Genomic DNA, 72,089 nt, shown 5'->3' with positions numbered 1-72,089 from the left:
TGCGGGTAAATAATTGAGGCAAATCCAGAAATGAAATAAATTGCAGTTCTACCCTCATCCGCTGGGGACTGGTGTCAGAAGCAAGCAAATCCTCATTGACTCCCGTGTTAAAAATACCAATTTCACAGCAGAAATAAACATGTTTACAGCCTGGTTCCAAAACATGTTTTTTGTTTAAATGGTCTAGTCATGACAACTCTGAGGGGGTTGAATTTTTTTCTCACTCCTGTTTAAGTGTATTAAAAGCCTAAAATCCTGTATAATTAACGAGCATCTTACCCACGTGACCACAGAGCTAGCTCCGTGGAAAGGCCTCAGTAGAGCCTCGGTCTGGCCTGGAAACTGTTCTGGGATTTTGAGTCTCTGTGTTTGTGTATTGTTTTTTCGATATTTTTTGTGCAATTGTTGGACAAAATGACTTGCTGTGGTATTAATTGCACTAATAAAGCGTCCAAGGAGTCTCCACTTCATTTTTTTCGGTAAGTAAAATTATATTTATGTATTTTAGGTCACTGCCGAGCTGAGCTTAGATTTTAACGTGCACGGTTTAACCATGAAATTTAAATGTAATAGGGTAAATCCCAGTGCATTTAACATAATGCTGCACTTTAGAAAATGGATTGGAATACTGTTGGTCCTGAAAGACCAAGACAGGTTCCTGAGCGATTGGAGAAAAAGATGTCTGCTTCTGAGTTGGTGTTGGAGTCAAAAAACCAGTCAAAATAAGATTCACCGCTGCAGAGGGAGAACACACAGCTCTCATGCAAGGACTACCGTCTTGCTTCAGCAGCTGCCAGAAGTGTTCTGATCTCTCAGTTTGAGACGGCTAGATTTATTCACTCAAGCAGGGAGGGGTCACATGTGTGTACAAGGTTCAGTTTGAACAATCCTCTAAACAGCAGACTTGCAGCCTTGAGATATGGTTAAACAGGATGCGGCTACTATCTCAACAGAAAACAGGAACCTATTCACGCTGTGTGCAGAAAAACACCCGAGAGGAGGGGTGAGCAGCAGATAACAGGAACATCTGGAGTGTCTGATGAACTGCAGAGCCAGGTTCTCATCATACACATTACCAATGATTATATGTTCTCTTGTGTTCATTTAGCAGTAACTATTATTAACAATATACAGTGAACCCTCGTTTATCGCGGTAGATGCGTTCCAGACCTGGCCGCGATAGGTGAAAATCCGCGAAGTAGGGACACCATATTTACAGTATTTATTTAACAGGTACGTATTCAGTATTGTTGGTCTTTCGTCTGTTAGACCAAGCACAGGTACGGAGAAAATGGAGTTAAACACCTTTCGAGTTGGTAGAATGTGGAGACAAATGATCAGAGAAGTCCAGTCACTGTTTCACCGCTCGAGAGGGGGAGAGCCTTGCAACTTCCAGCAGGTCCCGCGATCTGCTCCTGACAGTTGCTTCGGACAGACTCTCGCCGTTCTGCTGAAACGGCTGATTTTTATTGAAAAGCACAGGAATGTAACATACGCAGTTTGCCATACACACACGTAATTCTGCCATCTGCACCTGCAGATGCACGTCAGCTAATAGCCTTGTTAATGAAAGACCAATTCATCCCAAGGACATGCAACCTTGAGATGACCAGGACACATTCTGCAACATCCTTTGCTAACAAAGACAGTTGTTCTTGTATTGAGGAACTGAAGGAAGGAACACTTTCACTCCCTTTTCTGTGCAGGGGAAAACATGCAGCTGTTCAGCTTGAGCAGAAAAGGCACAGAGAGGTTTTCGATATTATAACAAGATTCCAAGAAAAGGCATATAATAATGTATTCATGATAATATATAAGGAGCATAAGTGAGAGATACATATTTGTTCATATAAAAGAGCTTATACTAATATAAAAGAGCTCATATGAGAATATATTTTCAGTATTCAGACTTTTAAAACCCTCCCTTTACATAGAAAAAAATTAACTTGTTTTTTTTATAGTTTTATTACAAAAAGTGCATTTTATGATGAAATTGATGAAAAAAACTGGAATTTCTTGATATTTCGCATAGAAAAATACCGGGAATCGGTGAAAAATACCGTGAATCGGCAAATTTCACTTGAACAAGGCTCCAAAGAAAAAAATCCGCGAAGTCGTGAATCCGCGATAAACAAACCGCGAAGTAGCGAGGGATCACTGTAACATTTTGCTGGAGCTGGGTTCCGACTATCGGCTTGTGGAGCTCTCGGGAGACCGATGTTTTCGACCCGGTTCTCCCCTCCCCGCAGCTTGGCGCATCTCTGTCTGATCGCGGCTTCTGTGTGCTGCTGGCTTGTGGACCTCAGATGGAAACCTTTCCATCCGGTTCTCCCCAGCGGCAGCTCTGCGCATCTCAGATCGCAGCGGCGCTTGTCTGCTGTGCGGCTGCCGGCTTGTGGAGCTCTCGGGAGACCTCGGTGTTCCACCCGGTTTTACCCAGTGGTCAGCCCGGTGTATCTCTGACTCAGAAGCTCTGGTGTTGTGCACAGTTAACTCCAGTTGTAGCTTGGTTGCTACCTCCGTTAGCTTAGCTCCCACCTCCGCGTTAGCGTTGGGTTAGCTTCAGGTTAGGTTGTAGCTAGTTCGACCGGGTGCCGTCAGTTGATCCCAGCCTTACAGCCCCACCCTCAGCTCCACCCCTCTTCTCTTTTGTGGAATTGTCTGGGCTTGATGGAACCTGTGACACGGTCAAAATGGCGGTGGTGGCCACCTCCCATTTATCTTCAAAAATGTGTTATTGGAGTATATGGAAACACATTGTCCAATATATCGATGGCGAGAGCAGACAAAATCTGTGAGAGCAGGGAACAGACTTGTGGGAGCAGTTTTGATCCGTGCAGAGAAAAAGTTGTCACGTGAGAACACAATACCAGTGTAAGAAGGTTAAATCTGAGCACAGAAACAAAGATTTGAAGGAGAACAGAGTGAATTTGAAAGAGAGCAGACATTTTGAGTGCAAGCATTACAAGTTTTGAGAGCAATAATATAAAATCTTATTCTCAAATTAAAAAGTTGGTCTCTTGATATGAAATTCTGCTCTCAAATTGAAACTTCAAGTGCTCAATTTCTGGCACTTTAATTCTTCTATAGTAAAGCTGGTGAATCGGTTTATTGGCAAAAGCTTGAAGAGGGTATTGTGCTTGTATTATTAATGTTCACACACACACACACACACACACACACACGCAAAGTCAACTGAAAGATGTGTGTCACACACGAGTGTGTTAACTGTCATGTGTTATGCATGTTAATGTACACATAGAGCTTTATCCTCATGTTCACTCTCACTCTGTGTGTGTGTGTGTGTGTGTGCGTGCGTGCGTGCGTGCGTGTGTGTGTGTAACATGCCCATGATCACACATATTTGTATTCCCAGCTTTAGGAAGCCATTAGCCGGACCCAGCCTTGATTACTTATTTATGATCCCAACAGAGTGAAGCGTGGGGCGTGGAACACCCGGGGGTCAGATACTCGTTCCACTTCTCTCCTTCGTTTCCACCATAGTTGGTGTTATCAATTGCAGCTCAAAAAGTGAAATCATTATTATTAAAACTCAGATTTGTGCAGATATCCTTACAGCTTTAGAGTAAACACTGGCTGTTTTCCTTTTTTCAGTTTTTTATTTTTATTTTATTTATTGAGAACCTCATTAGCTCCCACCATTGTGTGGAGCTATTCTTCCTGAGGTCTCTTTCAATTTCATTACAAATATTTTACAACCCCCACCCCCCCACCCCCACACACACACACACACACACCCAACAACAACAAACTCCAGGAGCTCATTACTGATTTAACAGGTTTGAATTATTTCATGATAACAGATTTGACTTGAAATCAGGCAAAACAGTAGTCAACAAATGTTATTATCACTGTAAGTTTTGGTCAGAATGTGACGTTTTAAAGTTTTTGAAGTCTCACTGAATGATGACTGTCATTGACTAGATTCAACTAATTTAAGAGAAAATGTATTAAGGTTTAGCTAGAATCACACTGAATTGCTCTAAACCAAATTAATTAGGCATGCTTCCAGCTACAGGAACTTTAGTGAAATTTTACCAGAACTTCCTGGCATGAGCATCTCCACTTCACTGACCTGGCAGAACAGGCCGTTTTCCAGGTACCTGAACAGGGGTAGGTGCTCGGAATGGCCCGGTGTAGTAGCTGAGCAGAACTTTTGGTTAACTCACGCTGATTGCTTGTAACTCAGTAGGAAATGACATCAGCAGATGCTGTCCAAAACAACTTTCGTTGGTAAAATTAAGAGTTGCTGGTGAAATAGAATGGAAGGAAAAGCAAACAAGCACTGTTCGAGCTGCTTCAAAGTAGTCACTACTAAGCTCCAGACACCCAAAAAATGCAGTAGGAAACTCTCCACCACGACGTAATTCATGGGGCTTTGTTGTCTCACAGAGGACTGAGAAAAACGAAGCTTCTTCTGGTCACAGAACGCCACATTTTTCATCTTGCAGCAGCTTTCATCTTAATTGATGAAATTATGAAATCCTTTGATAGAATAAAACTTTTAATGTTATTAATGATACTGTGGATTAGAGCTGGGCGATATAGAAAAAAGTACATTGATAAAAACATTTTTATATTAACTGATATAGATAAGTATAGAAAAATATTTTTTTAATTGTGGAAAACATACTTTCCGTGCAGCCCTGGCCATTTTACTTTTGGTATTTGTATTTTTTCTCCGTGTCTGGTTTGATGACATCACTTTTGTGAAGAACATTTGTAGTCCTGGACTTACTTTGACACAAAACCGAAAATAAAAGTTTCCCCCAATTCGAAAATAAGCACATTTTTGGTATCAAAATGTGTCTTTAAAATTCATGGACATCATTTGTGAAATCCATGGCAGTGTTTTTAGCCCCATTGACTTGCATTCATTTTTTCGTTCTTCCGGGTATCTGTGGTCCGGACGTAGATGGGTGTGACTTGGGCTCTATACAGTTTTGAGCCAGCAAGAGTTGATGGGAACAGACGAAACAGGGATCATTTAAATGGTGAAAGAAGAGCTGCTGAAGAGTGAGAACTTAACACACAGACTTGGAAACGATGACTGGTAAGAGCATTTTTTAAATTTAAATATATTTCCACAGAAACATGCCCCCTGACATATTATATTAAACATGTTTTCATGAAAATCATTTTTGTTCTCTAATTTATTAGTTTGTAAGGTAATTAAATAATAATCGCTGCTATTTTCCGACTCCAAGTACACACCTATATCAGCTTCCTGTTTACTAAATGTGAACACGACGTTGGTCTACAACCACTTACCTGCTTTCTCATTACTTTAAAAAGAACATAGTCCCACATTCAAACTGCAATCAAAATAAAAAGCAGGTCTACTTTAGAAAGAGAAAGAATATTTACTTTTGAAATCAGTGTGAATTTACTATTTTTATGAAACAAAACAGCTAGTTGCCACAGGAGGTGGGACCAAGATGAAACAGAAACGAAATACGTAGAGGCGATGTTTAGCGCTGGAGTGTAAGCATTTCAACTCCATGTTGGATGGGTCCCTCACTCTCCAAAACCAAGCCCCCACAATGCGGGTCTAAAATTGAAGCAAATGCGGAAGTGAAATAAATTGCAGTTCCACCCTCATCCGCTGGGGGCTGGTGTCAGAAGCGAGCAAATCCTCATTGACTCCCATGTTAAAAATACCAATTTCACAGCAGAAATAAACATGTTTACAGCCTAGTACCAAAACATGTTTTTTGTTTAAATTATCTAGTTTATACTCATGACAACTCTGAGGGGGGTGAATTTTTTTTCTCACTCTTCTGTTTAAGTGTATTAAAAGCCTAAAATTCTGTATAATTAATGAGCATCAGACCCACGTGACCACAGAGCTAGCTCCCTGGAAAGGCCTCAGTAGAGCCGCGGTCTGGCCTGGAAACTGTTCCAGGATTTTGAGTCTCTGTGTTTGTTTATTCTTTCTTGGATATTTTATTTTTTTTGCAATTGTTGGACAAAATGACTTGCTGTGGTATTAATTGCACTAACAGAGCATCCAAGGAGTCTCCACTTAATTTTTTTCGATTAGTAAAATTATATTTATATATTTTAGGTCACTGCTGCCTTTTTACTAGCTGAGTTTATCAAAGTAGCTAGCTAACTACCATTTTAACATGTACTGTTTAACCATGAAATTTAGATGTAATATACGGTACAATAATTAATAGGGCACATGTCGATGGGTAAAAGTGTAAAACCCAGTGCATTTAACAAAAAAATGGGTTGAAATATGACGGAGCTCTCGGAGGGAGACTTCTGGGTTACATTCTTCCACTCGGTTCTCCCCAGCGGTCAGCCTGGCGCATCTCTGACCGCTTCGGCGCCTGTCTGCTGCGCGGGCTGACCGCTTGTGGAGCGGACTCGGAGAGAGACCTGACCACAGAAATACTGCAGCTCGGTGAGTTGGTTGATAGTGCTTGATGTTAGTCTCCAGAAGTCTGTATTCCATCAGATAAACTCGCTCTTTTTTTATATTTTTTGCATATTTGTAAAATAGTGGTGGTGGGGAGTGACTAAATAACTGATTTGTCCACAAAGAGCCGCGACCGGGTGCCCTGTTTTCATCTTATCTTAAAACTAAAATCATTTTGATATGTTATTGCACAGATAAGCTGTATTATTGAATCCCAGCACTATGGGGTTTTTGGTTTGTTTGTTCTATTTTGTTCCTAGCAGGTATTCATTTTCTCTCTGCGGTGGAGTTCCTGCCACCACCCCCAGTTTCGGCTGCTGAACGTTATCAGCTTATCTGAAAGTAAGATTTAAAAGATCCTATCATCTTTGGTGATCTCACGCCAAAAAAACATCCTGTGTTCTAATGGTGAAATCAATTTAAGCTGATCTTTAACCTGCTGACCTCTATAACTTTATTCCTATTCCTACTTCCAAAGAAACCCCTGTGCAGAGTCCTTCAGACACTCCTTCAGACACCTAAGTGAAGTTGCCCCCCCCCCCCCCCCACCACCACCACCACCTTCTTCAAATCTAATAAAATTGGTGTCAAACGTTTGTGCAATGTTTGTGCTGCAATATAATAATAATATATCAGTAATATGAAAAAAATGTCACAACTATAACTGTCATGCTGGAACGTAGAAGAAACACTATGTACATATTTACAAGAAAGTAACACGACATCACAGCTTTCTGCAGCTAATCAACACAACTCCCACATAATAGAGGCTAACGATGCAAACGAACCATGAGGAGGTAGGGAGGAGGTGTTTTGCTGGTGACATTTTCTGCTCGTCAAGCAACAATAGACAGCTACAATAAGATCGACCATCCTATGTTCATTAAACCAAATAAGTCCAGTTGCCTTCATTCAAATTCAATTTGAATTACCATGCAGATACCTCACTCATTCATGCCAGGTGTGTGACTACAGGTAAACATTTCAGCACGACTTTGCAAGGGCGGTCCACTGCTTCCTCCCCAGTGGTCTCATTCTGCCGCAACCTCCGCAATCTGGCACCCAACCACTTATCCTCTCTAGTTGCCTCCACTCTTCCATCTCCCAGCACATTCTCAGCCTATGAAGTGAATGAAGCCACCGAGTCACTCTGCTCAACATTCTGCTCTTGTCTTAACAACTTGTGCCCTTTAGCCACTAGACCTGCTAGATCCTCTCAGTCGCACCCTTGGCTAAATGATACCCTCCGGTCTCTACGCACCAATCTTATAGCTTGTCATCCCAGCAAAACCATCCATACAGCACAATATCTCAATCAAAAATGACTTCCTATCTCTGGCTCCTTCAAAGGCAGTTCGAAATCTGGGTGTTGTGATTGATGAACACCTGACCTTTAAAGATCATGTTGCCTCTGTTGCTCGTTCATGCCGCTTTGCGCTGTATAACATACGAAAGATTAGACCATACCTAACACAACATGCCACCCAGCTCCTGGTGCAATCTACTGTCATCTCCCGCCTCGATTACTGCAATGCCCTTCTAACTGGTCTTCCAGGCTGTACTGTGAGACCTCTTCAAATGGTCCAGAACGCAGCGGCGCGTCTGGTCTTCAATCAGCCAAAAAGAGCACACGTCACCCCTCTGTTCATTGAGCTCCACTGGCTACCGCTAGCAGCACGCATCAAATTCAAATTGCTAACACTAGCATACTAAGTCCGAGATGGTACGGCTCCCATCTACCTGAATCCTCTTGCAAAGGCTTATGTCTCGGCCCGGCCGCTCCGGTCATCACAGGATCATCGTTTAGCAGTGCCTACACCACGCTCAGAACAATCCAGACTCTTCTCATGCATCGTTCCACAAATGTGGAATGACCTACCAAGCACTACCAGAACAGGAGCTTCCTTTTCAATTTTCAAGAAACTCCTGAAGACCCTGCTCTTCAGAGAGCATCTTCTTAACTAGCACCCTCCCTGCACCCGTCCCCCCTCTCTACCGTCCAATCCTTTGTTCCCTACTCTCCATGATTGATGTCAAGTTGTTGTTGTTGTTGTTGTTGTTGTCGTCGTTGTTGTTGTTAGCCTCAAGGGCAACATGCCGATTATCACTTGTAAGTCGCTTTGGACAAAAACGTCTGCTAAATACATAAACATAAACTGGTGTTTGAAAGGGGGTTTGACCTAGGATAACCTTTGGAAACTTTTATTTATATCTTTTCAATGACAGCAGCACAAATATTTTTTTCTGCTGCACAAACCTGCACAAACATTGAACACCAATTTTGTTTGGTTTGCTTAATGTGTGTGTGTGTGTGTGTGTGGGGGGGGGGGGGGGGGGGCTGGTTGACCTTTTGACCTTGAACCTTTCACTAATATCTTTAAAGCTAAATCAGCACAACCACAAACTTTAGCAGCACAAACCAGCACAAATGTTTGACTCCAATTTTGTTTAATTTGAAGAAGGTTGGGGGGCAACTTCACTTAGGGCCTTCAGACTCCCGTTTTCCAAACTCTCTCAGCTGGAAATTTCCACTCTTCTCTACTGCTACTTGATTCTGGCCACTTTCACTCAGGACGTTCAACTGGAAGCTCTCAACTGTCCACCTTTGGCTAAATGGCAACATTTTTTCAGTCTGGCTAAAAGTATGTTTAGTCTGTCTCATAATCATGACAGTTATGTCATATTGAACAACAGTTGTATTTGATTCTAATTTTAATTATTCTTTTAACGGTGCAATTGTTGTGTGATTCCTGTGTCCTGTGGCCCATGACCTGTGTCAGCCTGGTTCTGGATGTGACCTTGCTGAGTTATCTGTAGCAAGGTGCTTGGCTGTCTGGGAGGTGGTCTGAGTTGGTTCTGTGCTCTGTGGTGGCTGCTGGTTTCCTGGTGCTTGGGGCGGTTCCAGACTGCACCTGATCCTTGGAAGTCTCACACTTCACATCCCAGCACACGCATGAGCACATGCTTGTTGATGTTTGTTGTTCATGGTTTACATGTTTATACTGTAGTTGTTCATCCCACGTTTTCTTGATGATCCTTAGAAATGTTTCTTTACAGGTGCAGCAGCTGGTTGCTGTTTTTTATGTTGGTTTCCTAGTTGTTTTTATTTTTCTCTCTTATTTACTTGTTTGTCCTCTATCAACCCTCTTTATTCCAGATTGGTTCAGAATTTACATGCTGATGTGGCGATACATAACCCAAACCAAAATTACAATAACATAAACTCGTACACAAATGCTCCTCTTGATAGAGCAAATCTGTTCAGCACATTCTGACAGACAGACCACCGTTCGTCTGTCATGTTGCTGTACAGGACATTTTTAGAGTTTTTCTTTTTAAAGATAAATAGTATTACATTTAAAGAGCAATACTTTCACATTATCATTTTCCCACACTTTCCGTACCTGTATTTTGTTGTTTTTCAATAAAGAATGACAAATTATTTAAGTGTATGGGTTTTTTAGCACACAAATATCTATCTGTAAAATATATCTGCAAAGCTAATGTTTACTTGGATACATAACAAGTATGACTGGGTTTTGCATTACGGCAGCCTCTAAGGTTTATTTTAGTAAGATTTTTAAACTAATTAAAGTTAGTAAAGAACACATTTCAATTGGCTGCTAAAAACTGCTGGATTTAAAATGGGCCTGTTGTAGAAATAACTTGGCATAAATTATTCTTCCCTCCTTTTTTGTCTTAACCAAAGAAATTCCAGTAATTGAGCAAAAACATTTATTTTTTTACAACACATTTTATAAAATAACAGGAAACAAAGTGTCGGTACATTAAAAAAAACTTAAAATATTAAAAGGGGCCCAGAGAGCTGCAGAGTGAGAAGAACATTGGGTTGTGAAGGAAGAACAGAGTTGTCAACAGTGTTATGGCTATAGATAAATTATATCAACAACACATTAGCTATAACAGTCAGGGATATGTTTATCCTGTTTGCCTGAAAATAAGTCTGTCCTAAAGGCCAAATTCAAAAGCAGCGAGACTCCCACCTGGAAGTCTTTCACTGCTTTTGGAGCTGGCCATTAAGACAATTGGCAATATTAGTTAAAAAAATATCATTTCCCCTATTTGTGAAATGAACTTTGTCTGACAAAAACATCCTTGGACTGTCATGTCTGATGTGAGGATGCACAGCAACTGCACCATTTAAGCTAGAAATAAATGTAGCCATAACACTGTTGACAAACCTTCTGGCCTTCTCAATTTTAGCAGGTTTTACACCTGCCCTTCAGCCACACCTTTGGGTGATGGATGACATGATGATCATCATATGAGGGTGTAGAAGGTGAAGCCTGTGCAGGTCCTCCTTCATCATTTTGACCAGCTTCACACTGCTGACTACCCCCATGTCATTGCCGCCACAGTGGATGAGAAGGACATCAGGAGCTGCTCTTCCTCATAGGGAGTGGAAAAAGAAGGGGAGATGGTCTTTCCACCTCAGTCCGCCCCAACCGAACCAGGAGACATGGACGTCAGGGAGGCCAAGGTTGTCTCCGAGGGTCTCTACAGCTCTCTGGGCACCATGCCTCACGTAGCTGTCTCCAATGATCCAAATGGCTATGGAGAAAAAATAGCAGGTTTGGCCTAGCTGTTTAAAGTACAAAACCATACATGAAGTGGTCAAGACAGGTATTAGGAACTTACACTTGCTGCTTTGTGTAGCTGATGTTGGAGACACAGGCTGCCATGGTGACCTTTTAACAGATCTCAGAAAAAAATGTAATAAAAGAATGAAACTTAAAAACTCCCAGACCTCATTTCATGATTGCTAATCAGCTATGGCTGATTTATTGTTTGGATCACAGTGAGTTACACTAATTCTAATATATTTTTATTTCTTTTATACATACATACTTTTTAATTATTATTTTCACATGACTGTTATCAGGCTCTCTTGTTCCGGTTCTCATGATAATTCTGTTTCTTCCAGTAAGTTATCTTGTGCTTACTTCATCTGTACAATGTCTCTTTACTTTTGGTGAATTGTATTGAGTCCAGAATAAAGGCTACTTGGCTTTACAAGATACAAACAAGTATTACGTTTTAGAAACATATTTAGCCTGCTAATTTATCTCAAATACTAATAACTACCATATTTTCTGGACTATAAATCACACTTTTTTTTCATAGTCTGGCGGGTCCTGTGGCTTATACTCCGGAGCGACTTATATACCAATTTATGTAGGCTATATCACGCTGCTGCTGCAGGCCGGCTCCGGACCAGGAATGAGCTCCCCTGCCCCGCTGGGAATAAAAAACACACAGCCATCACCTTATGGAGCCTGTTGCACACTGGATCCGGCCCAGGTTTCAGCTCCTCTGCCCTGACATCACCTGCTGCAGCCTGTGGTGCGCTGCTGCGGGCTGGCTCCGACCCAGGAATGAGCTCCCCTGTCCTGCTGGGAAGGTTTCAAACACCGCCATCCTCTACTGGAGACCGTAGCGCGCTGCTGCGCCCACGTTGTTTATTCTGTTATTGTTACCGGTACTTGTCTTGCAATGTGAAACACTTGGTCTCGGATTTTGTAAGAAAAATAATAAATGCGACATACAGTCCAGTGCGACTTATATTAGTTTTTTTCTTCTTCATTATACTTTTTATGGCTGGTGCGACTTATACTCCGAAGTGACTTATAGTCCGGAAAATACGGTACGTTAAAAATATTGAAAACTTGCTCAAAGGAAAATATATTTTCATTAAAGAAATAACTTATACATTTACCGATTTAATACTTTTTTATTCACAGAAAGATAGTTTTCACGAAAACCTCCACACAAACTCCGTGTGAGCTTCAGGTTGCTGGTGTTCCACAGAGTTAGCTCCGGTTGTTGCTAGGTTGCTACCTCCATTAGCTTAGCTCCCATCTCTGCGTTAGCTTTGGATTAGCTTCAGGTTAGCTTGTAGCTAGTTCGACCGGGTGTCGTCATTTGATCCCAGCCTTACAGCCCCACCCTCAGCTCCACCTCTCTTCCCTTTTGTGGAATTGTCTGGGCTTGACGGAACCTGTGACACGGTCAAAAAGGCGGTGGTGGCCACCTCCCATTTCTCCTCAAAAACATGTTATTGGAGTCTATGGAAACCCATTGTCCATATATGTATATGTCGATGTCCAAAACCTAATCAGTCAACAGTGAGTGAGCATATCTTGGATGCATTCCAGGTCCATCTCTGAATAAACAAAAATCCTGATTTGGGACAGAAAATGACAAAAGAAATAGGGCCAAACTAGTTTTGTATTTTAGTTCAGTTATTTAGGTGGAAATTAAGAATGTTTACTCACCTTCAAGCTCTTCTGGACCTGTGTTTACATCAACAATGGGCTCAAAAAACCTTGTGCAGGAGAAGTCCTTGGTCCTTGTGTTCCCTGAGTAAGCTGGACGATGGCCCACCATTACATCCAGCGAATAAAACCACTTACTAGTCTTTCAATTTGCCCCACTCTGGTTGTTGTGGTCTTTTTTTTAATAGTCCTGCTTGAGTTTTTTCATTTTTTCTCTGCATTGTTTTGCAGAGTGGTGATAACCGGATTCTTTGAGTTGGGCACTTTTTGCCGAAAACATCTCGACATTGCATTGCAAGCCCCCCAAACCTCGCTGTCCATCTTCATTAAAAAATATAGCCAAAAGAGCTTTGACCTCCTCGTCAGACAACTTATGCATCGCTGTTGTGCTGTAATCCGCATCTGTTATTTTAAAAGGCGCATAGCTTTAACATGTAGGAACTACAAAAGGTTCCTACAGTCCGAATGCGCCTTATGCCTGTTTTTGTGCAGTCTATGGTTCACACAACTGACATACTATTGAAAACAGATTATGTGGGATTACTATTGACTTTTCTAGTCCAGTGAATGCACTGGGAGCGACTGGTGACCCATCCAAGATGGCGGACTGCAGTCACAGCAGCGCCGATAGAAAGTCCTAGCCCATGTCACCTCTATGTTTATAGGAACTGATCTCTATGCTTCTCATATTCAATAATATGGGAATCAATAAACAAGATGTCCAGACAAACAGGAGTTTGTACAACCCCAACACACACAAACATTAACCATTGTTTAACTATTTGAATCGGTGTTACCTCAGCAACCAAAAATAATCTGAGTCAAGCACGTCTTTCTCCAAGTTTTCCTTGAGGTACTTAATGAGTCACATGTCTCCAAAACCACGTGTTTTTTAGGGAAGCCTGCCCACTTCCATTGAATTAGTATTTTTAAACACTTGCTAGTTATCTAAAAACCTGGAAGGATAACCAAAGTAACTTTTTGACCTAGAATATGTTTTTCTACCATTTTAAAGAACATTAAAGATGCACTTTACCAGGCTAGTCACCCCCACATCAACTTTTTTATCTGATAAATTTAAACTAGTGTCTAACTGTGCTGTAGACAAGTGTAGTCAATAATTTGGCACTTGAGTGCGTCTTAGTTAAAATTTAAATATTATGCCTAAAACTGTCAGTGTTGCACCCTCTTCAGGTAAAAACTATGCACTACGTTTTAATTTAAATTTGCCTTTGCTATTGGCTAAGAGGTACCCTATTACGTTAGCTGGTACCATATGATGTCACAATGCCACTGTGAGCCTGTGTGTGTATTTGTAAGTGGCTCCACCCTCTCTATCTGCCAGGCAACGCCCTTTTGTGGTACATTTTTCAAACAGGAAATGGGCGTGGGGTTGGACTCTGGAAGGGGGTAACTTGCTCTTTAATGTTCATATCAAAGATAAATTAAACAGCTTAACGAGATTTTGTTTTTGGAAACTCTCTTTTTATTGTTTCATCTTTAGCCAGGAGGGCATCAACAGCCTCACCAAGAGGAACAAACATAAGAAAAGACAAACAACAACAACATTGGTGCTTCTCATCTCCACTGATTTACTGTAAAAGAACCAAGTCTGTTAGCTGTGCTGTTGCATCCATGTAAATACAGGTGCTGGCCAGTAAATTAGAATATCATCAAAAGGTTGAAAATATTTCAGTAATTCCATTCAAAACGTGAAACTTGTACATTATATTCATGCAATGCACACAGACCAATGTATTTCCAATGTTCATTACATTTAAATTAGATATTCATAAGTGACAACTAATGAAAACTCCACATTTGGTATCTCAAAAAATTAGAATATTCTGAAAAGGCTGAATATAGAAGACACCTGCTGCCACTCTAATCAGCTGATTTACTCAAAACACCTGCAAAGGCCTTTAAAAGGTCCCTCAGTCTTGTTTTGAAGGCACCACAATCATGGGGAAGACTTCTGACTTAACAGCTGTCCAAAAGACAATCATTGACACCTTGCACAAGGAGGGCAAGACACAAAAGGTGATTGCTAAAGAAGCTGGCTGTTCGCAGAGCTCTGTGTCCAAGCACATTAACAGACAGGCGAAGGGACGGAAAAAATGTGGTAGAAAAAAGTGTACAAGCTCTAGGGATAACCGCACCCTGCAGAGAATTGTGACGACAAACCCATTCAAAAATGTGGGGGAGATCCACAAAGAGTGGACTGCAGCTGGAGTCAGCGCTTCAAGAACCACCACGAGGAGACTCATGAAAGACATGGGATTCAGGTGTCGCATTCCGTGTGTCAAGCCACTCTTGAACAAGAAACAGCGCAAGAAGCGTCTCGCCTGGGCCAAGGACAAAAAGGACTGGACTGATGCTGAGTGGTCCAAAGTTATGTTTTCTGATGAAAGCAAGTTCTGCATTTCCTTTGGAAATCAAGGACCCAGAGTCTGGAGGAAGAGCGGAGAAGCACAGAATCCACGTTGCATGAGGTCCAGTGTAAAGTTTCCACCGTCAGTGATGGTGTGGGGTGCCATGTCATCTGCCGGTGTTGGCCCACTCTGTTTCCTGAGGTCCAGGGTCAATGCAGCCGTCTACCAGGAAGTTTTAGAGCACTTCATGCTTCCTGCTGCTGACCAACTTTATGGGGATGCAGACTTCACCTTTCAACAGGACTTGGCACCTGCACACAGTGCCAAAACCACCAGCACCTGGTTCAAGGACCATGGTATCCCTGTCCTTGATTGGCCAGCAAACTCGCCTGACCTTAACCCCATAGAAAATCTATGGGGTATTGTGAAGCGGAGGATGCAATACGCTAGACCCAACAATGCAGAGGAGCTGAAGACGACTATCAGAGCAACCTGGGCTCTCATAACACCTGAGCAGTGCCACAGACTGATCGAGTCCATGCCACGCCGCATTACTGCAGTTATTGAGGCAAAAGGAGCCCCGACTAAGTATTGAGTGCTATACATGCACATTCTTTTCATGTTCATTCTTTTCAGTTGGCCAACATTAGAGAAACAAACATTTTTTCATTGGCCTTTAGAATATTCTAATTTTCTGAGATACCAGATTTGATGTTTTCATTGGTTGTCACCTATAAATATCAAAATTAAACGTAATAAACATCGGAAATACATTGGTCTGTGTGCATTGCATGAATATAATGTACAAGTTTCACGTTTTGAATGGAATTACTGAAATATTTTCAACCTTTTGATGATATTCTAATTTACTGGCCAGCACCTGTAAATATTGTTGATGTAATAACAGTGAAGGAACCAAGTGTCAAATGCATGTTCCTTATATAATGTACATATTTTAGATACAATCTTATATATATATTTGTTCCATATACTCTCCTTAAAATATTTTTACAGAATGCCAGATAGCACCAAATATGATGCTTTCAACGACCGGAGGAGAAATGGAGTGGTTGCAGCAGCAGTCATTGAACATTAAGCTGCAGAACTGTTTCTGATGGATGAAAGATCTCTTCGTTTTGAATGCATGGATACAAAATCTGGATAAGTGAGTGAGGAGGAAGCAGACAAGCTCAATGCACCTTTCTCTGTACGTATCAGTACAAACAAACTGGGAATTTATTTTCTCTGAAATCAGGAGAATTATAGTTTGGTGTATTTTCATTAACCCAGTAAAAAACAAATCAGAGTAAAAGGTTCCTCTCAGGATCTCCAGCAGCACCAGGGCTCATCTGAAGCCAAATCCACATTAATCTGATTTAATCTGAAAAATTGGGCGAGTTATCTGACAAAACTCCTGTTTTCAATCAAGCAGCTGTTACTGCAATGCTAGTGCTGCTTGCAGGAACGAACCTGACAGCAAAAACCTTTTCAAATAGTTTCAAAACCTGTTTTAGTTGAAAACATTGAAGGTCTAAAAAGTGTTTTTGTTTTTAGAAGCTAAATAGCACGAATAATGTCTAGATGAGAAAACAGTGCTGAACAGATGCTTCAGAGCACTGCTGATTCCTTTATTTCTTCCAAGCTGTCAGACTTTCCTTTATTAACATCTTTGTTCAGCAGAATAACAGATGGTAAGAAATAGCATCAAATCATCAGCATATACAATTTGTTTACATGGAGGGGGCGGAGCTTCAAATGTCTACATGAACAGTAGGGCGCTCTTGTTTAGCTTCAGGTCACGTTTCTGTGCAAAAGGTCTTATCTCTGCCAGACTTTTTTATTGGTGATGTTTTTTAAAGCAACCAAAGGTAAACAAATAACTTTGAAATAGTCAGAAAGTCTGCAGAACCTTTGATCAGGACTACAAGAAAGCCAAAATAAAATCACCACATTGCAAGAAGATTTAATAAAAGCAAGAATATCCAGCTTTTTAAAGCAAACTATAAAAGAAATGCAGGCAAAGACTTTTGCAAGGTGCTGTGAATTGCTGTGTTCGTAACTCTACTCCCAATGTAGAACCAGGCAGGTTCGTGTCCATCATGGGGATCCCTTTATTTTGATCAACTTTCATCATTCAGAGTTTTCCAAACCCTTCTGAACAGGCTGTGTGTGCAGTAAAGATGTGTTGCAATGAAAAAAATCTCATCAGAATAAAAATACTTATGCAGGTAACAGCCCTATTTACATATAAAAATATAGCTAAATAACATCCAACACGTGTGTGTGTCAGAAAAGCACACACACACACACACACACACACACACACACACACACACACACATACACACACACACACACACACACACACACACACGCACTCCAGCCGCTGCGTGGGTTGTTTTCATTTGCATCCTGAAAAACTTCCAAACAAAGTTAACTTATGAGGACATGTATGATCTCATCTGACCTCATGACAGCATCCTGCTTCCTCTCAGCATCCCTCACTTCCAAACCCATCCCCACCCCTCCCCCGTTTTCGCCAGCCCATTAAGAGCTAACAGGAAGCTAATTGCCTGTTTGATCAGCTCTCTGTGGAGCTGGAACGCGAGGCTTTTAGCCATCTCAGCTTTAAAAGACAAGACAAACGAGACAGGAGGGAGAAACAGAACGAGTGTGTTGGTGTAATACGTCTCGCCTCGTCTGCTTTGTCCGGTTTCTGGAGTGGTTATCACTTATAAAACCTCTAAAGAATGAAGGTTAAAGACATAAAGAGGCAAATGAACCATGTCCTGATTTTTTATTGTATAGTTTCTTTAAAATTTTAAAGAGCAAGTCACCCCCAAATCAACTTTTTTTTTGCTGATAAGCTTTATAAATGAGTGTGTAATCATGCTGTGGATACATGTAGTCAATAATTTGGCACTTAAGTGCATCTTTGTTAAAATTTAAATATTTTGCCTAAAACTGTCAGTGTTGCACCCTTTTCAGGCAAAACCTCTACACTGCATTTTAATTTAAGTCTGCCCTTGCTATTGGCTAAAAGGTACCCTATGCTATTAGCTGGTACCATATGATGTCACAATGTTGCGCAGAGCCGGATTAACGCAAAGGCAAAGTAGGCACGTGCCTAGGGCCTGATTGGCTGGATGGGGCCCAGACAGAGGAACAAAATTATAAATAAATAAATTAAAAATTAAATGTACACATGTCCTATGATAGAATTTGTAGCTAGGACTCCTATCTACAATTTGTTTCAATATTTATTAATTAACTAAAAATAGTGACAATGTTTATCTTAACCACAGACCGTTTCATTGGCTACGTCACATTAAACCTCTGGGGTCCACGGACGAGTATACGCGTCTTTTGAACAGGTCTGATTTGGGACGCTGTAGCAGCAAGACTCCGCCTCCCTGAGTTTCGGTTTCAATTCAGCTTTAAAAAGGAGATTATAAACTACACCCCAGTTTTTAAATTTTGTTAATAGGCAACGTAAAAGCGGAGCTATACTAAACTAAAAAATGACCTATTTTTAGACAATCTGATAACTTATCAAAACAGCGGTTTAGTAATCTGTGAGCGGGAATGTGCTTGTGTGAACATTAAAAACCCACAAAAACACGAGATCCTTTTGCTGTTGGTGGACGTCTCACATATTCAGCTGATAAAAAGTATCACACGAGTAACGAGATGTGCGCAAAAAGGAGCCGCTTCGCGGGGAAAGGAGTGGCGCGAACGGAGTAACAACAAACAATTAGACAGATATTGACAGTAAACTTTGTATTTTGGAGCGATCTGGACAGATATATTGTCTCTGCAGTTTAGTAGGCTTTTATTAGGCTTTAATAAAGGATGATGAGAAGGATAAATGTCCACCAGGCAGTTCAGATAGTACGGCTGTTTTTTGAACTGGAAGCAGAGGAAGTGGACGGAGACTCACAGCCGGAGTCTGAGGCAAATAGCGAGGATGATGATGATGATGTGGCAGATCCATCCTCCCTCATAGAAGAGTTGGGTCATGATGAGGTAGAGGATGAAGGAAGAGATCCAGCTCCTCGGAGATCCATCAAGAGGAGTGGGCGGCGCCATGCAGCTGTCAGATCTCGGCGTGAGATGGAGCCTCTCCCCACTCCAAAATCCATGTACATTATTGCCAAATTAATAAAATAAGTATAAATTCAGATAGTCCAGGTTGTCCTGAAATTAATGATACCCCATAAGGCAATATTTATTGTTTTTATTAGAAAATACAAAAGAAAAACCAAAATGAGTCAAAAACGGTGATTTACACTCTGGATCCCAGAGAGCTAATAACTTTTTTTAATTAGTTATTTGCTATATTTAGTCATATTTTTTATAAATGTACAGTCTAGATTACCAGTCTAAATGATAAAAAACATTTGTCATAAATGTTTGTTGGTTTCACAGTAAAATAAACAACTTTTTTCCTATTCAGATTTTATGTTTTTGAGTGATTTAAGGTCTAATACGCAACCCCTTTATGTCCAAATATAAAATATAGGTATAGATTCATAAAGTCCAGGTTGTGCTGAAAAGATTGATACCACATAAGGCAGTGGTTATGGTTTTTATTTTGGAAATACAAAGGAAAACTCACTGCAAATTACACCCTGGACCCCAGAGGGTTAAGGCGCCACCCAATGAAGGACGTCAGAGAAGCGGTCAGAGTCAGAGCGGGACACAACAAAGCTAGCAGGTGTTTTTGAGTAGGCTAACTTTCAGGATGCTTTCGGGTGCGGCAAAACGTAAAAAAGAAAAATATTTAAATGAAGAGGAACTAAAGAAGAGACAGCGGGGGGCCTTACAGAAGTTTCTGTCGGGCTGCTCGGGCAGCCGTCCGACAGCTGTGAACATGCTCGAGTCAGCAGAGCCAGAGGCCGGGCCCAAGTCAGACCCGGAGGAGACACAACCCGAAGACGCGGTGGAAGATGCGGCGGAAGACGATGTAGCGCCAACGCCGTCAACATCAGCGCCTTCACAGAAGGACAAACTGGAAGAACAGCAGCCAGCCAGAAGTGAGCCCAATATAGTCTTACAGGAGCCCCTAGACCCAGACAGGGTATTAACAACTAGCTGCCCATCTGATCCTGCAAAGTGGTACCAAACTGATGAGTACTTTGCACTAAACTATCCCTCTCAAAATATTGGATATTCTTCTGCATCACAGAGGAAATCTGGAGACATAGACTGAAGCTTAACCAAGGAACATTTCTTTAGACGTGTTTCTGCTGTGATTGAGGCATGTGATGCTGGAAGGCTGAAGATTATCCCGGAGTAGAGAATGCTAAATGGTTTCCTTGGTAAGTGTTGCTGGTTTTATTAATTATTTGTCAAATAATTTTATTAATGTTCAAATAGCAAAACAATAAGTTCACACTCAGAAAATTGACAGAATTTCTGATTCAGCAGAGGCAACAGCCTACAACACATGACTTATTTTGGCATACAAACAACCAATTTGTAACCAAAAACTAGGCTATGTAAAATGTGAATGAACTTTTATAAGTAAATTTTGTAAGTTTCAGATTTCAATTAATTACATAACATCGATGGAGGGGGGGCCCTAAAAATGCAGCCTGCCTAGTGTAGTCCATTTATTTAATCCGGCTCTGTTGCTGTGAGCCTGTGTGTGTATTTGTTATTGGCTCCGCCCTCTCGATCTGCTAGGCAACGCCTCCTTGTGGAGCACTTTTCAAACAGGAAGAGGGAGTGGAGTTAGACTCCAGTAGGGGGTGACTTGCTCTTTAATTTACTGTGATTTTTCTGTATGATTGATAACCTGAACCAGAGCACAGAGCTATGACCGCTCTTTAAAACATATACTACAAAAAATGAACAAGTGGAAATGAAAACTAAAATATTCAACTGAAAAAGATTTTTGCTCAGTTTCAACAGCAACTGAAATTCTCCATTAGGAGTTAGAACTTTAAATTTACTTTAAAATAAATGTGGTTTCGGTTTGAGCAGATTTTTTCCTACACGGTCGACGCAGAACGTCAACAGGAACGACGCTGACGGTATTATCATTAGTCGTGTGTTCATTCTTTCGTTTTGTTGTGTTTTTGAATCAAACATTCCCAAAATAATTAAGATGTGGTACTACGATGTAAGAAAGCTTGTCAAAGAAAGCTTTTTCTGGTAAAGTTTGAGTGTTTTTGTCGGTGAGGAAGGAACTAACGCAAAGAGCAACAAGGTGCAGCCTGTCCCGAATGAGAGGAGGTGGAGGAGCAGGTCGGTCGGAGGGGTGAGGCTGGCGACAGGCAGACTTCCAGAGGAAACCTGACCAGACCCCAGGAGCTTCACTAAAGCAGCGCTGCTAAAAATAACACAAGGGAGGCTTCTTCTGACAAAACAACAAACACACAGGCTACCGTAGGGCTGGGACACACACACACAATGGATGCATCCTCTCTCTGGTTAAATAATCCCCCGCTCGACTCTGGGCGTGAAGGGAAACATCGTCCCTTTTTACCTCACAGTGCTTTTTCTTTACAAATGAGCTCAACAGCATTTAAATTCAGGTTTCTTTTCCTTTTGGTTTCAGACTCTGTTCACAGTTTCACTCTTTAAGCTTTGATGATTCCTGGTAAAGCATCCGACTCAAGAGTCACCATTTTCGCTTTTGGTTCCTGGCTTTTCAAAAGAACAGAAACCATCGCCGTGGGTGTCTCCCCGCCCTCGTTCGGTCCCTCTCCGAGCCAGCTCTTTGCAGAGGGTGGGAAGGAAGGAGGTTCAACAATAAATATGTTTGATCTGACTCAGATAACACCACAGAGAGGGGAGGTTTTTCTGTCAGGAAGTGAAAGGTTAAAGGGCGAGTGTTTGGTCTTCGGGCATTAATGGCTCCAACGGGAACAGGCACAGTAAAGCTTTGGTCCCTCTGGAGGAAAGCCATGGTTTGGGTTTTTGTAGGGAGGAAGTTGAGTGGTGATATCACACGAAGCCTGTCATAAGGGCTTCTCTAGAGCTTTGCTTTGCAGTGAGGGATGGCCGGCGTTTAGGCTGGAGGCGGAGCTCTTGCGACACACAGTATTGGTGTTGCTGCACCTGCAGCCGGGCCGGTTCATCCGGTCGTTTGCGCACTGGCACAAGGCAAGGCACAGCCTAGCAGGCAGGTAGCAGCAGAGGCAGGGCAGGCAGAGCGCCAGCAGGGCCATGGTGGTCCAGCGGGCGCAGGCGTGAGCCGGACCGCAGGAGCACGGTCGGTCGGCGCAGTCATCCTCGTCATCCTGCGCAGAGCAGTGATAGAACAGGCCTTTCACGCAGCACAGGCAGGTCCCGTACTCCACGGCAGACTCGGCGGAGCACAGGCAGCGCTGTCCACAGGTCCAGCAGGATGGGAGCTGGCGGGGGCTGCAGCACTCCCTGCATTTACAGCGACCACATCGCTCACAGATAAACTGATGGCGACCGAGCTCAGACTCGTCGTCAGTCAGAACTTTACCAAAGGAAGAATCGAGCTTCAGCTCCCCTTTAGGCTGAGAATGGACCACAGAACTCAAGCCCGAGTGGGATGGAGTCAAACCAGCCAGGAGCCGCTGGTCGGAGGTGGCACTGGTCCGAGAAATGGAGGAGCTCACGGTGCTGGAGCGGCTCAGGTGGGGAAAATGAGCATGCTGATTCTGACTCTGGCTGCGGGATAGGGCAGAGGAGAAGGAAGGCTGGGGGTAATGGGGGTACACTCCCTGTGGGAACCGGTCCTCATGGGCATAATAGAATCCAGACTGGGATGCTGGTTCCAAGGCCACGGGTCTGTCCACATAGTCATTGTTGGCCCGGATGGCCCGGATCTGTTCCAGGGAAAGCACAGAGTCCATCTCATTTCTAAAGGAACGAGTCGGTTCCATCCTGGTGATCCAGCTGATTGCTACCAGGGCCCGAGGCCGGGTCCGGGGTGAGGTTCGGTCAGAGCTCACGGCACATCGGACATTTCTGGAAACACAGAAACAACTGTGATTAACTGAGTTAACTGCTTTACAGAACCCCAACGGCTTTAATCAGACCAAAATAAAAGGTCAATGGCCTGTATTCCAGACAGCACCTTGTGGAGTGCTAGAACCCCCCAACACACACTCACACCCTGGTGGTGATGGCTGAGGGAATGAGCAGGGATCAAACACACAACCTTCCAAATACGGGATGGACACTTTTTCTGCCACCGTCGCCCCAAAGAACCGATCCAGGTTCTGGATGGGTCTGCTCTCAGAATAGCAGCACACAACTTTTCTGCTACTCAGAAACCGGTTTTTAACACATTTATCAAAATGTTTGTCACATCTGAACCCATCCCTGCAGGAATAAACTAACTTTGGCCCCTTCTTCATGGAATTCCCTAGCCTGGCCTGCCAGACTCCTCCTCTGGTTAATTCTACACAGAGAAACGGTCTGGGAACTGTCCTATTCAATAACCCCGCCCCCTGAGAATTGTAACCGAGCCAATCAGCGCTGAGCAGCGTACGTCGCACACCACAATGCCGAGTTTGTCATAAACATGGCGACTGAAGCGGAGTTCACTGCAGCTCTTTCCTTTGTTCTAAATTACTTGGACACGTCTTTAAAACCACAAGCAGAAGCGCTTGGGCTGCATGGTGACGCAGTGGTTAGCACTGTTGCCTCGCAGCATGAAGGTCGCAGGTTCGAAACTCGGCTGCGGCCTTTCTGCGTGGAGTTGCCTGTTCTCCCCATGCATGCGTGGGTTTCCTCCGGGTACTCTGGTTTCCCCCACAGATCACAACATGCCCTATAGGTTGTAAATTGTAAGTCGCTTTGGATAAAAGCGTCTGCTAAACGACTAAACATAAACAGAAACATAAAAGCCTTTCTTCTAAAGAAAAAAGGTTGCGCCGTCACCAGATGCCATTTTTGACTACAGCTAAAAAAACTACAGCGTCATGCGATACAGTCTGCATTTCCATCTTTTTTCTGATTGGTTATTTTTGAGCTGCCTAGTCCCGTCCCTCATGTGCCCCTCTGCCTGTGAGTAACCAGACTCTCTGTGCAGAATTAACCAGGACAAGTCTGGCAGGCCAGGCTAGGAATTCCACCTCTCCGTTTGTATCCTGATGACTTCATATCCAAGATCAGGAGTTTGCAGCCTTTACAATCCAAAGAACTATGTTTCTCCACGGTCCACATTAATAAATCTTGTTTAGAGCTACAACTTTTACGCAATCTTTTAAAAATATACAATTATCTACGAAAGAGAACTAGAGCCACGGTAAAAAATATGTTTTCTCAGGTTTCTGAGTAAAAACTCAGAATTCTGACTGTTTTCCAAGATTAAACTCTCTAGTGTTTGTTTTTAATTTACTATAAAAGATTTGTTGTCACCTAATGGAAAAATAACCATTCTCATTCATTGCAGTAAGTTTATTAAAAGTGCAAATCTGTCCTTTCATATCTATTGAAACAGGAGTTATTTTTTCATCAGTTCAAAGTTACTAAAAGCCACTGTGGGACTCCAACGTGGCTCCAGAGCAGCAGGATGCAGAGCCCTGCCCTAGATGGAGCACTGTCTTCTACAGAACGCAACACCTGGAGAAAAAGCGGTTCCACAAAGAGGAAGTAGAGCCTAATTGATGCCATTCAAGTTGAATTCATCCAGCCGATTTTGGACTAAATTTGATGAGTTGCTGAAAATGTCAGAAAATATTTTGATCCTCTGCTGCCAACTTTCTGTGAGGAGTTAGCATGTTATCCCCATGCACGTGTGGAGTTAGCGTGTTCTCCTCATCCATGTGTGGAGTTAGCATGTTCTCCTCATGCACGTGTGGAGTTAGCATGTTCTCCTCATGCACGTGTGGAGTTAGCGTGTTCTCCTCATGCACGTGTGGAGTTAGCGTGTTCTCCTCATGCACGTGTGGAGTTAGCGTGTTCTCCTCATGCACGTGTGGAGTTAGCATGTTCTCCTCATGCACATGTGGAGTTAGCATGTTCTCCTCATGCACGTGTGGAGTTAACGTGTTCTCCTCATGCACGTGTGGAGTTAGCGTGTTCTCCTCATGCACGTGTGGAGTAAGCATGTTCTCCTCATGCACGTGTGGAGTTAGCGTGTTCTCCTCATGCACGTGTGGAGTTAGTGTGTTCTCCTCATGCACGTGTGGAGTTAGCATGTCCTCCTCATGCACTTGTGGAATTAGCGTGTTCTCCCCATGCACGTGTGGAGTTAGCATGTTCTCCTCATGCACATGTGGAGTTAGCATGTTCTCCTCATGCACTTGTGGAGTTAGCATGTTCTCCTCATGCACTGTGGAGTTAGCGTGTTCTCCTCATGCACGTGTGGAGTTAGCATGTTCTCCTCATCCATGTGTGGAGTTAGCGTGTTCTCCTCATGCACATGTGGAGTTAGCGTGTTCTCCTCATGCATGTGTGGAGTTAGCGTGTTCTCCTCATGCACGTGTGGAGTTAGCATGTTCTCCTCATGCACGTGTGGAGTTAGCGTGTTCTCCTCATGCACGTGTGGAGTTAGCATGTTCTCCTCATGCACGTGTGGAGTTAGTGTGTTCTCCTCATGCACGTGTGGAGTTAGCATGTTCTCCTCATGCACATGTGGAGTTAGCATGTTCTCCTCATGCACGTGTGGAGTTAGCATGTTCTCCTCATGCATGTGTGGAGTTAGCATGTTCTCCTCATGCAAATGTGGAGTTAGCGTGTTCCCCTCATGCATGTGTGGAGTTAGCATGTTGTCCTCATGCACGTGCGGAGTTGGTGTGTTCTCCTCATGTATGTGTGGAGTTAGCATGTTCTCCTCATGCATGTGTGGAGTTAGCATGTTCTCCTCATGCACATGTGGAGTTAGCATGTTTTCTCCATACATGTGTGGAGTTAGCGTGTTCTCCTCATGCATGTGTGGAGTTAGCATGTTCTCCTCATGCACGTGTGGTGTTAGCATGTTAACTCCATACATGTGTGGAGTTAGCATGTTTTCTCCATACACGTGTGGAGTTAGCGTGTTCTCCTCATGCATGTGTGGAGTTAGCATGTTCTCCTCATGCACGTGTGGTGTTAGCATGTTAACTCCATACATGTGTGGAGTTAGCATGTTTTCTCCATACACGTGTGGAGTTAGCGTGTTCTCCTCATGCATGTGTGGAGTTAGCATGTTCTCTTCATGCACGTGTGGAGTTAGCATGTTTTCTCCATACATGTGTGGAGTTAGTGTGTTCTCCTCATACACATGTGGAGTTAGCACGTTCTCCTCATGCACATGTGGACTTAGCATGTTAACTCCATACATGTGTGGTAGTTAAGCCTGATTTATACTTCTCCGTCAGCTCCACTAGGGGCTCCGTCACCTGGGGGGCGTGGCAAAGCAATTTCCTGCCAGGACAGCAGAAGGCGTAGCCCTTTTCTGTGGTATCCTGTTACCGTTACACTCATGTATCTGGTCCACAATAGTGTATTTACTATTGTGTTTATGTTTTTCAGAGACTTTATAACACAAACAAATTAGTCCTTCATTCTCCTCCTCCTCTAAACCCACGTTTCCTGTCATTTTCATCTACAGTTGTGGTCAGAAGTTTACGTACACTTGTAAAAAATATAATATAATGGCTCTACTGAGTGTCCCGTTGTTTCTAAAACTCTGATTTTTCTCTGATAGAGTGATTGGAACAGATACTTCTTTGTCACAAAAAACATTCATGAAGTTTGGTTCTTTAATGTCTTTATTATGGGTTAACAGAGAAAAGTGATCACATTTGCTGGGTCACAAATATACATACAGCAACATGAACTAGCAATTTTGGTGACTTAGAAACGTGTCAGTGAACTGAGCTTCATAGCATGGCCTCTTAACTTCTTGTGAGTGATTATGAGTGACTACAGCTAGTGACTTCTCTTAGGCCAGGTAAATAGGGCTCATTGGATACAAACTCCCACAAACGCTACAATGGGAAAGTCAAAGGAGCTCAGCATGGATCTGAAAAAGCGAATTATTGACTTTAACAAGTCAGGAAAGTCACTTGGGGTCATTTCAAAGCAGCTGCAGGTCCAAAGAGCAACAGTGCAAACAATTGTTTGTAAGTATAAGGTGCATGGCACTGTTTCATCACTGCCAAGATCAGGAAGAAAACGCAAGCTATCACCTGCTGCTGAGAGAAAATTGGTCAGGAGGGTAAAGAGTGAACCAAGAATCACCAAAAAGCAGATCTGCCAAGAATTAGAAGCTGCTGGAACACAGGTGTCATTGTCCACAGTCAAACGTGTTTTGCATCTCCATGGACTGAGAGGCTGCCGTGCAAGAAGGAAGCCCTTGCTCCAAAAGCGGCACCTTAAGGCTCGACTGAAGTTTGCTGCTGATCACATGGACAAAGATAAGACCTTCTGGAGGAAAGTTCTGTGGTCAGACGAAACAAAAATCGAGCTTTTTGGCCACAATGCCCAGCAATATGTTTGGAGGAGAAAAGGTGAGGCCTTTAACCCCAAGAACACCGTGCCTACAGTCAAGCATGGTGGTGGGAATATTATGCTGTGGGGCTGTTTTGCTGCCAATGGAACTGGTGCTTTACAGAGAGTAAATGGGATAATGAAGAAGGAGGATTACCTTCACATTCTTCAACATAACCTAAAATCATCAGCACGAAGGTTGGGTCTTGGGCGCAGTTGGGTGTTCCAACAGGACAATGACCCCAAACACACATCAAAAGTGGTAAAGGAATGGCTAAATCAGGCTAGAATAAGGGTCTTAGAATGGCCTTCCCAAAGTCCTGACTTAAACCCCATTGAAAACATGTGGACAGTGCTGAAGAAACAAGTCCATGTCAGAAAGCCATCAAATTTAACTGAACTTCACCAATTCTGTCAAGAGGAGTGGTCAAAGATTCAACCAGAAGCTTGCCAGAAGCTTGTGGATGGCTACCAAAAGCGCCTGATTGAAGTGAAAATGGCTAAGGGACATGTAACCAACTATTAGCACTGCTGTATGTATATTTGTGACCCAGCAAATGTGATCACTTTTCTCTGTTAACCCATAATAAAGACATTAAAGAACCAGACTTCATGAATGTTTTTTGTGACAAAGAAGTATCTGTTCTAATCACTCTATCAGAGAAAAATCAGAGTTTTAGAAATAACGGGACACTCAGTAGAGCCATTATATTATATTTTTTTACAAGTGTATGTAAACTTCTGACCACAACTGTACAAATAAAGTGTTACCTCCGCACTTTGTACACTTGCTGCACACGGGTGAATAAACGTTCATATTTTCAGACTTTTTCTCGTGATGCATTCATCAGTCTGTTCCGTGTCTGCCGCTAATTATCTTTTTACATTTTGATGGGGCAATGGTGATACTGTTGACGAATTTACAGGAAGCGGTGTCCTGACCAATCACAAGCTTGCGGTCTCCGTCACGTTCGACCGATGTTTAGAAACTTTGACATGTCTCTGTCACCCTTGTCTCTGTGAGACTGTTAGAGAGCCCTTGTGCTGATGCGTGTCTCTGCACTGACCCAGATGGAGAAGTATAAATCAGGCTTTAGAGCAAGAAAAGTTTCATGAACTCACAATAAAATGTTTTCTAACTAGCTGACGTTAAAGTTTTCTGATCCAACGTACATCTATAGCTACACACAGTGTCAAGACGAGTGCAGACTGTGAAAGTTTGGTAGAAACAAAGGTTCATGAGATGAAAACAAAATTAAACAAAATGTATTTTACTTTGAGGAGCTGATTTGATTGTTTGATCACACAGATAGAAGGAAACACACACACACACACACACACACACACACACACACACACACACACACACACACACACACACACACACACACACACACACACACACGCACACACACACACACACACACACACACACACACACACACACACACACACACACACACACACACACACACACGTCTGTAAACACAAAAATATATGTCCGTGCCTCCAAGTAGCCCCCAGGGGCCCTCAGGCCCAAATGGGTCCATTAATGAGGCCAAATGGATGCACGTCTAAAGCCTCATGACATCAGACATGGAGGGCACAGATAAGAGATGTGCTGCAGCCACACAAATACAGACTCATTCAGAAATCATCCTCCATGTTTGCAGACCTACAAAATAAAAGCTTCACAATAAAATCAGCAGATTGTTTCTGGGTGAATGATTCAAATTAAACCAGGAACACTCTCTGCTAAAGGATGGGGTTACTTACTCATGAAACAGCAGAAATAATCCAGGGGTTTTTACAACTAAGTACATACATTTCTCTTTAATTTGCTGACTTTCTGCGGCAGCCATCTTGAATCAGGTAGACGCTCATTTTCTGACAATTTCAATAAAAATCCATCCAATGGTGTGGGGTAATAGTAAAGCCCCATGGAGTTGTCCACACTTCCAGTGATGTTAGACTTTTTTAAGGATTCTGTGGCTCATTTCAGGAGTGTTGTCATCCATCAGGTCACTTGCATTTGTCAGAAGATCTGAAGAGCAAGGGAAGGCTACGGACAGGCATTGCCTTGGACGGTAAGTGCCTTGCTTACGAGGACACTGTCGTTCCTTGGTCAACAGCCTCACCTCACATGACCGCCGCTTTACGTCCCGTGTCACGTGACAGGGAGGTAAAGTTATATTTCATATGTAAAAGTTGTAATATAAATGTAAAACGAGCCTTTTACTTATATATTGGTTAAATTAAATATGAAAGTTAGTTAGTACCCAAAGCTGCGACTACTAAGCAACTAACCAACCATAGATAACTGGTTTCGATCTAAAAATTTACATTTTTGATATAAACCTGACAGCTACAATTAATTGGCTTACATTTGAAATGGAAATGTGCCCTCAAAGTGGCTGCTGGCTCCTGATCCACCATCTTTTTGAAAATACCGTGCTGTATTCTGGGAAATATTTGACCGAGAGAAGGCAACGAGGCACCTGCGTGACGTTTTAGTCAGTTAACTGAACGGCAGACAAACCAAGGACAGACAACATGAACATGGAGCGCGCCTTGGTGGTAGGAACCTGACTAATGTTGAGGTTTTGGCTGATTTGGAACAAAGTTTAAACCTGCATGAGTCATAACTGCAAAGTTTAATGCGTCAGAACCATCCATAACCTGTTTTATCCTGATGGAGGTTCTACATTCCCAAAGACGTTCCCTCTCATCCAACCAACGACTGTATCAGACGTTTAAACCGAAACAAACAACCATCCCCATTGGTCTAGTGGAAGTTTTAGCTCCACCCCTTCTGAAGGGGACTTCAGATGTTTCCAAGTTTTTTCTGCTGTTTGTCTAAGTACTATGTTTGTTTTAGAGTTGTTATTATTCAAAAAACACTGTGTGCAGGTGAGTGGGCTGGGCTTTCAGTCAGACCCACCTGCATGTACACAGTTGGCATGTTGTGGCTTTATTTTAAATGTAAGGCAGTGGAGATGGTTGATCTGATCAGTTCTAGGTCCACAGTAAAAGCAAGAAGCCCCCACCTTATGGAAAACAACGTCTCCGACGTGGACCAGAACAGCAAACGCCTGAATGACATTCAGAGAGGAAGATCAGGGCGAGCTAGCTCGTAGTAGCAGAGCACTCTAAGAGCTGAATTAGAGAACTTCTTCAGTGCATCAAAAGTTTCAGTTATCACAGGGTGCCTAAGTCACTTCCGCATCGTGGGTTCCCAGATGAACAAAAAAAATGAATGCAAGTCAACAGGGCTAAAAACGTTACTTGCTAACCCGCTTTGCCTTACGCCTTGGATCACACAAGTGTTGTACTGCAGTTTAAATTAAAAGTAATGATGGGTGTTCAACCATGCCAGTCACATACTTTATTTTAGATTATTTTATATTACGAGCTTGTAAAAGTTCGTAATTAGCATGACTACAAACTAGAAATCGGCACGTCGCATATGTGGCATCACCACAGAATCTCCTCCCCCTAGCGTAGCTGCTACTTACCACATGACCAGATTTATGGTGGTTCTTTCCTCCTGTGGGAAGTTTGCTAGACTTACAGCCCTTTTCCCTTAGTTTTCTCCGTGTCTGGTTCGATGACGTCACTTTCGTGAAACGCAGTAGTCCTAGACTTATTTCCACACAAAACCTAAAAAAGTGTTTCCTCCTGTTAGAAAATATGCGCGTTCTTGGTATCAAATTCTGTCTTTAAACTTCACGGACATCATGTGTGAAATCCATGGAACAAAACAAGCGTAATTAGAAAATAGCGTTTTTAGCCCTGTTGACTTGCATTCATTTTGTCGTTCTTCCGGAGACCTGAAGGTGCGGAAGTGATTTAGGCTCCCTATTTATCAGAACCCACATGAATCATTTTACTTGGTTAAAAAGTTCATTTCCATCAGAACCAATCTTTCAAAACCCAACATAAAGTTCTGCATAAAAACAAGCACTTTCTGTTTTACAGGATTGTTCTTCACCCAGGTTACTGGATTTGATCCTGTTAACTTCATAATCTGATCTCTTGGAGCAGAAGAAGAGAAAAGCAGCAAGACAAGAACTCCAAAGGTCTGAGTGGAAAACAAAACACGAGAACGGTCAGGGATTCTTTAGTGGTCTAAAACAAAACCAGCCCCATGTCCTCCTCCTGGGTCTGCTGCATGAAGATGTTTCATCCTGCTGCTGGTTTCTCAGGTTTCTCCCTCCACAGGTTGAGTTTGGAAGCAGCAGATAAAGAAGCTCCTCGGATGAGGAAGCATTTTTCAAATTAGCCTGAGAAGAGAGGGGTTCAGAAGGCTAATTGGATCAGAAGGAGCAATGAATGCAGCTAGCCTATCTGCCCATCTAAGAAGCCTCTCGCTGGTTTTCATGACCTCATGGTTCCTTCTGGCTGCTGCCACACCTGAACCGGACCTGAAGGTCCCATCATCTGGAAGACCAGGAATTCTCTTTGATGTCTTTATAGTTTTACTTTGTAAACATTTGTTAATTTTGTCACCAGAACTTAGAATTACTAGACTGGTAGGCCAGACTAAATAAATGTATTATTTAGTCTGGCCATGCTCCATTGACGGCTCTCGGTTGTGGGGCGGGTTCTACCGTTGTCTTTCAAATGATCTCCGCATTCCACTGGACAATGAATGTGACATACTCTTGTTTCACTCTGTTGCATCATCCCACCCACCAGGCATATAGAGTGCCCTGATTGGCCCACAAAGCGGATAAAGCTCTGTGATTTGTTCACTAAGCAGATAGAGCACTATGATTGGCCCACCATTATGGACCAATCACAGCTCTTTATGTGTTTGAAACCCCTCTAGAGAGCTGTGATTGGCTAGCCAGAGTCCTGGTAGGAGCTGCTGAGGTTCCAATGGAGCATGCCTAGACCAAACTTTGCAAAGCAAGAATTTGGTCTAGTTCACTAGGCTATAGAATTACATTAATGAGAGGAAACTATGGTTCTGATGGTTCTGGTGTCCGGTGAAACATGCGATCCGGGTCTAACTCGGGTTGGCCTCGCCGAACATTCCAGTTGTTCCGGATCATGTTGTTCTGCCTGGTTCTGCCGGGAGTTTCTGTTATCAGCCCTCAGCCGACAGCAGCTGGGACGAAGTGTGTGTGTGTGTGTGTGTGTGTGTGCATGTGCGTGTGTGTGTGTGTGTGTGTGTCTGTGTGTGTGTGCGCACGTGTGTGTGTGTGTGTGTGTGTGTGTGTGTGTGTGTGTTTTAAGCTAACTTTTGTTCGAGGTTGGCTGTGGAGGCCATCTTGAATCATGTTATGTTGTGTTGGCTGAAGTCTGTTGCATATCTGTTGAGGTGTTTTTTTGCAGAGCAAAGCTGCCCTCCTAGTGGAGGGTAAAGCCTGGTTCATGCTTCTCCGTCAGCTCCGCAAGGACAGACACGCACGGATTGACGGAAGCGTTTTGCTCTCATACTTCTCCGTCTCCTGGAGAGTGTTGCAAAGCAATTGCCCGGCAGGACAACAGAGGGCGTAGCGCTGTTCTGTGGTATCCTGTCATGTATCGGTCCAAGATAGTGTGTTTATATTGTGTTTTTTTGTATATAAGAGACTTTTTAACACAGACATATTTGTCTCTCATTCTCCTCCACCTCTTCATGCGCTTGCCACCTCTAAACCCACGTTTCCTGTCATTTCCGTCCACAAATAAAACGCTTGCAGCGCATCTTTTCACTCCTCCAGTCACGGAGAATTAAACGTTCATGTTTGTAGAGTTTTTTCGCGAGGTATTCTTCAAGCTTCTCCGTGTCTGCCGCTAGTTATCCTCGGCTCTCTTTATGTTTTTGAGGACGCAATGGCGGCGCTGTAGACAACAGCGGCGTCCTGACCAATCACAAGCTTGCATTGTCCGCCTCGACTGACGGATGTTTAGAAAAGAGAGCTCGACTCCTTCCATCCTTGTGGAGCTCTCCGGCAGGCCCGCAAAGACGTTGCGTGTCTCCGCATTGACGCAGACGGAGAAGCATGAATCAGGCTAAACTCTGAAGTGACTTTTTTTCCTCCACCTGAACCAATCCTCATGTAAACCCTCTTATCTCTATTAAGGTAGCGCGACTCGGGTTGCGAATGACCACAGTCACCAATTCTTGTCATGTGTCATGCCCATCTATGTCTGATCTCCATGGACGTAATTTTCACTTTAGAAGTGGGGGGGACACGGGGGAGGGGTATCTTTACGGTATGCTCTAATGGGAAACAGACTTCAACACAAACGGTTGTTTTCCGCTTGGTCCTAGAGCTCATCCAGTATTAATTTAATATAGTGTAATATTGTTTTGGATGGTAAAAAGTGCAGGGGTCAAAACTTGACTTTGGAAAATGTGGGGGGGACATGTGTCGTTCCCCCCCCCCCCCCCCCAAATTACGTCCATGCTGATCTCTGAATTGTGTGTACTGAAACTCTAATTTCCCTCTGGAATTAATAAAGTATTGATTGATTGATTGATTGATTGATTGATTGTTGTTGATACGGGTACTTTGTTTTCTGGTAAAATCCAGCAGCCCTTTGCTTTCCTTTAGACTTGTTTAAACAACAGGCTCAGAAATGACATTTCTCAGATTTCCAGTGGAGTCGTTATGTTGATGTGTGTTTTTCATACCAGTAAACGACACAAAGGGAAAATATTTAACAGTTCCTAAACACATCACACCTGTCACATGGAAATAAACTAAAATGAACTAAAGTGAGAAGAGAACAGAAACGGAGCTGCTGTTTGACTAGTTCGTCAGCAGTAATCTGAGGTCGCACCTCTGAGGGAGTATCAGTGAGGCTGACACACACACACACACACACACACACACACACACATACACACACACACACTCACACACACAATTTAAAATAAGTGAACAGGATCTTCAGTGTGTAAAACCTCCTCATGGCCCTCTCTGAGTCTAGACTTTAATAACGTGTCTCGTATTGATGACATCACAGTTTATCGGGGAAGAGGGGTCATCCTCTTCTCTGCTTTTGCTCAGATTTCTTTTCTTCTGAATTCCTTTCATTTTGGCTGAATGGGTGAAGAATGTAAACAGTAGTGATGTGACGTTCATGAACGAATCACATTTTTTGAACAGCTCTTCACTAAGCACCAAGTCCTTGTAGAGAGTATCATCCACAAGGCGGGGTTTGAGTAGCGACCACATTGTTGCCTCGACTTGTTTCAAACCACATAGAGAAGATGATCAGGAGTGGCAGTAACCCCTCTTATCCAGAAAAAGGCAGCAAAGCGCCATCTGATGAGCAGTCTACCTGAAATTGAAAGGTCAACTTCACTGAAAAACCATGTTTTAGTGATTATGTCTGATTCTAATAGGTCACTCTGAGTGATTTATGCAGGCTGAACATGAAAATAGTCTCCTACACCTATCTCCTGCAGTAGCTTCTGATAGGAAACAGATGGTGAAATTCTAGGATTAGAAAAGCCTGATAGATTTACGTCACACTGTCACTAACGTTCATGGATGCACCCGACCTCTGTCGCCATCGTATTCAGTGTCTAGGGGTGGAGCCTCATGGAAAGACTGAAATAGACACTGCAGATGGGCAAGTGGGATGAGGGAGAGGAAGCAGGCTGTGAGTCATGGGGGATTGTTATCAGGAGATAAACAGATTTGCTTTTAACTCCTGATTTAAACAAACTACCTGTCCCAGAGGAACTAGTCATCATGGATTAGTTGCCAACACCTTAGTTACTGCTGGGAATATGAAGAGTAGAAGCCAAACATCTGATTTAGCACAGATTAAGAAAAACACATTTGGTCTGTTTACAATCAAATGATTAAGCTCAGAGTTTTATGTTTCTTACTTCTGCTCCAAATCAATCAGATCATCTAGCTTTCCAGTCCAGGGGCCTCGTGTACCAAACGTTCGTAGACATATTCCTAAATTTGTTCCTATGAACGAAATTTAGAATGTAAAATCAGTCAAAATCCTGATTTATGAAACATGCGGTGGCCTCTCGTATGTGCGGTCCTCCGCCCTCATCGGATGATAAATCCCACCTGAGCTACCCAGGTGCTCGTGTCCGTTCTCAGTCATTTACATACAGAAACGCCCTCAATTAACCATATTTGGTCACGCCACGTCAGCAGTGGGGGGATTCCTGCGTTCTACCAGGAAAAAAAATATTTTGTCGTGAGATCGGGCTGCCGAAGCGCAAAAGAACCAAACAAGTTAGGTTATGTGGTCGAGACAGAGGAGAGGTTCCCGTCAGAAATAAATAAATACTTTAATCTGATAAATCGTAGAGTAACTGGTAGTTGTTTACATTTAAGGAGTCCTTCTGGGTGGTGTTTGTTTTATTTGGAGTGCAGCCTTAGAATTGGATGTGTGCGGTTTATTTGTGGCTCCACAAAGGATCCCAAATCCCAGCACAGTTCCATGGATCTGCTGTTAACGTGCACACAGAGCTCATGATATAGAAACTTTCTTTTATCTAACGCGTCTCAATCATGAGTAGTTTCACAAGGACGCAATATAACATAATAAAATTTAATTTGAAATTTTAATAATTAATTAAAAGATTAAAAACATAAAAACGTGAAGCGTAAACAAAAACACGGCATCCGTTCTACAAAGTCCGATTCCCGTTGAGTGTTTTAGCACCAGTTATGTGACTCAGCTGTTTTTCCACCGGAATATTTATGTAATAGGTAAAATAATTAGTGGATGAGGAATGTGTATGGATGACTGAGACCTTCGGTGTATCGGTTCACCAACTCAACTTGCCTGATTTAACTTCAGGTATCAGTCACCCCCAACCCCGAAACAAGCCAATAACACACACACACACCAGCAGGATGGAGGATTTTCTCTCCACCTTGTTCACTAAAAGAAAAGGGGAAGGGGCGAGCGACTCTGAGCCGTAAAATTACTTACTGACCCGTGAGTGGTCGAGTCACTTGGAGTCATGGCTGAGACTTGGCTCTAGTGCAGTACAGCCACATGTTGCTCTTGCAGGACACTAACAACGATGAAAGGAGAAAACATGCTACCACCAACGCTTCTTTTTTTAGCCTCCAAACTAAACTCCAAGAAGCAGTGGTCCACATGTTCTTGCATGGAACTCCCACTGATATCAATGCTGATGTTACTCTCGTGTTGAATACTTGTCACTAGGACTGTTGGGTTTGAATTTGGTCGTGAGAGAGCTCAGTAAGCTGTGACTGGGCTGGTCACTCTGGATTTACCTGGGCCAACCCAAAAACCCACAGTGGGCTTTAAACCATAATCCAACATTAAAGTTACACTCAACAAAAATATAAACACAACACTTTTGTTTCTGCTCCGATTTTTCATGAGATGGACGTAAAGATACACAATATTACCATTTCTCTCAAACATTGTTCACAAATCGGTCTAAATGTGTGATACTGAGCACTTCTGCTTTGCTGAGATAATCCATCCCACCTCACAGGTGTGCCACATCAAGATGCTGATCCGACATCATGAGTAGTGCACAGGTGTACCTTATATTGCCCACAATAAAAGGCCACTCCGGAATGTGCAGTTTTTGCTTTATTGGGGGTCTGGGGACTCAGAACCGGTCAGCATCTGGTGTGACCACAATATGCCTCATGCAGTGCAACACATCTTCTTCGCATAGAGTTTATCAGATTGTCTATTGTGGCCTGTGGAATATTGGTCCACTCCTCTTCAATGGCTGTGCGAAGTTGTTGGATATTATTGGGAACTGGTACACACTGTCGTATACGCCGGTCAAGCACATCCCAAACATGCTGAACGGGTGACATGTCCGGTGAATATGCTGGCCATGCAAGAACTGGGACATTTTCAGCTTCCAAGAATTGTGTACAGATCCTTGCAACATGGGGCCGTGCATTATCTTGCTGAAACATGAGGTGATGTTCATGGATGTACGGCACAGCAATGGGCCTCAGGATCTCATCACGGTATCTCTGTGCATTCAAAATGCCATCAATAAAATGCACCTGTGTTCTTCGTCCATAACAGATGCCTGCCCATACCATAACCCCACCACCACCATGGGCCACTCGATCAACAACATTGCCATCAGCAAAGCGCTCACCCACACAACGCCACACACACTGTCTACCATCTGCCCTGAACAATGTAAACCGAGATTCATCCGTGAAGAGAACACCTCTCCAATGTGCCAGATGCCATTGAATGTGAGCATTTGCCCACTCAAGTCTGTTACGGCGACGAGCTGGAGTCAGGTCAAGACCCCGATGAGGACGACGAGCATGCAGTTGAGCTTCCCTGAGATGGTTTCTGACAGTTTGTGCAGAAATTGTTTGGTTATGCAAACCAATTGTTTCAGCAGCTGTCTGAGTGGCTGGTCTCAGACAATCTTGGAGGTGAATCTGCTGGATGTGGAGGTCCTGGGCTGGTGTGGTTACACGTCATCTGCGGTTGTGAGGCCAGTTGGATGTACTGCCATATTCTCTGAAACGCCTTTGGAGATGGCTTATGGTGGAGAAATGAACATTCAGTGCACGAGCAACAGATCTGGTTGACATTCCTGCTGTCAGCATGCCAATTGCACTCTCCCTCAATGCTTGTAGCATCTGTGGCATTTTGCTGTGAGACAAAACTGCACATTCCAGGGTGGCCTTTTATTGTGGGCAGTATAAGGTACATCTGTGCACTACTCATGATGTCGGATCAGCTTCTTGATGTGGCACACCTGTGAGGTGGGATGAATTATCTCAGCAAAGCAGAAGTGCTCACTATCACACATTTAGACTGATTTGTGAACAATGTTTGAGAGAAATGGTGATATTGTTTATCTTTACGTCCATCTCATGAAAAATCGGAGCAGAAACAAAGGTGTTGCATTTATATTTTTGTTGAGTGTATTTCAGACTTAAAAGGTTCATTCTAGTGACTGATGGGATGGTGATTGATTTAACGTTCATTGAAGAAAATAAAACTCAGTCTGACTTCAATATGAAGTTTCAGATTTGGTTTAAAAAATGTGATTTAATTAACCTGAGAGCTTTGTTGGTTTTTACATAAAGTTTCTGCCCTGAGATTTCCCCTTCCAGGAATTATGCATGTTTTTTTTCAGAAATCCATAAAAGTGATAAAAGTACTAACCAGTGGTGTTAGATGACCACTTACCTACAGACGTCAATCACAGAGCGTGCTCAAGCGTCTGAGGATGCACCTCGGTTGATTCTACCGTTTCTCATGAACACGTAAGTCTTTAACAGGAAACACAAGACAACGTGCGCAGAATGATTGTAAAACTATTTGTTTTTGCTCTGTTTTGTCAGCTAGAGGACCACATTCATGAATGAGAGACGTGGCTTTTGGCTGTAAAACCTAAATGAAAGCAGGTCATTATGTGGCACGCTTGTCAGCAGTAGATGGTGCCATCATGTAAAAAAACACAGATAGCTACTTTAAATCATAAAAAGGGAGTTACGTTCATAGACATGAATACGTAGATGCCCCATTGGGTGCTGGAGAATGTATTTGATTCTACGTTTTAAAAATATTCCCCACAGTTTGAAATAGGTTATAAACTTTTTACATTATTAGTTTTATTTGGGATTTTTTGTACAATACGTTGCTGGTTGCTGTATCAACACGGACATGCATCAGAGATGGAAGCACAAATGGAGAGACTATTAATAAAGAAAATGTGATTGTGAAGACAAGTAATTATTTAATATTTTTCAGTTAATAACACTGACTACAACGAACTGCTGAAGCATGAGACAAACAGGATTACGAACGTAAGAAGATATGTTGTTCTGTTTTGTGGACTCAAGTAATAAGAATAGAATTAAGATAATTCAAGAACAGTTGTCGAACAATAACTTAAAAAAATTAGACATTTTCCATAAAACTGCTCATTTCCACTTGCTTTGTATTATTAGCATTTGCTATTTTGTTATTAAGTAAGGAACGACAAGAAATAAGAATTAACAATAACATAACTATCAATAAATAAATGTCAAAGAGTAAAACAAAAATCGTATGTAACCATTAAAGGTTCAACTTTGTTGTGTCCATCTTAGCCATCCTAGCCCAGCTAGAATTGAGACAAAATGATCTGTAACACTGTAGATTTGAGGTTTGTACCTGTAGAATGAAATGTGTGTTTTGAGAGTTTTGATTTCAAACATGTACATTGATTTTTTTTTTATTTGGGAAGTCTCCTAGGTAAAAACCAAAAGTTTCATGTTTCTGAATGTGTCACGCCCTGTCCTGTCTTCTCTTAGGTTTTCATCAGTGTCTCCGTTAATTGCTCCCACCTGCCTCTTGTTTCCCAATCACCATAGCTCCCTCTCCTCGTGTATTTAAACCCCTTCTGTTCTGTGTTCCATGTCGTGTCATTGTTTCAGTGTCCAGCGTGTCTCCAATAAACTCATGTCAAACGGACTTACCTGTTCGCCTTCTTCCTCCCCGCGTTTGGGTCCTACCTCCGCTCCACTCGCCAGGCACGCACGTGACAGAATGACACGACCCCCTGAAGGGTCCAGCGGGGAGATCCTCCCATGGAAGTATCTATTCCAGTTCCTCTTCGCCGACTATCGACCGGCTTCTCCTTCCCCAGCTCCAGCTCCGCCTCGCCGCAGACAGCGTCCCCGACCTTCTGCCTCGGCGTTCTTCGCCACCCTTCCGGAACCGGGCGGGAGGTTGGATGGAGAGACGCTCCGGGATCGCTCCAGCTTCGAGGGCACAAGGCTGGCTTTCTGCTCCCCCGGGGTCGGTCCACGGTGTGGGGAGAGACGCCGGAATCCACCGCAGCCCTGCGCTTCAGGACGGAGCTGCGAGCCCGCCGCTGGCCGTGCTCGGCGAGCCAGTTCGGACACGCCCCCGGTCAGACCAGCGGTCCCGTCTCCGGCCGAATCGGCGTCTGCAGGAGGAGGAGCTGCGCTCGCAGCCCTGTGGGCGGAGCACGCCAGTCTACAGGTCGAGACAGCCCAGGGTCGTCAGACCATCGAACTCCAAGTTCTCCAGCTGGATGATCTGCTCGCTGAACTCCACGGGCTCCAGCTGGACGATCTGCTCACTGAGCTCCAGCTGGACCACCTGCTCGCTGAGCTCCAGCTGGACGAACTGTTCACGGCTCCGGCTGGACGCAGCTGCTTGGACCCGTCCCCGGTTGGACCAGCTGTCCCGCCTCCGGTCCACTCGGCTCCTCTGTCATCTGTGGGAGGTGGAGCCACACCCACAATCCAGCCAACTGAACTGGCCAGTAAACGGGCTGAGCTGGTCCGGCTTCAACAGAGCGCCCATTCTAATCAGCTCCGACTGGACGCTCTGCGCTCCCTGTCTTCAGCACTAGCACTGCTCGTTCACTCAAGGCCTGTTCCAGGGGGGGTCCAGAAGCAGACGGTTCAGGCCCAGAAGCAGACGGTGCAGGCCCAGAAGCAGACGGTGCAGGCCCAGAAGCAGACGGTACCAGCCCAGAAGCAGACGGTGCGGGCCCAGAAGCAGACGGTTCCAGTTCCGGCCAAGAAGCAGACGGTACCAGCCCAGAAGCAGATGGGTCCGGTGCAGGCCCAGAAGCAGATGTTACCAGCCCAGAAGTCGGCGGTTCGGAGACCGGCGGTCCAGAAGCCGGAGAACCAGAAGCCGATGGAAGGCGACGCCCCCGGGCCAGAAGCCGATGCCCCCGGACCACGGGTCGACGCCTCCCAAGTCGGCTCGTCTGATGTCGCCGCCTCCCAAGTCGGCTCGTCTGACGATGCCTCCTTTGAAGTCGTCGCCCAGGTCGACGTGTCCGAAGTCGTCTCCCAGGTCGACGTGTCCGAAGTCGTCTCCCAGGTCGAAGTGTCCGAAGTCGCCTCCAATCCAAGGGTCGACGCCTCCAATCCAAGGGTCGACGCCTCCAATCCAAGGGTCGACGCCTCCAATCCAAGGGTCGACGCCTCCAAGCCAAGGGTCGACGCCTCCAAGCCAAGGGTCGACGCCTCCAATCCAAGGGTCAACGCCTCCTCTGAAGTCGGCTCGTCTGATGACGTCGCCTCCCCTGAAGTCGGCTCGTCTGATGACGTAGCCTCCTCTGATGTCGGCTCGTCTGAAGTCGTCTCGTCTGTCGCCTCCCCTGAAGTCGGCTCGTCTGATGACGTCGCCTCCCCTGAAGTCGGCTCGTCCGATGACATTGCCTCCCCTGAAGTCGGCTCGTCTGATGACGTTGCCTCCCCTGAAGTCGGCTCGTCTGATGACGTCGCCTCCCCTGTAGTTGGCTCGTCCGATGACGTCCCCTCTGGTCTGACGTCTCCTCCGTCTCCGGTTCCAATGGTGATTCTGAAGGTCGCTCCGGTCCAGCCTGCAGGGACTTTGTCACCGGCCCAGCCTGTGTCCCCGGCCCAGCCTGCAGGGCTCCTCTACCGCAGGCGCCGCCCTCCCAGGGCCCGTCGCCTCCTCTTCTGCCGCAGGCACCGGCCTCCAGGGGACCGTCGCCTCCTCTTCTGCCCCAGGCGCAGGCCCCCAAGGGCCTGTCCTCGTCTCCTCATCTGCCGCAGGCGCCGGCCTCCAAGGGACCGTCGCCTCCTCATCTGCCCCAGGCGCCGGCCTCCAAGGGACCGTCGCCTCCTCATCTGCCCCAGGCGCAGGCCCCCAAGGGTCCGTCCTCGTCTCCTCATCTGCCCCAGGCGCTGGCCTCCAAGGGCCCGTCGCCTCCTCATCTGCCGCAGGCGCAGGTCTCCTGACTCTGCTGATCCCTGCCGCCTCTCCTGTGGTCCCTCGGTTCCTCTGGGCCCTCCCTCCGGGTCCCCCTCCTCCCACCCTGCTCCTTGTTCCTGTGGGCGTCTGGGATCCGCCCTTTGAGGGGGGGGGGGGGGGGGGGGGGTACTGTCACGCCCTGTCCTGTCTTCTCTTAGGTTTTCGTCAGTGTCTCCGTTAATTGCTCCCACCTGCCTCTTGTTTCCCAATCACCATAGCTCCCTCTCCTCGTGTATTTAAACCCCTTCTGTTCTGTGTTCCATGTCGTGTCATTGTTTCAGTGTCCAGCGTGTCTCCAATAAACTCATGTCAAACAGACTTACCTGTTCGCCTTCTTCCTCCCCGCGTTTGGATCCTACCTCCGCTCCACTCACCAGGCACGCACGTGACAGAATGAATGTTTGATGTTACAAAATGAGTAGTAAATGAAAAATTTTTTTTTTGATTTTACAAAATAAAAAATACATGTACAAAATGAAAATTTTCTGTTACAAAACAAGAAATAAAAGTACAAACTGAGAATTACAAGTTAGAAAACTAAAGTTACAAGTTACGAATCCAAAGTTCCACGTCATAAAACATGTTCCGAGTTACAAAACTTGGTACAAGTTACATTGAATATTGTCCCAATCCTAGCTCCACATAGGGTGCAGACGCTTTTCTGCTCCTCTCCTCCATATCTTATCCTCAAGGCCTTTGTCTGTCTCTGGGTGCTGGGCGCACGGCTGCTTCTGCATTTTTTCTTGAAACTGGAAACTGAAATTCACTAAAATGGATCTCATCAGTTGGTCACTCAACGCGATTGATACAATTTTTTCAACGTTGAGAACGGGAGAAGGGGCTCCCGGATGCCCCTCCGGGACAGACCAGCTGTCTGTGGAGGACTCTGAAGATGTGTGGATATTCGTGGTGTTGGTGTCAGGTTTCCTGCTGATCAGCATTGGAAGCTACCTGGCTTACCGGAAAATTAACGAGTTGTCGAGGAATATTGGCCTGATCCCGGAGCTCAGATGGATTGCACCGCGCTGTGAATTCACAGACTCACATAATTGTCGAGATGAATCGTAAGCTTCGAACTTTGGCCGAGATTCTTCTTTGGCACAAAAGATGGATGCCATTACTTATTCACAAGGATGCAGTCATGTATTTATTTGTTGAGATATGCGATTGTTTGTTTTGCACTATCTTACAGGGTACTACTGTAGATCATTTTTTACTGTATATATTGTATATCATATTTCTATTTCACCTGTTCCTTTGTCTCTCCTACTGCTTTGAGCATGTACATGACACAAGAATTTCCCTCGGGATAAATAAAGTTGTTCTTATCTTATCTTATCTTATCTTATCTTATCAAGGATAGAGTGGACGGACCAGATCGGATTGGGATAGGTTAACGTCCATTATTGGGATTTTGAGAGGTTGAGGACTAACAAACTGTAAGACAGAGAGGAAATTATCTCTGTCTGGCCCCAAAACAATTTCTAATCGGAATCTGGCGTCCTTGAGCCTGCAAGGCTCCAACGAAAACTCCGCCCTCAGAAGATATATGGAATGTGCCGTCACTATGGCAACTCAACTCTGTCTCCTATGCCAGCCTGGGCGTGACTGCGGGAAAGCCGCTGAAACGTTCCAGGGTCACTGCAACCCTCCAACCCTCAATGCTCCTCCCCCTATCTACACTGAGGTGACATGCGCTGCTTCTATCGTGGCTGCAGGAACTGAAGTACTCCCAACCCACCACCCCACCTAGTGGACACTTATGTTGTGTTGTCTGAAGTCTGTTGCATATCTGGCTGAGGTGTATTTTTGCAGAGCAAAGCTGCTCTCCTGGTGGAGAGTAACTCTGAAGTGCCTTTTTTTCCCTCCACCTGAACCATCCCTCATGTAAACCCCTCTTATCTCTATTAAGGTAGCGCGACTCAGGGTTGCGGATAACCGCAGTCACCAATTCTTGTCATGTGTATTGCCCATGTATGTCTGATCTCTGAATTGTGTGTACTGAAACTCTAATTTCCCTCTGGAATGAATAAAGTATCTTTGATTTGATTTGATTGATACCCTTGCTCCTGTGAGGATCCACCAGACCCATCCTCGAAATGTGGGCGGAGCGAGGACGCATATGAGGACGCGAGAATGAGTATTCTTGGAATTCGGATGGTACTCGTCGCTGTGCTGTGACGTCATTTACCTCAAAATGCGCTTTTACAAGCATCCTTCCTCTGGATTCGGACACGCGTTATGACTTTGAGCCTGACACTGGCCTTAGGCTACTGAGACAAAACAGATCATGTGGGATTACCAGTGACTTTTCTATACCTGATTTGAATATATTTTTATTTAATTTGTTTAACTATATCTATATTTTAATTATCATGCTGTAACTTGTGTCTGATTTTGAGAAAACACTTGATTAAATGTGTTTTTTAGTTTGGTAAGCACCTTCCTCAGTAGAAATTAATGCACTGGGGGTCAACAGAGATCCATCTAAGATGGCGGTTGGCCATTACAGCAGCTCCAGTAGGCAGCGCAGTCCACAGGGCGTCTACGTATGTATGTCTGTGGTTACATTGCTATAGTTTCTAGTTTTTTTGGAGGGAATGGTGCTAAAGCCCCCAGAGGCGTGACAGTGATTACATTTTTACATTTAAGTCTGTTTTAAGAATTAATCCGCTTTTAATTAATTTTTAAAACTGCAATATTAGCTGGAATACATAAAAGGCCTAGCATAAATAACCAAGCATAAATACATACAAAAGTAAGAGGACTATCCAAAGCATTTACGAAAATTTAATGATTAAAAGCAGTTAAAATGACACAAATGAACACCACAAGGGCCACAAACTGCTGCAAGATGAAACAAAGTGAGCTTAATGATTCATAAAAAGCTTTTTAAGAAAAGGAAAATCTGCCCTAAAACGAACCCAGAAGAGGAACTGATGCATTTTTATCAAACAAACTAATGCAATTAAATTTATGTAATGGTTATTTTAAATATTTGTTTTTATGGTTTAGAGAGTTTTCCGGTTGAGTTCAGTTTTTGCTTCGCAATCTGATTAAATGTCGCAATGAAGCTGGGATGTTGTTTTCCAACAAAATGTAATATACAGATGATGTCATGAAAAAGTTTACACTTTTTCTGCCAAAATGCTGCTAAAACAGTGCAGCAGGACTGGCAAATGTTTGTACTATGTTTGCACTATTACTGGCTGAAAGACTCCGCCTGCCGAGTTGGAAACGCCCCTCTTACAGGCGTTTTTTTGCATTTGTACAACCGTGAAACTATCCCAGAGGGGGCGCAGCAGCACAAAAGCTGGTGTAACTGTTAATGACATCACAGACAACCTGCGGAGGGGCAAACGAAACATTGTTCTCCTGCTTTTGTTGTGCAAACACACCAAATACCAGTGCTCTTTGGCACATTTACATTTATTTACTCAGCCTTTTAGCTAAATTCCATGATATCCCAGATCTATGTGACTCAGAAACTTTATGCTACAAAAAACAGCATTCCATCACTTCAGCATTCAGTTGCTGAGAAACACATCACTGAAACATTTTAACACTCATTTATTTCTAGATTACTAAAACCAGTCATTTGGGGCATGCCCTGGGCATGTCACTAGTCCATCACAGCACTGTTATAACGTTCTGTTATTTTCATTTTTATTTTCATTTTGTATGCCTTAGAAACACTGGAGAATACAAAGTTTATACATATATATAGATATAGATATATAATGTTTCTCCGTGTTTGGGACACGATGGACGTAAAAATGATGGTAAAAACAACACCAATGTGACAGACATAGCGACAATGTAAAAACAAGCCGTATAAAGCGGCAGATGCGTTATGTATGGAAGCCAAAGTGTGCCACATAATCATAAAAATAAAATTAAAATATTGAGTACAATTTTTAAAGCATTATGTACATATAAATAAAAAAAAATAAAAATATAACGAGCATTTTAAAATAATATGTTATAACAAGAAGGAACATCTGTAAAAATTATGCATTCCAATATGGCAGTCAGATGACGTCATAATATGCAAATTAGATGAGTGAATTTGCTCCCAACACAAACTTTGGGTCCTACAGAAGATTTTTCTCCTTCACACTTTACCTTTATCTTTAGCCATTGCCAAGCATACTGAGGTCAAAATTGATTATTTTCTTGAAAAAACTCTGGTGCCCAAAGGGTTAAAACTGTGAACGCCTACAGGTGCTGGCCAGTAAATTAGAATATCATCAAAAGGTTGAAAATATTTCAGTAATTCCATTCAAAACGTGAAACTTGTACATTATATTCATGCAATGCACACAGACCAATGTATTTCCAATGTTCATTACATTTAAATTAGATATTCATAAGTGACAACTAATGAAAACTCCACATTTGGTATCTCAAAAAATTAGAATATTCTGAAAAGGCTGAATATAGAAGACACCTGCTGCCACTCTAATCAGCTGATTTACTCAAAACACCTGCAAAGGCCTTTAAAAGGTCCCTCAGTCTTGTTTTGAAGGCACCACAATCATGGGGAAGACTTCTGACTTAACAGCTGTCCAAAAGACAATCATTGACACCTTGCACAAGGAGGGCAAGACACAAAAGGTGATTGCTAAAGAAGCTGGCTGTTCGCAGAGCTCTGTGTCCAAGCACATTAACAGACAGGCGAAGGGACGGAAAAAATGTGGTAGAAAAAAGTGTACAAGCTCTAGGGATAACCGCACCCTGCAGAGAATTGTGACGACAAACCCATTCAAAAATGTGGGGGAGATCCACAAAGAGTGGACTGCAGCTGGAGTCAGCGCTTCAAGAACCACCACGAGGAGACTCATGAAAGACATGGGATTCAGGTGTCGCATTCCGTGTGTCAAGCCACTCTTGAACAAGAAACAGCGCAAGAAGCGTCTCGCCTGGGCCAAGGACAAAAAGGACTGGACTGATGCTGAGTGGTCCAAAGTTATGTTTTCTGATGAAAGCAAGTTCTGCATTTCCTTTGGAAATCAAGGACCCAGAGTCTGGAGGAAGAGCGGAGAAGCACAGAATCCACGTTGCATGAGGTCCAGTGTAAAGTTTCCACCGTCAGTGATGGTGTGGGGTGCCATGTCATCTGCCGGTGTTGGCCCACTCTGTTTCCTGAGGTCCAGGGTCAATGCAGCCGTCTACCAGGAAGTTTTAGAGCACTTCATGCTTCCTGCTGCTGACCAACTTTATGGGGATGCAGACTTCACCTTTCAACAGGACTTGGCACCTGCACACAGTGCCAAAACCACCAGCACCTGGTTCAAGGACCATGGTATCCCTGTCCTTGATTGGCCAGCAAACTCGCCTGACCTTAACCCCATAGAAAATCTATGGGGTATTGTGAAGCGGAGGATGCAATACGCTAGACCCAACAATGCAGAGGAGCTGAAGACGACTATCAGAGCAACCTGGGCTCTCATAACACCTGAGCAGTGCCACAGACTGATCGAGTCCATGCCACGCCGCATTACTGCAGTTATTGAGGCAAAAGGAGCCCCGACTAAGTATTGAGTGCTATACATGCACATTCTTTTCATGTTCATTCTTTTCAGTTGGCCAACATTAGAGAAACAAACATTTTTTCATTGGCCTTTAGAATATTCTAATTTTCTGAGATACCAGATTTGATGTTTTCATTGGTTGTCACCTATAAATATCAAAATTAAACGTAATAAACATCGGAAATACATTGGTCTGTGTGCATTGCATGAATATAATGTACAAGTTTCACGTTTTGAATGGAATTACTGAAATATTTTCAACATTTTGATGATATTCTAATTTACTGGCCAGCACCTGTATAACAGATAAACAACTTTATTTTATTATTTATGTCAGATGCTGTTGTGGGCTCTTTTGTTCATTTTCCTGCTTCACAGAAGCAAAACACTGCAGCTCTGTCGTCACTGAAACATTTTTAACACACATTTGTCCAGTCAGACAGGCAGTCGGCTGATAGTTTACTAATATGTTTAAAGAACGGCACCTACGAGGGCTGCTACTGTAAGTGGCGTTCTTCAGCTTGTTAACATCAGGGGTACAGTAGCTATATAGCAACCCCAGATGCTAACAGAAGTTGGAAACCAGTATTTATAGCAATTGAAGCTTCCCAGTAATGTGTAGCACCTGCTGCCAACAAGCTTTAAATCCTAGTAATACCTTCTATGCCCAGATTGTATATAATTCTATAATTAATAATAAGTGAATGCACAGATAGATAGATGGCACACACGGCTGACATCTGGCTCCAGTACAGTAAAAGACATTTCAATGACAAAGGTTTTTTTTTTTATCTGAACTGAAATAGAGCATTATTTGTTTTACTGTAATCCACCAAGTATGAGCAAATCTCATTGTGTTCCTGTTGTTGACTAATGTAAGCAGTGCAGTAAGCGCTGAGCAATAAACTTCGAATACTTTCCTCAACTGAGACCCGTTGTTGTCCTTTGTTAGAAAACAACTGATTAGCAATGTGAGTAATGCAAAATTACCAAACCTTTTGTATAGCATGCTCTGCAGAGCTACATGCTGCAGTATACAGTACAACAGAGTGCATGACCTGCATGTCACTGTGCTGTTGTTGAGCTGCAGAATTGAGTGTCAGGAGCTGGGAAACTCCTCTGGACAACAGAGGGCGTAGCGCTGTTCTGTGGTATTTTGTCCTGTATCCGGTCCAGGATAGTGTATTTACTATTGTGTTGTTTGTATTTAAGAGACTTTTTAACATTCTCCTCCACCTCTTCATGTGCTCACCACCTCTAAACCGACGTTTACCATCATTTCCCTCCAGAGATTAAATGCTTGCTGTGTATATTTTCACTCCTCCAGTCACAGGTGAGTAGCGGTCATATTTTTAGTTTTTCTGCGAGGATTCTTCGAGCTGCTTCGTGTCTGTCGCTAGATATCCTCGGCTCTCTGCGTTTTTGAGGGCGCAATGGCGGCGCTGTTGACGACAGTGGCATGCTGACCAATCACAAGCATGCGTTCTCCATCTCTTTCGATGGATAGTTAAAATGTGGGGCTTGTCTCCGTCTTACTCTGCAAGCCCGTTGCGTTGACGCATAACGGTGTTGCGTATGTTCGTCCCGACGCAGACGGAGAAGTATAACTTAGGCTTTAGTTACGGTACTGGAGCCAGATGTCAGCCATGTGTGTGCCTTTATTAAATCAGGCAAAAAAAGAAATGCGCATAATTTATATGAAAAACACAACAGTGATACTGGAACAGCACAGGATTGCACCCCCCACAAGAACACAGACAGGTCACTCTGAAGGATTTTAGCAAACAACCGCTTTTGTTCTGTAAACAGGGCCGTTACTGGTGCATCACAGGAGGGGCACACTGTTTTTACCTGACCGGCACATTTGCACCACTGACTACGTTTACATGCAGCCAGTATCCGGGTTATGATCGGGTTAAGGTCGGTATTCGGGTTTCTGAGTTGATCAGAATAACCCGTTTACAAGCATAAATAGAAAGAGTTACCCCTAACTTGCATAACCCGATTTAAATGCGGACGTTGGGGTAGCGTCAGGACGTATGGACTACGTCCAGACGCAATATGCGTCATTTCGGGTTCTTCTTGTTCCGGTATCCGTGAAAACAACATGTTTCCCAGTCCGGAAGAGATAGCGACCACGTTTGTTGGCGTTTTAGTTTCCTCGTCACTCCAAAAGTGTGGTGCTGTGCCGCGACTCGCCATGTTGCTCCCAACTTGTTGTTTACTTCCGGTGTTCTGGCGCATACAAGACGTCTCGCTACTCAAAAGACCAAGATTCCTTGCGAACAGAGCATGCGCAGAACACACGCTTTGATGGGGATATCCCGATATGCGTTTACACGACCAAACATTCGGGTTAGAAAAGGGTTACCCCAGGTGTAGTAACCGGGTTTTTAAAAACCCGGTTATGAGCATATCCAGGTTTTTGGCGGTATTTACAAGGCCGTGCGGAACCGAGTTATTGTGAATATTCAGGTTTTAAAAGGATTACTGGCTACATGTAAATGCACTCAATGAGCTTCAGTGCAATGGGGAGGTGGGGGTTGGGTTTATTCTGATAGCAAGGTGCCCCTACTGCTCTGGAGTGTGGATCAGAGCTTACATCCATTTATAAGCCCAGTATCTATAAGACAAATCCAAAAAATCATGAGATTATTAAATAAAATCTTCTCTTAGCTGAGATATCTGATCATTACAGAAGCATATTGCAGTCAGTTGACAAAAATAGTTCAGTAACTCAGAGAAACAGCTTTATTTTTTTCCCCAAGATAACGCTCTATGCTTCCGTAGATCATCATACAGCGAACAAATAAAAATAACATGCCTAATGTTTTCCTCCACCTGACAGTGCTCACACAAACCTATAGGATGTTTTCCCATTATCTTAAGTGTACTATTTAAATAAGGACCAACAAAGCCCTATTAACTATTGTTGGTTCTTTCCTAGTATAACCCATATATGGTAATGAAGTATTAACATTATCTATTATTTCAAAAAGAAATAACTTCTGCTGTGTTGAATGAGAGCCTTTCTGTGACAGTGTCAAAAACCAAACTGTGTAGGAAAGCGACATCATGTGGTGACATCCTGCAATTGCATAATTTAAGCAAATTAAACACCTGGGACCGTAGGCGTGTCCCTGTGTGATGGGACTGGCAGGTGAGTGGCTGGTAACTGACTGGTCTTCGGCTGAAAGCCAGTTTACAGTCGGCAAAAAGTGTAAACTTTCTCATGATTCTCGTTCATCACATAAGTTTGTGGTTCTGCAGCACATTAAAGTCCCCCCCTCTCTCTCTCTTTCCGCCCATATAAGGACACTTCCTCTCCATGTTCATCAGTCCCCCCACCCCCACCTCACTGGAGATGGGTATTGACATTCCTCATCCAACCTTGAGGGCGATCAATCCCATATCCCCGGTCCCCTCCGCTGATCCATTCAGAAACACACTGGAGCTGATTATTCCCTCTAGAATTAAAACACTTAACGTTCCATCGCCCGGACGTGTGACGTCATTTTAAAATATACATTTAAAAGCATATTTTAACTGTCTCTGATGACATAATTAAGCACAAATGTGAAATGATCCAGTAATATTATACTTTACATTCTCTTCCAAATGTTGTTGGAACTCCAGAAATGAGATTAAATAAAGGAGAGAAAAAAAAGAAGCAAAAAGCTGCTGGTTTTACTTTGTTCTTCTGGATTAATTTACACTCTTATCTTTTTTTAAACTTTGCTTCTTTGTTTTTAAGTCTTTTGAAGCAAACACGTTTCTACTTTAACAGCAGAGTTTTGAATGAATCAGCAGGAAGAACGAATCACTTTGGGACACAAACTATTTTCTGAGGAATCTGTTTTTGCCTTTAAATATTTTTCTTTTTAGCGTTCAAATTCCCAAAACATAATTATGCTGTTGGAGTTTTATATCGTTGTACTTTTTGGGTTAGGGTTCATTTTATTCTCTTTAGTCATTTTTGTTTCACTGTTTAATTTTTCTACATGAACTTCTTCTTAAATCTTGAATTCGTCTCTAAAACAGCGTGAGCGTGTAATCCGGGATATTCGTCCCATTTTTGTTCTTATTTAGTAACTGATGGAACATTTTAACATCGAGATCAAAATGCATCTCAAGTTCATCCTGACATGCTTTTATTCTGGAGACCAGAGATTTTCACTTGTAATAAATAGTTGTTTCCCCCAAAAGATCACCTGATTTCAAATTAAAACTTCTCATCCCAAAGTCAAGTAAATCATCAGTACGTCGTGTTCAGATTAGAAGAATTCATGCCCACCTCTGTTTGGTTTGAGATCCATTCTGCAGAGATGTTCTGGTGTGCTCCAGACGGGTTCTGCTGTGGGTTCCTCCCTATCTCTGGACTCTTGGAGGCTATTTCTAAGAGAACACCTTCAGTGAACTATATTTCTTGACGTCCCTCTTTTAGTTTCTGAGTATACGTTTGTGATGATGAAGAAGAGGATGCGCTCTCTGAATATGGCACACTCTCCTCCTCTTCCTCTGCAGGAGAGACCCGGTCCTGGTGATTCCTCTTTGGGTCGCCTCCTCCTTCACCTCCCAAAAAGAGCTGACCAGTCCTTCAGACGCTTCCGATTCAGGAATCCTTAAAAATATTTCCCATAAGAGGAATGTTTGCAGCAGCTCTTCGGTTTAAGACGTAAGAAGGAGTGAATATTAAGAAGGTAAGAACTTCAGCAGCTCGAGTAAGAGAATCAGATCAGATGAGGAACTTTTATTTAAATGTTAAAAATCTTTTTCTGTTTCTAGAATCGTTCTCCTGCTTCCTCTCTTCTCTCTGAGAGATGAATGACTGAGAGCTGCACTCTGTCTCTGTTACACGCACACACACGCACGCGCACACACACACACACACACACACACACACACACACACACACACACACACACACACACACACACACACACACACATACACACCCCTCCTCCAGCTCCTCCCACATGTTTCCAACATGACGGAGAAGAACTCGACTTAAACAACTTAAGAAATTTTAACTTCTCATTTAAAAACTCATGAAACAACGAAGATCGGGACGTTTTATTATTTTATTTGAACCCAAATGTATATCAGGACTTTAACAGATTCTCCACCAGAGGCCAGAAGTGAGAAACGAGTGCAATCCTGATAAAGTGGTAGAGGACAGCTGGTGACAAGAAGAAAACTAAAAATTAAAACAAAAAATGCTCATTTTAAGATGCAATGACAGAATTAATACGAATCAAACCTTTTTAGAAGTTTTGCTGCATCAAACGTTATGTAGGACACGTGGGATTGGGTTGTTTAGCCATCATTTATTTACGTTTGTCTCCAAACCTGGACCCAATGAAAGGAAAAGGATTAAAAGCAGATTTTAATTCACTTATTCATCATCATCAGTGACTGATGACGGTGAAAATGCTGCATGACTGTAATACGAGCCTTTTCTCGTCTGTGTGTGTGTGTTTGTGTCCCCTCGCATGTGCGTGTCTCTGTGTGTGTGTGTGTGCGTGTGTGTGTGTGTGTGTGTGTGTGTGTGTGTGTTTGTAAGAGAGAGAAGTGATATTCATGTGCATTTGGGTGACAATTTTTCAGTTTTTCTGTTTTCCTGTGTTCTTACTCAGCAGAACTCAGGCTACAGAAACACACACACACACACACACACACACACACACACACACACACACACACACACACACACACACACACACACAGATTAATGTAACTGGACACTGGTCCCTAATGGGGTTGAGGGGGAGCTCTGTTTCCTGTTGAGGAAAGGATCTGAGATGAAACAAACTGCTGATGGAGAGACACAAAGACGAGGAAAAGACACAGACAATGAGATTATCTGAGAGAAGACAACGAGATGCATCTTTTCCTCCAAAGATGAACAAGGTGGTTTCTGAAAAAAGATTACATGATCAGAGCTAATGGATAAAAGGCTTGTGTGTTAAAAATCTCATGATTGTAATTATTTTTGTCCCTGATGGCGATCCATATGATCTGCCGGTCTGCTAGTGTTATTCTATCTCACAGCACAGACCTTCAGTGCAGGTGCGTTTCTGTAAAGGATCACAGAGTAGGGAGACAGTTTATCTCTACAGATCACTGACCTTGTCTCGTTCCTGCTAACAAACATCTGAACGTGACTTTTAGCAGCACGGTATAAGGGACAGTCCATATTTCTACATGTTTTCATTCATCTTCAGTCAGTATTTGTTCATCGTCCTAGTGAATAAGAGTTGCGCACAACCAGGATTTATAAACACCAGCTGGGGTTATTGAAGAAGCCAGTCAGCTTTATACACAATGTTTAGGTGTTTAGTAGAAAGTAGGGACTCGTTTCAGATGCTGGAGGAAGATGAGTTTCCGGTGCAGACAACTCGTGAATATCTGTATCTGTGCTGAAGGAAATTCCTCACTGGGTAACTGACTGTCTTCACGCTCTGTGATTGGCCAGTCATACAGAGCGCCCGCCCCTTCCTACACACAAACCATCAGATGCCCACAGCTGCTGTCACACACACACACACACACACACACACACACACACACACACACCTAAGGACAATTTAGACAGACCATTAGCCTAACAGTCATGTTTTTGGACTGTGGGAGGAAGCCGGAGTACCCGGAGAGAACCCACGCATGCACAGAGAGAACATGCAAACTCCATGCAGAAAGACCCCAGGCCGGGAAGACCCCAGGACCTTCGTGCTGCAAGGCAACAGCTCTAACCACTGCGCCACTGCACAGCCCTGTGGAGCAGCCAGTGATTCCTAACCCTCCAGCGTGTCCTGGGTCTTCCCTTGGGTCTCCTCCCAGTTGGAAGTGCCCGGAGGAGATCTGGGAGGCATCCTGACCAGATGCCCAGCAACCTAAACTGGCTCCTTCCTGTTTTTAAAACAGAACTGTTATAACTAAAATGGTAAATGGCCTGTATTTGATACAGCGCCTTCTAGAGTCAGGACTCTAGAAGGCGCCTCGGGGGGGGGGGGGGGGGGGGGGGGTTCAGGAAACTCCTCAAGGCGCTTTAAACCACAATCAGTCATTCACCCATTCACACACTGGTGGGGATGAGCTATGATGTAGCCACAGCTGCCCTGGGGCGCACTGACAGAGGCGAGGCTGCCGAGCACTGGTGCCACTGGTCCCTCCGACCACCACCAGCAGGCAACGTGAGTTAAGTGTCTTGCCCAAGGACACAACGACAGCGACAGACTGAGCGGCGCTCGAACCTGCAACCTTCTGATTATGGGGCGAGCACTTAACTCCTGTGCCACCGTCGCCCGGTAACTAGAGGTTTGTTTGCTGGAATAACGAGACCAGTCATGTCATGTGTAGAGAAACTGTCTCCCTGCATGTGAGGGTGTCGAGTGGTTGGGTAGCATTCCTCCGACGTCCGTCACAGCGGTGGGTGGGAGTTACGCGGGTGCACTTTACCGACTTCCAGGGAGGTTGGTTACCAGAAGACAAGGTGAACTGCTCTCTACAGGGACTTGGTTCTCATTGATCGCTTTGAAAACCTGTTCAAAAGAATTGGTTTGTTCCTGAACGTCACATCACTAGCGTGCATCTGTGTGAAACACGCATAGGAAAATAGAACGAGACAGAACAGCTCCCCCTGCCGCAACTCGGCTCCCATCGTTCATGTTTATGAGCTGTTCAAAAGAATCGGTTCGTTCGTGAATTCTTTCATATAACGATGTAGAATGACTCGGACTGTTAGGGATTATACATTAATTAACAAGTAAAACTAGAAGTATAGATAAAGAGCACCAGGAAACCCTGGTTAGCCAGTGACTCAAACACAGAAGCAACCATGGAACTGATGGGAGGAATATTCTGGGTCACCCAGGATCAATCACAACTGGCCTGATTAACAACACACAGCTGACAGTCATTTCTGTCTGCTGGGGCTCCACACACACACACACACACACACACACACACACACACACACACACACACACACACACACACACACACACACACACACACACACACACGTGCACACCATGACGCACACACACACGTGCACACGCGCGCACACACACACAAACTCTCCCACACACACACACAAACTCTCTCTCACACACACACACACACACACACACACACACACACACACACACACACACACACACACACACACACACACACACACACACAACTCTCCCACACACACACACAAACTCTCCCACACACACACACAAACTCTCTCTCACACACACACACACACACACACACACACAAACTCTCTCTCACACACACACACACACACACACACAAACTCTCACACACACGCACACATGCACACACACACACGCACACACACACGCACGCGTGCGCACACACACACACACACACACACACACACACACGCACACACACACACATACATACATACATACATGTAAAGATGTGTGTTCATGGTAAATGTGTATGTTGCTGTTAGCTGCAGCCGCTAGTTGTTGCTGATATTTGGGTGTAGAGATGAGCAGAGCTACCTCATCATTAACCGACCAGGCAGCGCTTGATTGGCTCTGGACGATCCCCTGAAATAGCAGGATTGGCTGCGGGCCAAGCGCCCATTTCCTGTGTGTCTGAGAGGAGCTCCAGCCACCGGGACTCAAATGCATTTCCTGACTGGGTATAAAAGTTTTATTAATGACCAGGAGTGCATCAGCGGCTACGCCCGCCCGTCCATTCGCTCGGCCTCATGCACTAGCTCATCAGCAAGGGGGTGGGGGTGCAGGGTGATGGAACTGAAAACAAGTGGCAAAAAGACACGAGGTGATGTGAAGCAATATGGAGAGTAGAGTGGACTGGAGGAGACAAACAAGACACTGATGGATGGATTTGGGGAGGTAGGAGATGAAATTAGGTAGGACGGACTCTAGTCTCTAGTCAAGACATTAAACAGGATGAGGAGGGTTTCTACCAGAAGTCACAGAGTCCCGTTTCAGACCCACTCCCAAAATACTCAGTCAGATCATGCTTTTGTTACCCAACAGGGTAATTATGTCCAGCTGTAAAACCTTCAGGAGGCCAGTGGGAATAAAGATGGTGTAACTTAAAAGTACAAAATGTAAGAATTCACCTGTGAAATATCACAAAGCAGTCTAAGGTCTCAGTCGTTTTGGAATGTCATGTTTTTCCTTCTCAGGCGGCTGTGGCGAGTTACCACCGTACCGTTTTATTTGTTAGGCACTTTCCACACAGCCATGCAGCTGCCCAAAGCCATCGCTAAATCAGAACATTTGAAAGCTAAACAGAACTAAAACTAAACAGGCAATTAAACCATAATATACGTAAATGTGGGCAGTCGGGGTTTCCCCTAACAAGAAACAAAATATCAACATCACTGTGAGTCCGTGAGGTTGTCCAGCCTGTGGCAGCGAACGCTGCAGCGCTGGCCTTTGTCGTTTGATTCCAGCAGGCTAAAAGCTCCAGAGTTACAGAAGCCAGAAAACAGGAGCAACTCAGAAGTTATTTCTTTTACCCCTAAGAGGCCACAGCATCTTTTTGCCACAGCATCAAATTTTGTGGCATTGCTTCCGTCTCGCTTGGTGGTAATGTCATGGAAATCGGTCTACCCTATCAACAACTATTGCGCCATGGCGCAGCAGAGGGAAGTGTCATGATGACGTGGGGAGTTAATGATGAGCTCCGGCCACACGCAGCAAACACGCAATAAGTTTTGCTTTTTGAACAAAATCAACTGAGATGGCAAACTGGAGCGCCATCGCCTAATCTTTTATAAAACGGACACGATTGTGCCACATTGCCGCGGTGGTCTGACCACTTATAAATGACCTGAGGGTCCCTGATGCCGCCACGGCATTCCGGCAAATTGATACTTTTGTAAAAACGGCTAGTGAAACGTATTTCTCCATGTATCAGCTTGCTGTGTATGACTCGTCTTCGCTCGTCTTCTAGATTCTTCTGGTGCTGATCCGTAGTTGGCAACAACTCACGGAATGGTAGTGAGATCGTCTACATCTTGCAGCTTTAACTAGATGGTTTCTGATCTTTCTGGGGGCTCAAAAAACTATCAGAGCTTCTTTTATTTCTATCACTCCTCTTGTGTCCTGTGGTGTTAGTTACAACTGACCAAACACCTGAAATCCACCTCTGTCAAGACCCTGCCTGGCCCGCCCGACTCGTTTTCTTTAATTCTGCACAGAGAGAGTCTAGTTACTCACAGGCAAAGCAACACATGAGGGGCGGGACTAGCCAGCTCAAAAAGAACCAATCGGAAAAAAGGCTGAAATGCCGACTGTACTGCGCAACGCTGTCAGTTTTTAGCTGTAGTCAAAAATGGCGTCTGGCGACAGCGCAAACATCTTTCTGTAGAAGAAAGGCTTTCAGCTCTTCTACTTGTGGTTTTATAGATGTGTCCAAGTCATTTAGACCAGAGGAAAGAGCCACAGCAAACTCCGCTTCAGTTTATGACAAACGCGGCGCTGTGGTGTCTGACGTACGATACTCAGTGCTGATTGGCTCGGTTAGAATTCTCAGGGGGCAGGGCTATTGAATAGGAGAGATCCCAGACATAAAAGTGGAGATGATCGCTCCTTCCAGACTGTTGACCGCGACTTTGGAATGATCTCCTTTATCCTTACGCACGGTTGACCGTGTGACGAACCCAGAGGTTCTGCTCTCTGATGTCCTGGAGATCTCCTGTTGCAGGCCCCCAAGTCCTGCAACCCAGTCGCACACCACCAGAGGCCAGCAGAGAGTGATGTGGAACAGCTGCATCCAATTACTCATCAGCTGTTCCTGAAGCCCTTTTAAGCCTCCCAACTTCATCATTCAGTGAGACCCAGCTACAGAGGAGACTCAGTGTCAAAACTGTGATCTCTCCTAGACTCTATCTAGTTACTGTGATCTCCATTCGTAGGTTTTGGCTTGCTGTCAGTGTCCTAGAGTTTTTTTAGACAGATATTGGTAGTATCCCTAAGTTAATAAGTTTGATGTAGTTAAAGGATATAGATAAATTGTGCTTTTTGCCTCCTGTTATTGTTTAATCTCCCAATCCTCAGTTTAGCTTGACTTTGTTTAGTTTTGGAGGATTTTTAGTTAAGGAGATTTCTACCTTCCGTTTTGTAGGTCATTTTAGTGTTGTTAATGGTTTAGGTTTATTCTTTTTGTTTCTTTAGTGGTCAGTTTAGTTTAAAATACAGTGGGGCAAAAAAGTATTTAGTCAGCCACCGATTGTGCAAGTTCTCCCACTTAAAATGATGACAGAGGTCAGTAATTTTCATCATAGGTACACTTCAACTGTGAGAGACAGAATGTGAAAAAAAATCCATGAATTCACATGGCAGGATTTTTAAAGAATTTATAGACCCTTTTACTGTTTGTAAACAATATGACGTCAGCGAGAATGCGCGCGCAGCTTGGCAACAGAGAATGGCGTTGCTTCAGGCTTTATCAAGCTACGCTGCGGGGTTATCACCGGCAAATCTTGAATGTTATATTATTAAACTCACTTTAACGAATGGCAACAGACTCCCGGATCCCTGTGGCATTACGGAATGGGTGGAAGATGTAGGTGCGTGGCCAGATGTCCAGTGGCCCGATATATATATACGTTTTTAGTGGAGAGACCCAGTAAGTACACCCGTGAGAAGCTACAGGCATACAAATCGTTAGATGCATACAACTATGTTGTCTGTGGCCACGTACAGAAAGTAAAATATCACGACATAGAGTCTGAGTTTTGCGTCTTGAAGGCAGAAGTCCTTCCTAGCCAAAGACAAGGACACAAGACTGCTATGTACGAGGCTTGGGTCATAGTAAACAAACCAGAGAACTACATACCTGCATGGCAGGGTGAGTATAGCATAGGTTTCTTTTTTTTAGCGTGCTCAGAATACAATCGTGTTAATTTTAGAGAAATACAGTTTATACTAATATGCAGTGGGAAAATACAGATGAATTAGAATGAAATGTTAATTTGAAGCATGAAATAAAGCGTATACATTTGTTTAATTCTGTCATTTAATAATTGCCTTACCTGATATAAAATGGGTGCTACAAACTCAAGCATTTCGGATCGTGTTTTCAGTCCAGTTTTCATCAACCCTTTTGATGGCCTGCAGCCACAGACGCCTCCGATTTTGTTGAAATGGATGTGCTCCCTTCGGAATTCTGTAAAGTTTCAGTCCACTGCTTGAAGAGAAGCGATTTTGGCATCCATACACGCAACAACCCGTCATTTTTATGTGCTCAGAACTTCAAAACAAAGGGTTTAAAACGCTGTTTTACTATCGAGTGTGAATGAGGAAGCCTTCACTCTCGTTGCCAGGCTGCGCGCGCAACTTTTGATGACGTAGGTAGTAAAAGGGTCTATTTGTAAATCAGGGTGGAACATAAGTATTTGGTCACTTCAAACAAGGAAAATCTCTGGCTCTCACAGACCTGTAACGTCTTCTTTAAGAAGCTTTTCTGTCCTCCACTCGTTACCTATATTAATGGCACCTGTTTTAACTCATTATCTGTATAAAAGACACCTGTCCACAGCCTCAAACAGTCAGACTCCAAACTCCACTATGGCCAAGACCAAAGAGCTTTCAAAGGACACCAGGAAAAGAATTGTAGACCTGCACCAGACTGGGAAGAGTGAATCTACAATAGGCAAGCAGCTTGGTGTGAAAAAATCAACTGTGGGAGCAATTATCAGAAAATGGAAGACATACAAGACCACTGATAATCTCCCTCGATCTGGGGCTCCACGCAAGATCTCATCCCGTGGGGTCAAAATGATCATGAGAACAGTGAGCAAGAATCCCAGAACCACACGGGGGGACCTGGTGAATGACCTGCAGAGAGCTGGGACCACAGTAACAAAGGTCACCATCAGTAACACACTACAACGGCAGGGAATCAAATACTGCAGTGCCAGACGTGTTCCGCTGCTGAAGCCAGTGCATGTCCAGGCCCGTCTGAAGTTTGCCAGAGAGGACAAGGATGATACAGCAGAGGATTGGGAGAATGTCATGTGGTCAGATGAAACCAAAGTAGAACTTTTTGTTATAAACTCAACTCGTCGTGTTTGGAGGAAGAAGAATACTGAGTTGCATCCCAAGAACACCATACCTACTGTGAAGCATGGGGGTGGGAACATTAGATTAGATTAGATTAGATTAGATTAGATTAGATTAGATTAGATTAGATTAGATATCTTTTATTGTCATTAAATGATTGCACATTCAACGAAATTTCTTTAACATCATGCTTTGAGGCTGTTTTTCTGCTAAGGGGACAGGAAGACTGATCCGTGTTAAGGACAGAATGAATGGGGCGATGTATCGTGAGATTCTGAGCCAAAACCTCCTTCCATCAGTGAGAGCTTTGAATCTGAAACGTGGCTGAGTCTTCCAACACGACAATGATCCCAAACACACCGCCCAGGCAACAAAGGAGTGGCTCCGTAAGAAGCATTTGAAAGTCCTGGAGTGGCCTAGCCAGTCTCCAGACCTCAACCCCATAGAAAATCTGTGGAGGGAGTTGAAAGTCTGTGTTGCTCGGCGACAGCCCCAAAACATCACTGCTCTCGAGAAGATCTGCATGGAGGAATGGGCCAAAATACCAGCTACTGTGTGTGCAAACCTGGTAAAGACCTATAGTAATCGTTTGACCTCTGTTATTGCCAACAAAGGTTATGTTACAAAGCATTGAGTTGAATTTTTGTTATTGACCAAATACTTATTTTCCACCCTGATTTACAAATAAATTCTTTAAAAATCCTACCATGTGAATTCATGAATTTTTTTTCACATTCTGTCTCTCACAGTTGAAGTGTACCTATGATGAAAATTACTGACCTCTGTCATCATTTTAAGTGGGAGAACTTGCACAATCGGTGGCTGACTAAATACTTTTTTGCCCCACTGTAGGCGTGTTTTCCCTTCTTGGACTCATCTCTCTGGTTAACACCAGAGAGAGCGCTTTAAGTTGTTGTTGGTTTGCTGCTCCCTGTTTTAAGCAGAGGGAGTTTATTTAGTTTGTTTATTAAATACCCTTTACCCCACTTTTGTAAATAAACCTTTTGAAAAACAACCATTTCGTTAAACTCCTTCCATTCACTTATTTCCCATCACAAACAGACTCCATGCATCGTTGTCCATTCCTTTTTATTTTACATTAGTTTGTGTGTTCTCCCCTCACCACTCCTAGACGCCAGAGGGGACGTAACAGACCGTCTGAACACTTTTAAAAAACAGCTAAAGACCATTTTATTTAAAGCTGCTTTTATCTAAATCTTAATTTTCTTATTTTTAATTCAAATTTGTAACTTCTTTCATCTGTTTATGAGATGTAATAATTGAATGACTATTTTTTCTGATGTTAATTAGATTCTGCTTGGAGATCGTTATGGTTTTATGACTTGATTTGGTTTTGTTTGGATGTGAAGCACTTTGTGATTCTATGTCTGAGTGTGATATAAATAAATGTACTCACTTACATCTGGACTCATCAGATCAGTTTTAATTTCAAATCCTAGTTTATTGATTTCATGTAATATTCTAATAGAGAGTGTGGGTGTGTGGTTCTCAGCTGTAAGCCATAATCCAAGTCAGACAAATAAAGCCTGGAAACATCTGGCTTTGTAACAAGTCCCTCTCATGAATAAGCTTCACCTTTTATGTTGAATTACTGGCATAAATGAGCTTTTTTCACTTGTTTGTAGCTATTCTGTTTATTTTTATTGTTTAGAAGGCAGAGCGGCTCCACCCACCCAGTTGCCTGGAAACTCACAGCTGCTTGTATTTTACTGATGTTTCGGTTTCTTTTAAAGCTGAAGTTTTGTGCCTAGTTGTTCCAGAGATTGAGTTCCAGCAGGAAGAAGCTGAGCTCATCCCACAATAAGATGTGAATGGAAAGTTTCAGATGCGTAGTGGAGTATAATTACATCAAATGGATGAAAGACGAGAGCTGTCAACACTTTCCTGGCAGGGTGGAGGATGAGGATGAGGATGAGGAAGCTGAAAATAAGATAAGAGCTAATCTGCATTTTCAGTTGATGTGAGAATAGTTATTTAAAAACCGTCCTTTTGACAAACACTGTGGGGGTTTGGGGGTCACCATCACACACTTACGAGCCCCGCCTCTGAGTAGGGGGCTCTAATTGTCCACCCCCACAATGTGGTGTCTTCAGACCCCACCAGGGAGGAGGGCAAAGGTCAGTGAAGTCAGAAGAAACAAAAGCCCAACTTTTCTCTGACATTGTGGTTGTGGCCAGAAGGGGCAAGGCAGAGAGGCAGCAGCCTTGGTGAGGACATTTCTCCTTGGCTGCTTCTTTTTGCTTCTTCTAAGGGATTGCAAGGTGTTCAGGCTGACCTTCCAGCAGGTCCCAGGTCAGCCGAGGATGGACACGCCCCAAACTCCTCCCTCTGTGCAGGTGTCCATCTCAGCTAGCTCCTCCCAATGTGGAGGAGCATCCTGCTGGATCTCCTCTCTCCATCTCCACGGCTGAACCTAGCCACCCTGCAGAGGAAATGCTGAGATCTTGTTCCACAAGTCCTACTTAAAGCCAGAACCACCACATCAGCGTCTGTCTGAGGCGTCGTCCTCTTCTTCCCTCGCCTGGTTTGGTGACATCACTCAACTGTCATGGCTGCAGGACCACAGCAGGTATGCTGGTAGTACTGGTGTCAGTTAGCTCAGTTATCCCCAGAAAAATGGCAACATTCTCTGTCAGCGCCCTCCTGAGTAACTCAGAGTTTATTACATCACTTCCTGTTTCTTTGGTGACATTTTATGTTTATGTATTTAGCAGACGCTTTTGTCCAAAGCAACTTACAAGTGATAATCGGCATATTGCCCTTGAGGCTAACAACAACAACAACAACAACAACTTGACATCAATCATGGAGAGTAGGGAACAAAGGAGTGGACGGTAGAGAGGGGGACGGGTGCAGGGAGGGTGCTAGTTAAGAAGATGCTCTCTGAAGAGCAGGGTCTTCAGGAGTTTCTTGAAAATTGAAAAAGAAGCCCCTGTTCTGGTAGTGCTTGGAAGGTCATTCCACATTTGTGGAACGATGCATGAGAAGAGTCTGGATTGTCCTGAGCGTGGTGTAGGCACTGCTAGCCGACGATCCTGTGATGACCGGAGCGGCCGGGCCGAGACATAAGCCTTTGCAAGAGGATTCAGGTAGATGGGAGCCGTACCATCTCGGACTTTGTATGCTAGTGTTAGCAATTTGAATTTGATGCGTGCTGCTAGCGGTAGCCAGTGGAGCTCAATGAACAGAGGGGTGACGTGTGCTCTTTTTGGCTGATTGAAGACCACACGCGCCGCTGCGTTCTGCACCATTTGAAGAGGTCTCGGTACAGGCTGGAAGACTAGTTAGAAGGGCATTGCAGTAATCGAGGCGGGAGATGATAGTAGATTGCACCAGGAGCTGGGTGGCATGTTGTGTTAGGTATGGTCTAATCTTTCGTATGTTATACAGCGCAAAGCGGCATGAAGGAGCAACAGAGGCAACATGATCTTTAAAGGTCAGGTGTTCATCAATCACAACACCCAGATTTTGTATATGGCAAAGAGAAGAGGTCCTAGTACAGCTTTGTGGGGGACTCCTGTGGCAAGATGGTGCACGGTAGAGGATTGTCCAAGCCAAGATACACTGAATGATCGTCCTGTGAGGTACGATTCAAACCAGGCGTGTGCTTTCTCTGTGATGCCCATGCTAGAGAGTGTGGACAAAAGGAAGCCATGGTTGACAGTGCCAAATGCAGCCGATAAGTTGAGCAGGATAAGCACTGAGGATTTGCCTGTCGCTCTAGCTTCTTTTAAGGATTCCATCACTGCTAACAGAGCCGTTTCAGTGGAGTGGCCCTTTCTGAACCCAGATTGGTAAGGGTCAAGCAGACAGTTTTGTGAGAGGTATTCTGTGATCTGCTTGAATGCCACCCTTTCAATGATTTTGGACAAGAAAAGGGAGGAGAGAGATAGGTCGGTAGTTCTCCACATTATTTGGAGGAAGAGATGGTTTTTTAGCAGCGGTTTAACCTCAGCATGCTTGAGAGAGGTGGGAAATGTACCGGATGTCAGTGATGCGTTGATCACATGTGTGACTGCTGCGGCTACTGTAGGAGCAATAGCTTGGGGCAGCTTAGTCAGAATGGGGTCGAGTGGGCATGTAGTAGGGCGGCTGCACGTGAGAAGCTTGGACACACAGTTCTCAGTGAGAGGGGAAAAAGAGGAAAATGAAGCAGTAGGGCTTGAGGTGTTTGGGCTTGAAGGAGTTTGTGGTAGCGAATGTTCAGGAGTGGCCAGTTGAGTAAACAGTTTGCTTATAGCTGCCACTTTGTCAGTGAAGAATGAGGCAAAGGTGTCAGCTGATAGATTGTTGGTAGGAGGTGGAGATGGAGGGTTGAGCAGAGTTTTGAATGTCGAAAATAGTTTCTGAGAGTCAGTAGAGCTGAGAATGTTGTCAGTGTAGAAAGCTTTCTTTGCATCAGTGATGCTGGCAGAGAATGAGGACAGTAATTCATGAAATTTCAATTGATCACCAGGATCTTTTGTTTTGCGCCATTTCCGTTCCGCAGCTCTAAGATTGGTGCGCAGAGACCGGAGGGTGTCATTTAGCCAAGGGTACGACTGAGAGGATCTAGCAGGTCTAGTGGCTAAAGGGCACAAGTTGTTAAGACAAGAGCAGAGTGTGGAGCAGAGTGACTCGGTGGCATCATTCACTTCATAAGCAGAGAATGTGCTGGGAGATGGAAGAGTGGAGGTAACAAGAGAGGAGAAGTGGTTGGGTGCCAGATTGCAGAGGTTGCGGCGGAATGAGACCATTGAGGAGGAAGCAGTGGACCTCCCTTGTAGAGTCGTGCTGAAATGGATGAAGTAATAATCGGAAAGTTGCAGCGGTGTGACAGAGATTGTGTTTATGGCACAGTTTCTGGTGAAAATGAGGTCAAGTGCTTTTCCCGCTTTGTGAGTTGGAGGGCTTTGTACTAGTTTTAGATCAAATGATGACATAAGTGATAGGAAGCCTGATGAGCTGAGATTTTCCAGGTGAATATTCATGTCTCCAAGGACCACTGTGGGACAGTCGTGCTCAGGAATGGAGGAGAGCAGGGTGTCGAGTTCATCAAGAAAGTCTCTGAGTTGACCTGGTTGGCGATATATGACAACCAAAAATAATTTTTTCGGTACAGTTACCTGGATGGCATGGTATTCAAAGGAGTTGTAATTAGTGATGGGTAGCAACTGACTGTGTATCCATTTGTTGGAAATTAGCATGTCAGTTCCACCACCTCGGCCAGATGCACGAGAAGTGTGGGAGAAAGTGTGGTTAACTGAGATAGCAGATGGGGTAGCATTGTCACATGGTTTGATCCAGGTCTCAGTGAGAGCCAGTGCATCGAGTGACAGGTGGTTTGCATATGCAGTAATGAAGTCAGCTTTGTTTACAGCTGATTGGCAGTTCCACAGTCCCATAGACAGGTGAATGTCTTCGGGGGGAGTTGGTTTTAGCGAGTGGAGGTTTTGAAGGTTGCGAAAGCGGTTTGCTGTGTGTGACCTTCCTCTGACGCCAGTGATCACAGGTATAGGATAATGGCACATTTTGCAAGGTGACGATGGAGCAGCGTATGGGTAAAGTTTGTTTGCTCTGTGCACCTGCTCTGTGGACACGCGCAGGTAGACATGTATGTCTTTACCCCGGAGTGTCTTCACACCAAAGAAGCTGAGACACAAGGGCTGACGCTTCAGTTATGCCACCAAACTTATGCTGTGCTACTAGTTGGAAACAGGTGTTCATGCAGCAGCTGATCACCTGATGAGTGTTGTCAGGGAGGCTCATTCACAGCCCCTGATTGATTTTAATAAAGCTTCATCCATTTCAGAGGATTGTTGATAAATTGCTCAGTTTTCTCTGAAATCAAAGTCATACTTTCATTAAAGCCAATAAAGCATATGGATCTCATCAGAGTGTGAGCGGGGATGGGGCTGGGGAGGGGGTAATGGGAGCATTGATTATGGCTGATAATTCTGGCTCTCTGATGTGGATAATGCAGCCTCTGCCTTCCTGCATTTACACTGTGAAACCCCCGGGGCTCAGAGGAGATTGGGTTTACTGACAGCGAAACACGATGAGAGGCGTGCACGTGTTTGTGCACCATGCACACACTCCAGCATGGCACCGTGAAACCCAGGGATAAAGGAACATGTCATGTCAAAGATTTGCACTATAACACCAACATGCTTACAAATGTTTAAGGTGCTACCAGTGGCTTATTGTGATCACCATGGTAACCACACACCTGTCTGACATGATTATGTGCTTTTCAGCATCAGAGGAAATATTCCAGATGTGAGATGCAGCTGCAGAAACACCTGGAAAAGGATTCCAGGTGTACATGAAGGGGGCGGAGTTTAACACTTGGAATGCTGCCAGTCACTAAAAGTTCTTCAGTTTTCCTTTTGTTTCTTTTTCACCGGAACTCATATTCAGGTAAAACATACACCTGAACGAGGATGTTATTTTATATAATTTCATGATTCCTATCATCATCATCATCATCATCATCATGGCTTTTATTGGGTTTTATATTGAGATGATAGTTTGACACCAGGCAGCTATATAGATAACTCATTTAGACTCAGATTCTCTGAATTGTCCCTGGACGGTTTTCTACTTGGACGGTTGTTTTTCGCTGCCAGTTGAAGTCCATCAGCCCAACAGAGGTGACGGGATCCTGTTGTTCTGCTCCATCAGCTGTTCAGGAGAGGCGCTGACACCCTCTGCTGGACAAAACCAGTACCTCCTTATTTAGGAAGGAGGCTGTGAGGAAAATCAGAACACATAAACATTTTTGAGACATAAGAATGGTTTTGGAAAAAAAAATGTTTTTGTTCAGAGCTGAAGCTCATCTGAAATGGAAATGAGAGATGAAGTGTTTTGCAACCTTAAAGAAACGCTTCATTCATGCTGAAAAGCGTAAAGTTATAAATATTTCTCTTTCTTACCGTTAGGTACTTCTCTGAGGACTCTGTGGTCTCCTTTAGCTCATCTGTCCAGGGTGGCTTTGTGTGACCTCCTCTTCATCCTCAACCTGCTGTTTCTATTATTTCTGTATTTTTCAATTCAATTCAATTCAAAAATACTTTATTAATCCCAGAGGGAAATTGATTGGCTCCCTTGTAACTTTTTTATGTTTATTACTATTTTATCTAATTTGTATTTGCAGGGTTTGGTAACTTGAGTGCTTTAAGAGCTCAGTTACCTCTACTTATGACCAATAAGCTGCGATACTCTATCTAAATATAGAATATCAACCTGCTTGGTCTTTGTGTGTTTATCAGAAGATTCTAGGAGTCTTTATTTATTCAGGGGTTGTACACACTTCATTTTGATTCAGAAAAGAGTCAGGTTTATAAAAGTAAGAATTTATTTTTAAAACAATTAAAACATGACAGGTTGACTAACATTTACTGTGATGGATGGAAGTAGATGTGGTGCATGAAACCTATGACTGAATGCGATGTTATCAGAACTTCCGTGTCTAGGAGAGCTGAGTTCTGGATGTGAATGAATTGGGTTTGCATTCAGCTATGAAGTTGATTATTACCAAAAACACATCAGACACAATCTGTGTCTACTTCACCCATTCTGGAGACCGTCTTGGTGGATTCGAAGGTCAGAGAGGTCAGATGACATCGGGCACCGCAGGGCCGTAGAATACCGTGGCACCGACTCTTCAGTCCAGAGATGTCTCGGGTCATGACAGATGGATGGAACCGCGCGTCTGGGACTCTTAAGGAGTCTAAACAATATCAGCTTGTTCTGCAGGAACTGTTTCTGTATCAGCTTCGCAGGTGCAAAAAGGTTTTGATGACGCGTCAAAAGCTTTGATGGGTTAAAGAGGGTTTTTGCTTCAGATGGTCGGTCTGAAGCTTTCTCTAGAACTGATGAATCACCAGAGTGATCCGGTTTTTATGTTCTCCTGTTATGATTTGTGTAGCCAACCAGAGGCTGACATGTTGAGGAATATTACCAAGAATCTCAGAAACATGCCTTCTTTGATCCGGAAGCTCTGATCTGGGGTAAAGGCTATTTATGTGTCATGAGTTTACCTTAACCTTACCTTGTTCCTGTGTGAGTGCAAATGATGATGACCTTGTCATGTCAACATGCTGGAACATATTTCTGTCACTGTAATTATAACATAACATTCATTTCAAACTCCAATCATTGAGCACAGATTAGTAAAACATTTCATTATAATATAATTATTATAAGTAGCAATAAACAAACGTTTATTTAATGATTATCTAGCTTATAGGTTTTAGAAGTTCATATTTAATTTAAGAAATCATTCTTTGATTTAGCAACTGATCCGGGCTGCGAGTGTTAGGCATGACGAATCCTGTAGGACGATAAGGATGGACCTTGAGGAGAGAACATTATTGTTGACAATTCGTTATCATGTGTTCAGAGCTGCAGGGAGGCTCTGAGCTCCAGCTGATGGGATGAAGGCAGGCCGATTTAAAGGGAACACATGCAGTCTTGTGTCTCCTTTTTGAACAGATATGTTTACCTAAAAACTGACCATTGCTGGACATTACTTATTTTAGCTTTTATTTTATTTCTTCAAACAATTATACATTTCATGTAAGTTCCTTGTGGTTGTTATCATGAGAGGCGCTATACAAAACAACTCTTCTTACTTCTCTGTTCAGAGGAATAGTGACCGATGGGCTAACGGTTAGTCAGAGCTCAAATCTATCAGAATCAGAAAACTTTGTCATTGAACCAGCAACATGTCCACGGGCAAATAAACCAGTGGTGGTATGCAGCCTCTTCATGGCACTCCCGTGTGTAGATTACGAGGGGAAGGGATGGCACCCCCACCTTGCCCCGTCAGAGGACAGAGCTGAGTTGCAGGAAAACAACTTTTTGGGGCGTTTTCGGTGGCAGACCCGAAATGACTCCCTCTCAGTAGACCAAGGCTATTCAGTTCTGGTCCTGGAGGGCCGGTATCCAGCACGTTTTAGTGGTTTCTCTGCTCCAACACACTATTCATCAGGCTCTACAGAAGCCTGTTAATCACCTGCTGATTGAAATCAGGTGTGTTGAAGCAGATTAAAACTAAAACGTGCTGGATACCGGCCTTCCAGGCCTAGAATTGAATTCCTTGGCTATAGAGGCTAACACTCATCAGGGGGTATTCAGAGTAGTTTCTGCTCATTAAACAACAGACAGCTACAGCTTAATAAGATGACTCTCCCATATTCTAGTCAGAATTGACGAAGCTCTTCGGATGAGAAGTGAAACTTCTTAAAGAGCAAGTCACCCCCAAATCAACTTCTTTTTTCTGATAAACAAATGCGTGTCTAATCGTGCTGCAAACACGTGCAGTCAATAGTTTTGCACTTTAGTGCATTTTAGTAAAATTTTCATTTTCTGCCTAAAACTGTCAGTGTTGTGTCGTTGTCAGGTAAAAACTCTGCACCGCATTTGATTTTAAATCTGCCATCGCTATTGGCTAAGAGGTACCCTAGAACGTTAGCTGGTACCATATGATGTCACAATGACGTTGTGAGCCTGTGTGTGTGTGTATTTGTTAGCGGCTCCTCCCCCTCAGTCTGCTAGGCAACAGCATTTGTTGAATTTTTTAAACAGGAAGTGGGAGTGGAGAAATACTCTGACAGGGGGTGACTTGCTCTTTAAAAAATTTTTAAATCTATTTTGCTCTTTAGTGTGAATTATTTTACAAACATTAAAGCCTTTATAGTCCCTCTGTTTCCGTGAGCAGGGTGCTGCCAGGAATTTTTGGCCCCATGGGAAAAATATACATCACTACCATGAATTATTTTAAATGAATGTAATTATGATTAAATAAAAATAAAGAAGATTTGTTGGCCCCCTGTCTGTCATGGACCCATCCAAACTTTTCCCCATTGTGGCTCCCCAGCCCCTGAATAAAAACTCGAGTCAGCTTTTTCACAGATATATTACGTTTTAATTCACAATCTAAAATCAGCTGCAACATTTGTCATCAGAGAGAACCAAGCTGCGTAGCCGCAGAGCTAGCAGCCAGAACCCTCCTTAAAATAAAGGATCACATCTAAACTAGCTCTGTTCATGTTAGCATGCTAGCTACAAGAGAAGAGTTTGTCCTCAGCAGGAGATTAAAGGCAGGATTCATCACCATGGTAACAAGTGAATGATAGAGGCCCAACATGGTTGCTAACCCACATTAGCTCGCTAACCTATGAGGTCCAAATCTGTTTTAACAGGTTCTGTGTCCACTGGAGGGTTCTGTTGCTGTGGACATCCTGGACAGCTCCGCCTTCAGCGAGCCACAAGGGATTCTGGGAGCTACAGACGCTAACGGCTAATGGTAGCTTTAGCTGCTGAGTAAAATAAAACAACCTCATCAAAGTTCAAGCTTCAGACCTTCTGATTCTAAACTGAATTTTTGGAAGTAAAATAATTTTTTCTCAGTTCTGATCTTTAGTCACAGCTGGTTAAAGAAGAGCTGGAATAAACTGAACACATGTATAATGCCCACAGTGATGCTTTAAAACCCTAGCAGTTTCAAAGCTGACGCACTAAAAGCTGCGAGTGTCTCAGGACTCCAAATGATTTTTATTCACTTTAAAGAAAACAAAACTTTAAAACATCACATGAAAACGCTGATTAAAGGGTGCAGGTTTGTGTGGTTCTAATGTTCTGGCTGACGACGTGAATTGGTATTTAATTCTGCGTCCAAAACAGACAAGGAGATTTGGGTGAAAAATCATCATTCTGTAGCACTAAAGTAAAATTTAGCTTTGTGTAAAAATTTATTCAGTTTGTTATGATTTCAGAATAATTCTGCATGTTTATGAAGCTCCTGATCAGCTGGTAAAGCTCCTGATCAGCTGAAGAAGCTCCTGATCAGGGGTCTCATTTATCAAACATTGCGTAGAATCCGTACTAAAACCATACTTAAGCTCAGCAAAAAAAAGTACTTACGCCAAGTAGGTTTGTGATCTATCAAACATGGAGTATGCACAGCTGCACGCAATCTCCGCTTCATAAATCGGAGACTAACGAGAATGTTTCTCAGCTGCATTTTAGTCACATCCCGCCCTCACCACGCCCACTTACTGCCATAAATGGTCAATGCAAAGTGCCTTGTGGACGTCATGCATATACATAAGCCGGCTGTTGCAGCGCTCCGCCAATGACAATGGCGACCGTAGATCAAGGAAGCACAATTTCACAGAAGCAGAAATTGAGGTACCTGTGGGTGAGGTGGAGAAATGAAAGGAAGTGCTTTTGCAAAACAAATAAGAAAAAATCCA

General features: G+C 43.7%; 1 protein-coding gene across 1 annotated transcript; it reads right to left on the bottom strand.

Annotated features, from left to right (window-relative positions):
• Positions 1–15,943: 15,943 nt before the first annotated feature.
• Positions 15,944–52,602, bottom strand: LOC107395077 (protein sprouty homolog 3). The gene is made up of 2 exons (XM_015974357.3): positions 52,053–52,602; positions 15,944–23,069 (listed from the first exon to the last, which is right to left on the bottom strand). Exon 2 carries the CDS (start codon positions 22,982–22,984, stop codon positions 22,085–22,087), a length of 900 nt encoding a protein of 299 aa, XP_015829843.3. The 5' UTR covers positions 22,985–23,069; positions 52,053–52,602; the 3' UTR covers positions 15,944–22,084.
• Between the last annotated feature and the right edge of the window lie 19,487 nt (positions 52,603–72,089).

The sequence above is a fragment of the Nothobranchius furzeri genome, chromosome 10, assembly GCF_043380555.1.
Source record: "Nothobranchius furzeri strain GRZ-AD chromosome 10, NfurGRZ-RIMD1, whole genome shotgun sequence".
Lineage (NCBI taxonomy): Eukaryota > Metazoa > Chordata > Actinopteri > Cyprinodontiformes > Nothobranchiidae > Nothobranchius > Nothobranchius furzeri.
The sequence above is the reverse complement of the archived record's forward strand: the minus strand, read 5'-3'. Positions and strand labels throughout refer to the sequence as shown.

What these genes read in the sequence shown, in the direction of transcription:
- LOC107395077 (XM_015974357.3), bottom strand. Translation starts at nt 22,984, where the DNA reads ATGGAACCGACTCGTTCCTTTAGAAATGAGATGGACTCTGTGCTTTCC.